The sequence below is a fragment of the Amphiura filiformis genome, chromosome 6, assembly GCF_039555335.1.
Source record: "Amphiura filiformis chromosome 6, Afil_fr2py, whole genome shotgun sequence".
NCBI lineage: Eukaryota > Metazoa > Echinodermata > Ophiuroidea > Amphilepidida > Amphiuridae > Amphiura > Amphiura filiformis.
The window spans coordinates 10,715,679-10,782,834 of record NC_092633.1 but is presented as its reverse complement, the minus strand read 5'-3'; the positions used below and the strand labels follow the sequence as shown (position 1 = coordinate 10,782,834).

The 67,156-nt window shown below is 36.9% G+C and overlaps 3 protein-coding genes, 2 non-coding genes and 1 pseudogene across 5 annotated transcripts; 3 read left to right on the top strand and 3 right to left on the bottom strand.

Moving 5' to 3' along the window:
- Nucleotides 1-7,235: 7,235 nt before the first annotated feature.
- LOC140154202 (protein FAM124A-like) lies at nt 7,236-18,894 on the top strand. Its single transcript, XM_072176805.1, has 3 exons — nt 7,236-7,390; nt 11,096-11,145; nt 17,504-18,894. The coding sequence occupies exons 1-3, from the start codon at nt 7,335-7,337 to the stop codon at nt 18,478-18,480; spliced, it is 1,083 nt and encodes a 360-aa protein (XP_072032906.1). The 5' UTR covers nt 7,236-7,334; the 3' UTR covers nt 18,481-18,894.
- Nucleotides 14,984-15,055, top strand: Trnae-uuc (transfer RNA glutamic acid (anticodon UUC)). The gene has a single exon. It is a non-coding gene; the product is annotated as a tRNA-Glu (tRNA).
- Nucleotides 18,895-30,140: 11,246 nt separating the features above from the next.
- Nucleotides 30,141-35,992, top strand: LOC140154956 (leukocyte elastase inhibitor pseudogene; annotated as a pseudogene).
- Trnam-cau (transfer RNA methionine (anticodon CAU)) lies at nt 31,723-31,795 on the bottom strand. The gene has a single exon. It is a non-coding gene; the product is annotated as a tRNA-Met (tRNA).
- Nucleotides 35,993-49,970: 13,978 nt separating the features above from the next.
- Nucleotides 49,971-51,074, bottom strand: LOC140154179 (histamine H2 receptor-like). Its single transcript, XM_072176787.1, has one exon. It carries the CDS (start codon nt 51,072-51,074, stop codon nt 49,971-49,973), a length of 1,104 nt encoding a protein of 367 aa, XP_072032888.1.
- A 7,342-nt stretch (nt 51,075-58,416) lies between these two features.
- On the bottom strand, nt 58,417-64,635 carry LOC140154178 (arylacetamide deacetylase-like). Its single transcript, XM_072176786.1, has 5 exons — nt 64,482-64,635; nt 63,974-64,211; nt 62,050-62,113; nt 61,201-61,429; nt 58,417-59,007 (listed from the first exon to the last, which is right to left on the bottom strand). Exons 1-5 carry the CDS (start codon nt 64,620-64,622, stop codon nt 58,417-58,419), a joined length of 1,263 nt encoding a protein of 420 aa, XP_072032887.1. The 5' UTR covers nt 64,623-64,635.
- Between the last annotated feature and the right edge of the window lie 2,521 nt (nt 64,636-67,156).

The window sequence follows — 67,156 nt, the reverse complement described above, 5'->3', positions numbered from 1 at the left end:
CTGTATAGATATATGTAATAAAATTCTATTTTACGTTCAAAGTCTTCACCGATTTCTAGTGTATATGAGTCACACATAAAATATTGAAAGATATTAAAGAAAGTGAAATTTTATGGCGTACAACAGGTGAAAAATGCTTGAATTCGTGGGTAACATGCATATGCGCATTTAACACTTTATTTGGTCTAGCAAGAAAAGTTATTTTTCAATCCGATGGCACTTCCACCTGATGATTCACTAGACATGATCGTCTCATTTGACAAGTCTAGAATTGAAAAGGAAAACATTTTCAAAATGGCCCCCAGAGAGAATTTTGGCCCGCTTTGGCTGGAATTGACCATATACATATTCGGTATCAAATTAGTACCCCCGTAATTTTGATTAAAGTTTTGCTTACTGATAATCTTTAATTCACGTTCGACCTTGATGATCCCTTAGATTGGATACGCTTAAATTCTCCCATTATTATTTTTTATTGATATTGCTATATAGATGATAGATTAAAAAATAAATATGATTGACATGATTAAGTTTAATGCTCATTTCTCTACGCACTGCGTCAATGGAGATCATTTCCTTGCGAGCGATATCATGAAATGGTAAACAAAATCTCAAAGATCATGAAGATAGCAACATGTCAAAAGTGAAAACACTGATACGAGATATCTCCCGAAGGGGGCACTCAACTTTGGAGGTGACGCGTATGTATAGGGCTGTTAATACCCCCTTTTTCAGCATCGTGTAATTATACATCAGGACGAAGACTAGGACATAAAACAAACAAAAAGCAAACACCTATATAGGATCCCCGGATACACAAGTTTACACTGCAAAAATCCGGGTGTTAAAAGTATCACATAGCACTGGTTTGGAGTCAATAGAGGACCGCACACAGGGGTGTTATATTTTAACACTTTTGAGTGTTATTTTTAACACTTTTGGGTGTTATTTTGACACTTTTGGTGTCATTTTTGACACCTGGGGGTATAACAATAAAACTAAAAGTATTAAAAACAATACATCTGGGTACGGTCCTCTATTGACTCCAACCGGTGTTACTTTTAACACCCAAGTTTTTGCAGTGCATATCTGAGGTTATATTCGTCTCATGTGTATATACTGAAGAGCCGGAAGAGTCTGCCTGACCTTCGTAAATCTCGGAACTTATTTAATAGCAGAATAATAGATGCACAAATCCATTAGAGTGTGAAATTTGTTATTTGATATTATTGGTTATTTGCACATTAAAGAACATATTTGATATATTTATGCATATTATACATGTAACAATTCTTTCCTGGCGCATTTGTGTGTAAAAGATATACGGGGAGATATGTCGTGGTCGGGTATGGCTGATACTATTTCACATAATATTATAGCCTATGAGCACAATGTCATGTCATGGTGTATACTCATACTCATACTCTGGTATGCTGCAAAAATCATCTTTGAGTCTGATCATTGATAACAGCTGATAACAACCAGCTGAAAATATCTGTCTGCACTGTAGGCCTAGGAAAGAAACCAAACCTACTTAGCCATGTTAGCTGATTGGTAAGCTTATCATATTTAAATAGAAACGCAGGTTACTAATGACTAAATGAAATCTTGATCGTACCCCCAAATCGTCAAGCTTTCACAATTTCTTTGGTGAAAATAGTTTTCCATTCCTGGACAGAACCATTGGGTGAATCCTGACCCAACTTATGTGTTGTGTATTCAGAATGAGATGCGATGCATCGCAAAGGTGAATCTTTCAATTTCTAATCTTAGTGATGGAAATGTATCACCTTCCTGGACAGACCCATTGTGTGAATCCTGACCCAACTTACGTTTATTCATATGCGATGCATCTTCAACCAGCAACTAATAGCAATTTATTTATTTATTTATTTATTTATTTATTTATTTATTTATTTATTTATTTATTTATTTATTTATTTATTTATTTATTTATTTATTTATTTATTTATTTATTTATTTATTTATTTATTTATTTATTTATTTGCTGTCTTGTGGTGAATCTTTAACTAATAATATATTTGAAGATTGGGTCATGCAAGGTGAAGGCCTCGAAGATGGTAGGTTCAAGATTCCATTTAATGCCTGCATAAATAAATGAGGAATAGAATCAAATGCTTTGGTCAAGTCGAAAAAACTTCATGTATATCAAGTGTCAGGGTGCTAACTTTGTCGTCGTCGTCATCATCATCATCAGCAGCAGCATCATCATCATCATCATCATCATCATCATCATTATCATCAACATCTGATTACAATGAGCACTCGCCGTTTAATTGTTCTAATTTGCCTTTTACAGCATTGATCTTTTGATTTTAAATAATTAATGCAACACGATAAAACTTAAAAGGATATTTCTGCTTAGCTTTTTCATTTTGGTCTGTTCAGCTGATATCCGTACACACTTTCATATCATATTTCAGTATGGGAAATCGAATATTTCTTATTGTAATCTTTTTACCGAGTCAACATGTCTGTTATATTCTGTGTATTTACAAATGTGTGATATTCGATTGCTCTTTTTGGTTATACACCTTTCATATTGAGGAGAGGATGATGATATGCCTATATGGATTGTAATATTACGAAGGTCTAACAATAACATGTAGGCCTACATGTATAAAATGATATGAATAATACAATATGGGCGAATTATAACTATGGGTACACATGGTATGGATCACTAGAATCACAGATTTTGGAATATGTTCATCTATGGGAGTAAACCAAGCTATAGATGAAATAAAAAACATCGTCATCATGTCAGTGACTTTACCACCGAGTGACTGGTATGTACAATGTTCTTCATTTTGTTTGGCATAAGTCTTATAAATGCTTATAATATAGTTATGTGCTAGCTCAGTTAAAAGACTGCGGCGACGCTCCTCGTAGCCGAGTTGCCCGATATAATATCGAAAGTAAAAAAATTACGACTGGGCCGGTTGGAATATCTCAGAGGGTATCAGATCAATTTTACAGCCTCCTGGTACTTGTAGCTTAATCCTAAAACTTCAAAAGATTAAACTGAAAGCTACATCGATGGTAGCTGATGGTGCATTGTGCATGTACAAGGATCTTGCAGGATTTATAGAAGCCATTGAGCCTGGGGAGCATCCTGTAGGCAGAGCTGAGTCCCTGAAGGCGGCAGTGGTTCTAGCAGTGACGGAGTTATGGATATGATTGATTCCATATCCGGGTAGGCCTACTAATACGCATCAAATCATAGCAGTTGGGATGTTGTGTCTGAACATCTGATCTTGCCTTGCTAGGTAGGTGACTGGTTGGAATGATGGAGGAAGACTGCATTTGACTAGTCCCATCCGATGCTGTTTAGGAGAGTTGTAACCGTTTCAGTTTCAGTAACATGAACAGCATGACAGTTATGACGGGATATGAAAACACCTAGATATTCATGTTATTGTTTATTGACTCTGACCAGAACCTCTCCAAAGATGGTATATTGGTGGTTGCTTGGCTTTCTCTTGCTGGTGTCAGGACGGTGTATTTCTTGATGTTGATTTTCCATGAGCCATGTAATGGATCAATCTGCAACTGAGCCTGAAGATCTTGTGACACCGGATTTTATGACCATCTGGGTATTTGTTTCTCTGTACACACGATGCTATCATCATCCTGATCATCTGATGTAACATCAGCCCAAAGAATGTTGATCATTGTCTGAGACAGCTTGGGCATGTTGGGAGTAGTTTGTGAGGAAAGCGTTGATACACTTGGTAGACCCTCTGATGCCAGATAACATGGCGGTATTGGTCCGATGGTGGCCCGATATATGTTCAATAATGGCCCAATATCATTTGCTCATGGGCCCAAGATTGGGCTTGGGCCAAATATTGGGCCTATATTGGACCAATTTAGGCTGTCACTGTGATGCCAATATGAAGATTACCGATGGTAAGCCAAGATTGATATAAAATTGGATCGGTTGAGCCCATATTTATTGGTCGAGCTATGAGTTTTAAAATATTGGACGAGACGTAGTCGAGTCCAATATTTTACAACTCATAGCGAGACCAATAAATATTGGGCGTAAAGCATCAATTTTATCATTATTATGTTTTGGATCCAATATTATCACAACTTGGATCCATCAAAACATAATAATGGCCAAATATGGGCAGCAAAATAATGCCGATGCCAAGATTGGCGTTCGAAAACCAACGTTGGGCCAATGCATGTTATAGTGGAGCTTGGCGGACAGAAGTGTCAAACGCTTTGCTAAAGTCCAAATGAAGTGACATCAGTCTGTCCAAAGTGTTGAAGAGCGAAGGCTCGGTCATTTACAGAAGTGATTAGTTGAGTTCTGTCGTTCCCTAAATCCATGTTGAAAATCTAGGTGAATTTTTAGGTGACTTTAGGTGCTTTAATTGCCTTATGACTTAAGACGATGTATTCGCAGGGCCGGATTTACTTTTTGGGGGCCCTGGGCCAGGGCAAAATTTGAAGGACCCCAAAATGTTGGAAATAAAGAATCGTCACAAAGTTGTAGCTGGATACACTTTTGGAGGAAAATCTAGAGCGGTTATTGCACCGTATTGCACCGTACTGAAGCCTAAAGGTGAACTGCCGGCTAGGTGCAAATTTCAACATTTTCGAGTGGCTCTACGATATTCTTTTTTTTTTATAATTATTAATTTGAAATTAAAGTAATTAGTAGAAATAATATTAATTAACTTAATTAATATAAATTAAATGTTAAGGGGGGCCTACTCTTTTCCTAATATTAATCTTCAAACTAACTAAAGTAATTTTTCACAAGGTCATGTCTTGAAGATCTGTCCATCAAAATGAACCAAAATTACACACAGGATTACTTCAATAGTCAACTCTAATGACATGCCAATATCCAAACGGTTACTTATGACACAACTGAAAAATGCACTGGCATGGAACCACGTCCACGTGCTCTACCATATAATTATGTCAAATTTCGGCAACAAAATTTGTTAATGGTACTGTTGTTGCCCGGTGTTTATTGGTGCGTGGGGCGCGTAGATGAGGGTATCAAATTTGTGAGAGAGTGTTGGGGCGCACCGGGGCGTATGTGTACGTGTTATATATAGCCTATGTCGGGGTGTGTTTATGTTCGTTGGGTAAGAGTGTTATTTTTGTGAGGCAACCCTGAGACAGGAAAGTCCACATTGCTGTTACAATTGCTTTACACACGCAACAAACATGACAAATGAGCTCAGTGGCCCAGGAAGCTGTTTCATGTCAGTTGTGTCAGTTTGGCAACTGTTTACTGACATGTGTTTAGAGTAGAGTATTGAAGTAATCCTGTGCGTAAATTCATTTTGATGCTCAGAATTTTAAGATATGACTTTGTGAAAAATTACTAGTACGCATTATAGGCCTACACTGGAACATGGCGCATCGCACACTAGCACAATTAAACATGAATTTACAAATGGAAACATAACATGCATAGCCACTTAGCCAGATATACCAGAGTAAAATCTCCGGACATACCTGCCAGTGGCGTAGATTTCTTTTTGACATTGGTGGGGGGGGGGGAAATATTTTTGAAGTATAGTGAATCCAGCACCTTTTTGCGACCAAATAAGCGCGCGAAATTTTTTTTGCCATACACATATTGAAGCTAAAATGATGAAATATGGTGCAAAAGTGGAATATAATATATTTATATATTAAATGTTATTTGTGTGAAGCCAGTTAAAGGAGCCAGTTTTTCTGTAGCATGAATATATATTTTATAACCTTATAACGGGATGAGAGATCACACCCGGGACCTCTTCCACCAGCTGACGCACATATTTTTCCCACTTGCTCCGTGTGCCCATGGTGTGCCATAGACGCTATACGTATTATCAACTTTCATGGTATTGTGCAGTTGATTTTCAAACGGAATGATCTCAAAATCTATAGAAAACTTTTTAGGTGGAAAAGTGCAAGTTAAGTTGAATCCCTTGGGTTAACAATTGATTTCGAAAACTATGATGCGAATATAATCTTATTAGTATATCGATAAAACCATATCACAACAATCAATACTCATTTAGTCGATATCTTTGGTCGTCAGCCATCTAATGACGTTAATATTGCATGGCCCTTGGGGAGACGTTCGGGACTATTTGAGATGGTTGCAACAATTAAAATGATTATTGATTAAGATATTATTTAACCGAAAGAAAAACGGAATGAGAGTATCCTGGCGTCCCCGTGTCATATACATAATGTAACCCCCTCCCCGATCATTAATTGTTATGGGCACGGTTAGACCTGAGTATCTCAGGTAATAATATTTTTTGAAATTTTGAGAACAAAGAACAAAAGATCGCTCAAGCATCAGTTACGTAATCATCCTTATTATTTCTGATTATTCGCTTTCATTTGTCTTATTATCATTTGTTCTTATATGCAAAGATTGGTGAATAAATATGTTTAAATGCATACTTGAATCATATTTGGCACTCTGTTCTAAAAATTACACAAAAATTACTTTTATCGTAGTAGCTGACGATAATGTCACTTTGTCGGTATGAATATGGATCATGTTGATTGGAAATTATCCTAATTCAAAATGGTTTCCAACACAAGAAATTTGAAAGAAACAATCAACAAACTAAACAAGAGAGAACAGAAAGTGGAAATATAACCAGCAAATTGAACTTGGCTTGGGATTAAAAATGTACGTGCAAAGAAATCGGTTGAACCGATTTCCACTAGTAGGGCCTATGGCTAGACAATCCCTCCCTGGTCTGAGCTTTGTGGTTTGATCTTATTGGTGCATTGGTTTCATCTTATTCTCACTGCAGAATGGGCAACAATATGATTATTCGTTTTAATAGATTATTATCTGATTAGTATTATTATTATTATTAATTCAGTGGTTTGCGTCGATTTTTTTCTATAGTAGTTCCTTTCTTCTGAATCTTACAACATCTTTTTGGTTACGAACACAGGGAATGCCTTTTTTTCAACAAATCAATTCTTAATTCGTACGTCAATGGGGCATGTGGCATTAAGTTTACCACAATTCTTTTCAAAGTTATTCAATTTATTCTTTTCATTAAGTTTAATGTCATCTAATGCGCTATCTTTTACATGTATAGGATCCGGTAACGAATCCTCAAAGTGATGCCGATAAATGTCAATATTTTTCGACTTAAAATCTTATTTTTTTGCGGTATTGAAATTCTTCTAAAATACAAATCATCACACACACGTAGATCATAACAGAATACGGACATACATAACCAATGACGGAAATAATGTTACCATTCTATGTGGATAATATACAGCTGTAACTGATGTTATACATATTTTGAGGAAAGATGGGGAAACACTGGATCCTTAATGGGAAGAAGGGGAAACACCGGATCCCAAATAGGTGAGATCATGTGAAACTGAAAATAAAGGATGACTTTTTCAAAACGTGTTCATTTTGGGTGAATCCATTTCATGTTACACTGCTCGTGCCTTTTTATCGCCTTCTTATTAGCGACGGGTTTTTGTTTCTTACAGTTTTTATCTTTGTTGGATGTCTTATGTTAGGAACGCACGAAAAATACATTGTTACACATATTTAAGCTTACTATTAAGCTTTACCTCACTGCCAGGTTAAAATTCTCCAGTGGAATCCAGCTCAAGACAAGTTAGCCAAAATACCAAATCACACTGTTCAAACACCCATACATGATGTGAATGAGAATGACCAGCATCAGAGACAGAAACAGCATAAATGCAAATTTGCTGAATTAGCAAAGCATTGTGGAATTGTCGTCGACGACTCTAGAGTCAATTAACTCCCCCGATTAACTCCACGGGTAGAGTCAATTGACTCTGTAGTGAAAATCAGGTCCGAATCCTTTCAGTGCCAAATACCTATACCTCGTCGTGCATGACGCCGCAGGTAGAGTCAAATGACTCTCTTGTGACAGTCAGGTGACTCCTTTTGAGAGTTAGGGCTAGTTTACTCCACTTTGAGAGTCACGTGACTCCATTCTGACTATTAGTGTAGGCCTATATAAGGAATCTAAAAAGTGCAATTGCCCATATGAAATCGTTGATATTAATTATGAAACAATTATTGGCAATTTGAGCAATAATCGAATGTATCAGATACTAAGCCAATTATTTATATCTCACACAATCGTTACATTCTATTCATATCAATTGATTTAAAAACATTAACTTATGCTTTATCTAAGGATTAGATTGTAGCATCGTTTAGAACCGGGGGGTAGGCCTACTCATATATCCCGGTCATATATCCACTTTTTGGTACTTTGTGCTAAGAAAAACGAACCAATATACCGCTGAAAAGCTTTCCTGGACATTATATAATCTCCATCACGCGTTTTCCAGAAAATAATTCACAACTCAATAGAGATAGTAGAAAAATGACTGGAGCTCCAAGTGTCCTAGCTTTCCGCCGATGAATTTCAATTATCATTGATGTAAAAGATGATTACAGTGTCTAGGTTCTTTATATCATAAACACATTAGTCAATGAGGTTCATTCAACACAGCAAATGAAAAAAGATAGTGTTTGAATAATATGTTTACCTTCTGTAGAAGGTTTTACTTTAAACATCACATTACACTGCCATATTGAAAAGCCCTTGAAAACTGGGGTGAAACTATGTTTGCGTTTATATGGGGTTTACAAAAAAAATGCGATGAAGTTTACCATATTCACGAAGTCCTATCCTGAAACTGATACCTAGTTTCGTGTTTCTCGTACATTGTAGGCTATATCGTTGATATTTCAACTTTCCTTGATTAAATTTAAGGGGTAAATACGTCATCATTCTCTGACCCAACTCATGCAAAATTAAGTTTATAGCCCCCTCCCCGAGTCATAGCGATAAAATCAATATAAATTTCTATTGGTTATGAAAGTGATTGTGTGTAATTAGTTCATATTATAGGTGACAGAATGAACACGTCTTATTATGAACAGTTTTATCAGCTTTTATCAAAATGAAAAGTAACAAGTAATGAACTAATAATATGGATTTATATCAATTTATGTGATATGATATACCGGTACATAAATGATTTAGTAATACAGAAACAAGCAGTCTGTGATTGTTGACCTTACTGGACATCTGAGGCGAAAATTAGTTGGACACTAGCTCTCGAAGCAGACGATTATTCTGTGTTTATCGCAATGTTCACCTGCGTTCTTTTTCCAAAACTGTTCTCGGATATAGTGTAATACGAATTCTTGGATATGATTAATCTGCAAATACCTAGTGATAATGTAACTTTTGGATGGAGGACTGATTGACTGGTAGTTTTGTAATGGCCGAAGTATCGAATTCATCTCGATACATTTATGGTGAGGCTTCACCGACTTTCTACCGGCCATGATCTGCAGCAGGTTATTTAAAACAATTTACGAACATCGGCAAATTTAAGTCATGACACCTCTTTTGGAATAGTAAAGATAGTTTTCAAGATATATTGTCAGCCAATGAATTATACACCTAAAGTTCGTCTGCACAATGCCGAATTTGGACAAATGATTGACCTATAATCACGGGGCTATATACTCGAAACCTTTATTCAAATAAGACCTAAGGAATATACCAATGTACTTTTATCTTCGATAATATCACTGATATATTTTGAGAGTGACAATGTTTTTGAAACCATCGTCTTGTGAAGCAGGAGCAGGTGGTGCAGGAGGTATCGGAGGTGGACCTGTCGGTCGTCGTCGTAGTTGGGCTGGAATGCCGCCACCTGTCACGACGCATGTGTCGGCTTTTACAAGCTTTGCCGACGGAGAAAGCTACGGACAACGGTATAACCACCAACAACAATATAATTACCATACAATAGCAGTAATTTCAACAGCAACAATTATAAAATAATCATTATCAACACTGATCAAACATGAACACACACACAAAAATAGTAATGACAAAGAGATTCTCTGACGTAAAAACAATAATTGACAGCGTAACAACTTTTGATGTGCTCTTAAATAAAAGTAAAAGTATATAATGTACTTTTTTAAATGCGTCTTCTTCCGTTTTGACACTGCAAAATGTATTTTAAGGGTAGACGGGATATTGTTGGTCAAAGCAACAAAAAAACACACATAAAAACAATAATTGACAGTGTAACAACTTTTGATGTGCTCTTAATTAAAAGTAAAAGTATATATGTACTTTTTTTAAATGCGTCTTCTTCCGTTTTGACACTGCAAAATGTATTTTAAGGGTAGACGGGGTATTGTTGGTCTAAGCAACAACAAAAAATCGATTTTCATTATCTGAATCAATATATTATTGAAAAATATCACTTTGATGTTTTGAAAAAGTTCATTTTACAAATCATATACTTTGCAAACTTGCTTAATTTATTGTTGTTAATGAGTTATGTGCGTTTTACAAACGTGTTGTTGCTTCAGCCCTCTTTACAACGTAACTCAAGAACCACAGCACCTACAAAAGTATATCTGCGACATTTGAATTCTTCTACATGCTCGCTATGAATTGATCAATGCAATTTTTGCCAAAGCTCACTGCCATTCGCAAGATAATGTGAACTACCAATTCACAACAGTTTAAAATAGTTGATAACCTTATACGCAAGCACATTATTTTGTGAAAACCAAAAGTGCCAATAATTTCACAGACCGAACTATAAGTTGGAGAAAATTAAGTTTTTGATGAAGCAATTTGAAAGGATTTTTAAAAATTGAAGTCAACACTCGACCAGAACGGATTACTTGCTTTTGCTCAGGATTATTTGTCTTTGTTTTTCAGTACAAGTTGATATTTAATAAGTAACATTATGATTCAACCAAGCTTTGCTATGAAGATTAGAATGACATTTGCTTAAAAAGTTACCTTTTTAGAGTCTTGTTAGAGACGTATCATGTATGCGACACCATCACGGCGTCTTTCATTCAGCGTATATTTACAATCCTGAATGATGACGCCGTGATCGTGATGGTTTCACAAGCTATAGTCGCTGCTAAACCAAGACTCTGTCAAATATAGCAGAGTCAAATTTCAGTACACTGGCTGCTAAGATTATAATGCTTTAATTTTCTTTTCCTTTTTCTTTTCATTTTCAGGGTACCCATCGATCCAGCGCCGTCGTATGAAATGTCATCACCAAACTCTAGTGAGTAAAGTAGACGCAATTTAAAACTCATTACGACAAACGCATTAATGTTTTGTTTTTCATATAATCAAATTAGTCCTGGCCCTGTCCTACAGACCCGTATACATTTTTCAAAGAGGAAAGTTTGAAAGTTGATTCGAGTAGGGTATGCATAGGTCTTCCAAATTCTACTAGGTGGAAAATTCCAAACCCGGGCAAACTCTGTATATGGCCATTTTTCAAAATGGCCGCCAAAATGTACTTATGAACCAGGTAAAATGACAATAACTCTGAAACTACTTGACCTAGAGGGGTGATTGAGGTGTTTATCCCCACTAAATCAAGGCTGTCTGATTGAATGAAAGGGGTTTCATGGATGTCTGAGGTCCAGGACACCTGGAATCCAATATGGCCGCCAGTAGCAACCATAATCATCATATTAGCCAGATGATATGACAATAATTCGGAATCTGCCTGACCTACAAGAGTCATTGAGGTGTCTATCCCCACTAAATCAAGGCTGGCTGAGGGAATGAAAGGGGTTTCATGGATGTCTGAGGTCCAGGACACCTGAAATCCAAGATGGCCGCCTATAACAACCATAAATCATCAAATTAGCCAGGTGAAATTACAATAATACGGAATCTGCTTGACCTACAAGGGTCATTGAGGTGTCTAACCCCGCTAAATCAAGACTGGCTGAGTGAATGAAGGGGTTTTCATGGATATCTGAGGTCTAGGACACCTGAAATCCAAGATGGCCGCCCGTAGCAACCATAATCATCATATTAGCCAGATGAAATGAAAATAATTCGGAATCTGCTTGACCTACAAGGGTCATTGAGGTCTCTATCCCTACTAAATCAAGACTGTCTAATTGAATGAAGAGGGTGTCGTGGTTGTCTGATGTCTAGGATACCCACAATCTAAGATGGCCGCCCATAGTAGCCATATAATATTCACATTAACCAGGTGAAATGACAATATCTCGGTAACTATTTAATCTAGAAGAGCAATTAAGTTGTGTAACTTCGCTAAATCAAGTCACACCAAATCCAGATGGCAGTCATAGCAACCACTATAAATCAAATGAAATGTCATCAATTAGAACCTATGTACCAATGAAAATCAAGGCTAGTTTCCATGGTTATCTGAGATCTTGGACACCTAAAGTACAAGATGGCTACCCATAGCAACCATATGCATATTTCCACAGTTATACCTCTTGCAAATTATTTGACTCGGGGTATAGGTACATGAAATGTTGCCCACTTAACCAATGTTACGTTATTTATTGTTTAAATTTTGTTTGTTAATGTTACAGGTGAGTAGAGACTGACAGACATGACAGAGGAAAAGGAAGAACGTACATCTGAGATCGATGGACTTAATCTCGTTATTCCCAAGCCTGCTCATGCTCCTCCAGGCCCTGAAAATGTATTGTCAAAAGAAGAGCAAGAAATCACAGTCACTTCAGAGTGGTGAAACTGGTAGGAAACGTGTACATGGTGTACGAGCAGTGATGAGAGGTAGCTGAACTCAAAGATGATGATGTTCACAAAAAGCTTAAAGTTCTTGGACCACTCTGAAGTGACTGTGATTTCTTGCTCTTCTTTTGACAAAATGATACATGTTTGAGAGTCTGGAGGAGCATGAGCAGGCTTGGGAATAAGGAGATTAAGTGCATCGATCTCAGATGTACTTTCTTCCTTTTCCTCTGTCATGTCTGTCAATCTCTACTCACCTGTAACATTAACAAACACAATTAACAATCAATAACGTAACATTGGTTAAGACAGTGGGCAACATTCCATATACCTATACCTCGAGTCAAATCATTTGCAAGAGTTATAACTGTGGAAATATGCATGTGGTTGCTATGTGTAGCCATCTTGTATTTTAGGTGTCCAAGACCTCAGATAACCATGGAAACTAGCCTTGATTTTCATAGGTACATAGGTTCTAATATAGGTTTATATAGGTTTATAGTGGTTGCTATGACTGCCATCTGGATTTGGTGTGACTTAATTGAGCGAAGTTACACACCTTAATTGCTCTTCTAGATTAAATAGTTACCGAGATATTGTCATTTCATCTGGTTAATGTGAATATTATATGGTTACTATCATGGGCGGCCATCTTAGATTGTGGGTGTCCTAGACATCAGACAACCACGACACCCTCTTCATTCAATTAGACAGTCTTGATTTAGTAGGGACAGAGACCTCAATGTCCCTTGTAGGTCAAGCAGATTCCGAATTATTGTCATTTCATCTGGCTAATATGATGATTATGGTTGCTACGGGTGGCCATCTTGGATTTCAGGTGTCCTAGACCTCAGACATCCATAAAACCTCCTTCATTCACTCAGCCAGCCTTGATTTAGTGGGGATATACACCTCAATGACCCTTGTAGGTCAGGCAGATTCCGAATTATTGTCATTTCACCTGGCTAAATTGATGATTTATGGTTGCTATGGGTGGCCATCTTGGATTTCAGGTGTCCTGGACCTCAGATATCCATGAAACCTCCTTCATTCACTCAGCCAGCCTTGATTTAGTGGGGATAGACACCTCAATGACCCTTGTAGGTCAAGCAGATTCCGAATTATTGTCATTTCACCTGGCTAATTTGATGATTTATGGTTGCTATGGGCGGCCATCTTGGATTTCAGGTATCCTGGACCTCAGACATCCATGAAACCTCCTTCATTCACTCAGCCAGCCTTGATTTAGTGGGGATAGACACTTCAATGACCCTTGTAGGTCAGGCAGATTCCGAATTATTGTCATATCATCTGGCTAATATGATGATTATGGTTGCTACGGGCGGCCATCTTGGATTCCAGGTGTCCTGGACCTCAGACATCCATGAAACCCCCTTCATTCAATCAGACAGCTTTGATTTAGTGGGGATTGACACCTCAATCACCCTACTATAGTGGGAATTCCAATTGAATGAACGCAGCTTTCAATAGCGTGACGAATTTTTGCGTACACTGAGCGATGTACGCCAGCGTGTGCGACTGTGCGTGAATAACGCGGAAGTGATTCCAACCATGCCAACGCACTCGTGATTGGATAGCATTGTATCCAAGGTCGTGCGTTCGCGTTGTAGTTTGAAATACGCAATATACGATCGCGATTGGATCGAGTGCAGCTGTTAAAAGCTGCGTTCATTCAATTGGAATTCTTACTATAGGTCAAGTAGTTTCAGAGTTATTGTCATTTTACCTGGTTCATAAGTACATTTTGGCGGCCATTTTGAAAAATGGCCATAAACAGAGTTTGCCCGAGTTTGGAATTTTCCACCTAGTAGAATTTGGAAGACCTATGCATACCCTACTCGAATCAACTTTCAAACTTTCCTCTTTGAAAAATGTATACGGGTCTGTAGGACAGGGCCTGGACTAAATCAAACAGCCCTCAAACCATGCGCTTCACTACCCTCATAGTCCCTTGAAGTTTGATGGTCGACATATTTATCCCGGTGGGTTCATTATTTTCCACCTTTTCCAAAATATCACATATTTCACCACATAAATATGCCTTTCTGAAAAAAATATTTTAGTTGCTGGTTCCTCAAATCACTAACAAAATAGCCTACTTACACTCGCGTTATATTTTCTTGGTTGGTTAAATCATTCTCATCTTCTCTGGTTAAATGCATCGCCCTCTTTTTTAATTAATTCGCTAATTTCCAGTTGGCACAAATTGATCAGCGTTTAATTATTGTGCTAATTGGTCATTATCCTGTCGTGTACAACTGTACATGGGCTATACAATTAATCGATTATTGAACATGAACAGCTGAAACAGATGATAACGGATGAGTCAGAAGCACATTGAATCATGCAATTCCCGTGTGGTCTAGTGGTTAGGATTCGTGGTTTTCACCCACGCGGCCCGGGTTCGATTCCCGGCACGGGAATAAGATTTTTTTCTCTTTTTATCACGATGTAACTTCGTTTATAATAATTTTAGAAATAGGTTTGAAGTTTGGAAGTTCATACCATGTAATTTTGTACATGATGCAGTCATGTCTACAGTAGAATTCATCTCGACCTTTGCAGGACTTAAACCCCATTAAAAGCTATTAAACCAAGATAACACTCATTGAAACAGCTCAACTGATTAAATCGGATCTTCTCTGGTTGTGCACATGTGTCTGTTTTCATGTGCGATATCGCAATAAAGCTGGTATTATAGCTTCAGTTGGGTAACCGATTATAAAGGAAACGAAAGGAAACAATGGTATGTGTACCTTTGTTCACGAAATGAGACAATGGCCTGCTTTTTGTAAACCAGCATTCTTGAAAATGAGCAACATAATGATTGTTGACTTAACACGGTTTGGAAATAATTTCTTCATATTTTTGGTGTTATCTGTCGTTTACATATCCTTCCTAAAACACAAAAGTGCGACCCTCTCCAAACACCTAAATTAGCTAAAATTTAGGACATGTTACAAAACTATATTGTCTAGAATTTTAGAAGACTACTTTTAATATTGGCCGGTTATTTTTCACACAGCGACGTTAACTAGGCAATGATGTACTATTACCTATAACATTAACTAAAACACCAAAGTACGAATATTTCCAAACATCTAAATTAGCTAAAAATTTAGGACATGTTAAAAACTATATTTTCTAGAACTTTAGAAGAGTACTTTTAATATTGGCCGGTTATTTTTCACACAGCGACGTTAACTAGTCATATCCCCATACTTTTAACGTAGGGCTATTTGTAGAGGTCACGCGTCAATGGGAAAGAGCACTGTGTATTGTGTATAGGAAAACGGACAGCAACTGCAGTATGATACTATACCAGTTAAAAATATTATTATACCACATCCCTGATCTTATCATTATTAAGTACATACAGGCAGAGATTCGGCATGATTTCATAACAATTTTCTTGGGGGCAGGAAATGCCCCAAACTTTCGTTTCGACTATTATTGACCTTAATTTAAGAACCGCAAGATCTGTGGAAATAAAAATGCGATTAATTTCTTCCTTGACTCATTTCCTATCAGATCAATGTAAATATAAGAAGTACACCTCAGCTCTTACTCCCCATTCCAGAAAAATACAACTAATTTATTTGGATTAAAACATTTTTATCCTGTTTTGTCAAATAAAACATAGCTAAATCCTAATCATTTAGTTAATCCTAACTGGCAATGAAAGTAAAATTGTAATATTTGTTCAATATTTGGAAATAAGGGCCAAAAACATGCATTTTTTCGTATTCTGTGACAATCAAGCCCAAAGACTTGATCAAAGGTTTATATCAAGTTATGCATTTTAATTTTGAAAAACACATTTCCAATTTTTTTTCATAACCAATTGGCAAAAATAACATATATTAAAATTATGAGCCAACTCTTACTCTTAGCATATACTCAAGATTTTGTATGCTAGACTTGTGCCAAGTCTTACAAATTTGTGACTACAATTGTAAGAAAACATGCAAAATAGCATGTTTTTGGACCATTTTCCCTCAAATTGCAAAAATATTCAAATTTGACTTTTATTGCCAGTTAGGACTAACCAAAGGATTAGGATTTAGCTATGTTTCATTTGGTAAAACAGGATAATATTTTTTAATTCAAAAAAAAAAGTAGTTCTGTATTTTTCTGGAATGGGGAGTAAATGACTAAACCTGGAAATAATACTCCTACCACCCCACTCGCACAAATAATTGCGTTCACAAAAAGGCTGGCAGAAATTGGCCAAGAAAAAGGAAGTGATTTGGCCAACCTTCAAAGTCAGCGTTGGTCAGGACCAGTCAGACTAACCACTTTGTTTTTTGTGGACAGAGGGAGATACTGTAGCAACCATTTTGGTCATGAGCTACTAGTATCATGACTAAATGCTACAGTCTGAATGCGTCCAAAGATTTAGTTCGATACCGGGGAAAAGTTATGGTTCAATCCATCAATTAATTAATCAATCCCTGAAATTTATATTGCACATAAACCAAGCAAACATGCATTTAAGTGCTATAGAGATACACATACATTGAAAAATATGCAAACAAGTGAAAAGAAGTACATCATTCAAAAAGATACACAATTTCATAGCAAGTTACACTCGTAAAAAGGGTGTGATTAAAGGGTTGTTATTCATTCTTCAAAAGCTTTCACAGTTAAGATTCCCAGAAGGGCTTAGACCCTATTGGTTCTATAAGGAACAATTTGGGTTCTTGAACTTTGTAAAGATCACTTGTTTCATGAGGGTATCCGGGACAAAAGGTTCTAAGCTACACCTATACGAGCATGTATGAGTATACTGCTTGTGCGTATTTCAAACTGATCATGTTTTACAAGTTATGTTTAATATTACGATCATATTTATTTTACATTCTGTATAGGTGAGGAATCTCTTACGGACATTGGCGGTGCACTCAAGGACCCGTATAAAGTTACTCTCCACTACGTAACAAACCCAGGCCAAAGTGTACGACTAAGAAAACTTCTAGAGCCATTAATCAAATGTTTTGATCCGTCCTTTAAACTTTTCAACATAGCTGAACGAAGTCGATCAAATGGATTGCAACCGGACACGTTTGACATTTCAGAAACTGAATATCCCGCGCTGGGAGTGGTGCTATTTCTGCTCAAGGATGACGATGAGGAAGAGTTTGACGACGCTTTGATAGTGGATAATAAGTTAGATAGGGCACTGGATCATCTGTGTAAGAGACCATGGCAAAATCACCATCATACTTGCCTAAGTGATAATTTCACGTTGTACAGACAAAATAGACAAGATTACTACGCGACTGAAAATGACATACCATTTTGGGCGGTAAGGCAAGTGCATCACGGGAAAGAACATTTACGATTTATGATTTATTCCACGCATGCGCGCTGGGATGATATGGTGCAATTTTATAGTCTGCTTGTCGGTCGCAAAGCTGAATATGAAAGGGATGATTTTTGTTATTTTTTGATTCATAGTAAGGAACTAATGGACATACAGTTAGCTTTGAAGAAAGTACCACACGGTTGTCACCCAAGAGCACTCAACTCAGCGTTTTTGCAAATCAAAGTTCGAGAAATAGGAGAATTAGTTCCGCTATTGCCTAACGCTTGCTCACCAATCAGTCCCCAAAGATGGCAGACCAATGACCCGGATGGAAATGTCACATTATTATTAGTGAACCGGAAGCAATTAGGTACTATAATGTCTAGCTCAGTTCAGCAAAAACCACGATTGCTATTGCGTCAACAGTCAACAGACGTATTGCAAACTCTTCTTGCCCCAAAAGCGTTAAGACCCATGGCAAGATTATCGCCACGATTGCATCTGTCGCCCGTAACTGATGACGATGAAAACAGCCAATAGTTGGGACTCCAGACTGATGCCAAAAAGCCTCTAAAAGCATGAAGGTCTACACACAGAGCGTCACAAATGGTTTAATTGGTTCTTGTTCAATATAAGGGATGCTGATTCCGCATATTTTAAGCTATTTTACGTGTATTTTCATAAAAGTTGTCGAAAGTTCTCAAATGGGTAACACATGGGTAAAATTATACCAAATATATTAACCCCTGTAGATCCTAACATTTGACTTTTGATCTTTTTGCTTATAACTTGAGAACGGTGCATCGCAAATAGGTCAAACTATACTTTTTTAAATCCTAAATAAGAATACTTTGGTTAAACCACTTGTAAACCTTTAGTGGCTCTCTGTGTAGACTTCTCAAAACTTGCACCCCTGGAGCCCTAACTATACCGGCCACGAAGTTCTGACAATCGTTGTCAATGTTTCTCGATATTGCCTCTAACCAACCACAGATATTGGAACACACCAATATCTGTGCTCTAACATTATTTTGACATTTTGGTGATATAATAATTTAGGCTATCGTTCAATTTAATATCTGATTATTTTATGAGAAGATCTTTAAACATAATCGACTGTCAAGAAGTGGGTAAGTGCAATAGCTTCCATGTGTAGCTACCATGTGTAGATGAGTCCAATATATTATACTGTGTGTAAATTGCCAAATGTTCACAGGGCAGCTGTTGCACTTACTCACTTCTGGCACTGAGCAGTCGGTATGGCCTAAGGACCGTGCTCCAAATATTCGACGTAGAATATTTGTTCAACAGGTATTCATAATTCAATCTAAACTGGGCTCAAAATGTAATTTTTCACAAGTTGATATCTTTCTGTCCATCAAAATGAACCAAAATTACACACAGGATTACTCCAATACTCTACTCTAATGACATGTCAATGTCCAAACGGTTACCTTTCTAACACAACTGAAAAACGCACTGACATGGAACCGCTTGCTGTATCCCCGGGGCTGTATCACATGTCACAGCCTGGAAATGTCGGCAATATCAAGTTTAATACACGTGAAGAATTAGTCAAAACAAATGAAGGTATTCGTGAGAGAGTGCCGTGTTCGCATATGTCGGAATGTGTTTATGTTTGCTGGGTACGAACGGTTTTTTTGTAAGGCAATCCTAAGACAGGCAAGACCCCATTGCTGCTACAATTGCTTTACACACACATCAAATGGGCTGTGACATGTGGTCCAGGAAGCTGTCCCATGTCAGTGTATTTTACTCTTGTGTCAGTTGGACAACTGCTTGGTTACTGACATGAGTATAGAGAGTATAGAGAAAGCCTATTGAAGTAATCATGTGTTTTGATGGACAGAATTTTAAAATAAGACCTTGTGAAAAACTATAAGTTTCTTTTTGAGCCCAGTTTATTTCAATTTATTTTTATCTTCTTATGAATGTTTGTTGACGGAAAGTCACTTATAAATAGAAATTATAGATCATCGATTTTACATCATGAAACATTGGTTAGCATAACTGGAAATAGAATGAAATATATTAAATAATGTGGCATTGATTTCCGTCTACAACCATATCGTCGCTGTTCTGTCAAACCTCCTATCGCCAATAGCTCCTAGGTGTTAAATATGTACAATATCATATATTGTTATGCACATATTTAACACATAGCAGCTATTGGATGCATGCCTCTAAATGGGTTTTTTTTTGACGGAAGAGACGAAATGCAGACACCCTCCACAAAACATTACAATATCACTTCCAATTTTTTGTATACAGCGGGCCTTAGTCCACGTGGCCATTTTTCTGTGGTTTTGTCATGCCACACGTTTCGTTGCTGTTTTATGCGAGTCCATTCTGGACTTAAAAAACACAATTTATAATTTTAGCGAAACTTGTTCGTTCTGAGACAAAGTTTGTACAGTGAATAAAATATATATCTTTATTAAATACGAAGCATAGTTGTTTTGTTTCATTTACTTGTATTTAATTTAATAATTGGGAATGATAAATATGTTCTGCTGAAAATGATTTTGTAATGTAGGTAGGTAGGCCTATAGTTATAACACGTCCCTAAATACAGTATTTAATATGATCGAAAACACACAATCTCCATTGCCTCTTTATTGAATCGCTCATTGCTGATAGATGACGTTAAATTTGAAGGTCACTCAGAATCATATAAAGCGGCAAATGCCGACTGGTCCCAACTCACAAGTAGCAATCAAAAACACAAATCGCGGGCATATGCAACTCATCAAGTAAAAGTGGAAAACAATTTTATCAACATGAGATTTAGTAATATACAGAAAGTGGAAAACAACATTAGATTTATAGTAAAGAGTATGCAGAAAGTGGAAAAACAACATTATTAACATGTCATTTATAGTAAAAGGGTTTGCAGAAAGTGGAAAAACAACATTATTAACACATGATTTATAGTAACCGAGTATGCAGAAAGTTATTATAAATCTCACGTTGATAATGTTGTTTTTCCACTTTCTGCATACTCTATTATTATAAAGCTCACGTTGATGTTGTTTTTCCACTTTCTGCATACTCTTTTACTATAAATCTCACGTTGATAATGCTGTTTCTCCACTTTCTGCATACTCTTTTACTATGAATCTCATGTTGATACTGTTGTTTTTCCACTTTCTGCAAACCCTTTTACTATGAATCTCGTGTTGATGTTGTTTTTCCACTTTCTGCAAACTCTTTTACTATGAATCTCGTGTTGATAATCTTGTTTTTCCACTTTCTGCAAACTCTTTTACTATGAATCTCGTGTTGATGTTGTTTTTCCACTTCTTGCAAACTCTTTTACTATAAATCACATGTTAATAATGTTGTTTTCCCACTTTCTGCAAACTCTTTTACTATAATCATATGTTAATAATGTTGTTTTTCCACTTTCTGCAAACTCTTTTACTATAAATCTCACGTTAATAATGTTGTTTTTCCACTTTCTGTATACTCTATTACTATAAAGCTCACGTTGATAATGTTGTTTTTCCACTTTCTGCATACTCTTTTACTATGAATCTCATGTTGATAATTTTGTCTTTCCACTTTCTGCAAACTCTTTTACTATAAATCACATGTCTATAATGTTGTTTTTCCACTTTCTGCAAACTCTTTTACTATAAATCACATGTCTATAATGTTGTTTTTCCACTTTCTGCAAACTCTTTTACTATAAATCACATGTCTATAATGTTGTTTTTCCACTTTCTGCAAACTCTTTTACTATAAATCACATGTCTATAATGTTGTTTTTCCACTTTCTGCAAACTCTTTTACTATAAATCACATGTCTATAATGTTGTTTTTCCACTTTCTGCAAACTCTTTTACTATAAATCACATGTCTATAATGTTGTTTTTCCACTTTCTGCAAACTCTTTTACTATAAATCACATGTCTATAATGTTGTTTTTCCACTTTCTGCAAACTCTTTTACTATAAATCACATGTCTATAATGTTGTTTTTCCACTTTCTGCAAACTCTTTTACTATAAATCACATGTCTATAATGTTGTTTTTCCACTTTCTGCAAACTCTTTTACTATAAATCACATGTCTATAATGTTGTTTTTCCACTTTCTGCAAACTCTTTTACTATAAATCACATGTCTATAATGTTGTTTTTCCACTTTCTGCAAACTCTTTTACTATAAATCACATGTCTATAATGTTGTTTTTCCACTTTCTGCAAACTCTTTTACTATAAATCACATGTCTATAATGTTGTTTTTCCACTTTCTGCAAACTCTTTTACTATAAATCACATGTCTATAATGTTGTTTTTCCACTTTCTGCAAACTCTTTTACTATAAATCACATGTCTATAATGTTGTTTTTCCACTTTCTGCAAACTCTTTTACTATAAATCACATGTCTATAATGTTGTTTTTCCACTTTCTGCAAACTCTTTTCCTATAAATCTCATGTCTATAATGTTGTTTTTCCACTTTCTGCAAACTCTTTTACTATAAATCTCACGTTGATGGTGTTGTTTTTCCACTCTCTGCATACTCTTTTACTATAAATTACATGTAAATAATGTTGTTTTTCAACTTTCTGCATACGCTTTTACTATAAATCTCACGTTGATAGTGTTATTTTTCCACTTTTTGCAAACTTTTTTACTATAAATCACATGTCTATAATGTTGTTTTCCCACTTTCTGCAAACTCTTTTACTATAAATTACATGTCTATAATGTTGTGTTTCCACTTTCTGCAAACTCTTTTACTATAAATCTCACGTTGATAATGTTGTTTTTCACTCTCTGCATACTCTTTTACTATAAATTACATGTAAATAATGTTGTTTTTCCACTTTTTGCAAACTCTTTTACTATAAATCTCACGTTGATAATATTGTTTTTCCACTTTTTGCAAATTCTTTTACTATAAATCTCACGTTGATAATATTGTTTTTCCACTTTTTGCAAACTCTTTTACTATAAATCTCACGTTGATAATGTTGTTTTTCCACTTTTTGCAAACTCTTTTACTATAAATCTCACGTTGATAGAGTTGTTTTTCCACTTTCTGCAAACTCTTTTACTATAAATTACATGTCTATAATGTTGTTTTTCCACTTTTTGCCAACTCTTTTACTATAAATCTCACGTAAATAATGTTGTTTTTCCACTTTTTGCAAACTCTTTTACTATAAATCTCACGTTGATAATGTTGTTTTTCCACTTTTTGCAAACTCTTTTACTATAAATCTCACGTTGATAATGTTGTTTTTCCACTTTTTGCAAACTCTTTTACTATAAATCTCATGTTGATAATATTGTTTTTCCACTTTTTGCAAACTCTTTTACTATAAATCTCACGTTGATAGAGTTGTTTTTCCACTTTCTGCAAACTCTTTTACTATAAATCACATGTCTATAATGTTGTTTTTCCACTTTTTGCAAACTCTTTTACTATAATTCTCACGTTGATAATGTTGTTTTTCCACTTTCTGCAAACTCTTTTACTATAAATCTCATGTTAATAATGTTGTTTTTCCACTTTTTGCAAACTCTTTTACTGTAAATCTCACGTTGATGTTGTTTTTCCACTTACTGCAAACTCTTTTACTATAAATCTCATGTTGATAATATTGTTTTTCCACTTTTTGCAAACTCTTTTACTATAAATCTCACGTTGATAATGTTGTTTTTCCACTTTCTGCAAACTCTTTTACTATAAATTTCATGTTGATAATGTTGTTTTTCCACGTTCTGCATACTCTTTTACTATAAATCTCACGTTAATAATGTTTGTTTTTCCACTTTCTGCAAACTCTTTTACTATAAATCACATGTTAATTATGTTTTCTACTTTCTGTAAACTCTTTTACAATAAATCACATTTTAATTATGTTGCTTTCTACTTTCTACTATTTATTTATTTATTTATTTATTTGTTTATTTATTTATTTATTTATTCACACTTACACTTTTAAGTTTAAAAACTCATTCACTCACACCCCCACTCACTCACTCACTCACTCAATCAATCAATCAATCAATCAGCCAATCAATCAACAGATCAATCAATCAATCAATCAATCAATCAATCAATCAATCAATCAAACACACCCCCACTCATTCACTTACACCCCACTCACTCATATCAATTACTTTGTGTTGGTGGCAATTGCTTTTTGACAGCCATTGAATACAGCCATTAGGCCTACTATACAGTGTGGGCCAAAAACAACTTTACCCAATTTCAGAGGGTGGCTGTCCAAATTGTAGAAGAGCTATTCATAATATTGTTACATATTCTAAATGTATACATTTCTAATAGTATGTGATGAAGAAATGAAAGCAAAAGAAGATAAATTAACAAAATGGTGCTAGTTTTACGTCCGAGGGTCAAAAATCACTTTGTCCACACGTAATTCAATGGTGTATGTCCGATTGCTTAGAATATGGCATACATTTGCGTTAGGCATACATGTAATTGGTAAACACGTTTGGCTTGTCTTTGACAAGTGATGATTGTTTTACATGCATGAAAGAAATTCAATCGATTTTAACCCCCATTTACTTGTCATGAACTCGAACTTTACCCCTGTCATTGACCAACAATTAGCATAAAAATTACACAATAATTACAAAGGTTTTATCTGGCGCAAATTTTCAATTTTAAATAGGCCTTCGTGCATTTCGTGACTGCGTGGCTTATTTCTAAATAGGTTTGCAAGGCGTCAAGATAAGGCAATTCACAACACAAGAGATGACTTTTATGGCAGAGGTATATTTAATTAAGAACAGAAAGCTTTTTGGTAGTGCAGCGTGAATTTCGGATTCGTTTCCTGAACGTAAGATCCCACCGAAACCTACCATAACTCTACATACGGACAACTTTCACAACCTCGGAAGTGTGATGAATAGATGCAAAGCACGGAGCGGACGTCCAAGAACTGGTCGTCCAGCTGCAAATATTCCAGTGGTTCAAAGGGAACTGGCAGCTAACCCCAGAGTCAGTTGTCGACGCAACAATTTGCCGAACATACCACGAACGCAATAACTTCAATAACTTCAAACTTTCTTATAGATAACATTTCGTAATGACAAAAAAAAAAAATCAGGTCTGAGGTTATAATTGCTTTGCGCACTAAAAAGAGTATTGTGTTTATCTTTGCAGCGTGAAAGACAAAATATCATAACTTGACATTTAAATTGTTCATGTTTGATTTATTTGATTGTGTTATATAAAATTGCTGAACAAATTTGTGCGTATACTGAGTGGTGCTCATTCTTTATCGAACTCCATTGCAAGTGATGCGACGCGACAGCTAGTAGGCCTTCACGTGGACAAAGCTAATTTTGACTCTTTGATTTAAAACTTGCGTCACGTTTTTAATTTAATACATTTTTGAGTAGTTTTTTCACCAAATACTCTAAAGGAGATGTTCTTTACGAATATGTGAAAACAATTTGCAGCAGACTTTTTAATTTTGAGATACAAACCTTTTAAATTGGGTAAAGTTGTTTTTGGCCCACACTGTATAGTATTCCTGTGATCTAATAGGTTTTGGGGGATATATGGTCGGAAGCGATTTCTCAATAAGGCAAATGGTTCGGAATAAACTGGCTCCCAATCTTCAGCACTATATGATCCATTTGAGAATATAACATGTAGGGCCTACCATAATGAAAGTTACACTAATAAGAAATGAAGGATTTATTTGATTATTTGATAAGTACAAGTCACTATAGGCCTGGTACTTGCAAATTATTTCATTTAATAGTGTTCATTCACATTTGAATGTGATCGAATTCTCACAAAATACCCCTATAGTTGTTTCAATGTGTACATTTTACACGCGTTACAATTCGAACACCTCTTATTTGAGGTGGACATTCTGAAGACAGACTTGGCCACTATAAACGAAAGAGGACACTTTTCTTCGCCTGAAGACACGAAAGCTACGGCTTTTGGCACTGAAACTAGCCAGCAGCGTAAAAAAGTATTGACAAAACTCCCGGGACAAAACTGCACAAAAGACCCCTGTATAATATAAGTTTGATATTTTTGCCAGATATAACCCAAAGACAATTGTATTTACCAGACCGCTGTCACTGCATGAATGCCCCTTAGTTCCAATGATTTTTTTTACAACGCCAGACTTGAAACAAACAAACAAAGACACCAATAGCAAATGAAAAGTGGGGATTTCGGCTAATAGGCTAATCAAATAAAAAAATTAGCCACCACTAATTGCAACAGAATCCATTTTGCATGCTTCCATCCCCCAACAGCTCACAATCATCATCATCATCATCAGTCGGCTGCGGAGCAGGCGACTACAAGCTTTTTCCATCCAACTATTGCGATTTTGGGCAAGCGAAACAATTTTGTTTGGCTACAGCATCCCTTCAGTATCTCCCAGGAGGTGCTGGACATACTGTAAGTACAGTGTGCGCGTCCGTCCCAGTTTCCTCTGGCTCGTCGTCTTCAAGACGCAGTATATGGCCGAGAAATTCGAGTTGATGAATCTTGACTCTGGAAACCAGTGGAGTGGTGTTGGTCAGATTGTAGATGGTTTCATTTGGAATCCGATCCACACGCTTGATGTTTCACATGACTCTGTAGCAAGATGTTGCAAAGGCATTGATCTTGTTTTCCGTGCATGTGCTTGGTGATAAAGCTGCCCAGACTAGTGCTTTTCTTCTTTTTAGGTCTCCAGCACTAGAGCCTATATCTTGGATCCCAAGTACTTGAAGTCTGTGACATGGTTGATAGTACTACCATAGACTTGAAGTGCTGGTTGGGCGTTACAGTTTGCAGTCAAAAACAAAAAACAGCTCACACAAAAACATATCAAAAGTCTCCAAAAATCCAAGTAGTGGAACAGTGCCACAGTGGAACAGTGCCTAATTTGCATAAATCCAAAATGGCTGCTTATGCAGGGGTGAAATGTCAAATTTGGTCAAATCTTGCTGAAAACCATACCAATGTATTGCCCTTGTCTCCGATGTACATTTCTTGAGTTATAGGGGAAAAGGTCAAATGTCAACATTTGAACTCCACAGGGGGACAAAAAATGAAAAATTATCAGATTTTGATTTTTTTTAAATGGTCTCATATTGTTCCGCTTGCATTTAATAAAAAGAATAGTTTGCCATGTCTCAGGTGATTTGTTACCTTGGTAACATGGCAAAGAAGGTCAAATCCCATTGTGCCGTGTTGACCTTAACCTATTTTGTGATGTTACCTATATGTAACAAAACATCCAAAATAATGCAACTTTTACCATCTCGATTTATTTTTGCCAAAGGAACAATTTGAGACCAGTTGGATTAAAATTGGACCATTTTTAAATTGTAAACACCCGTGGGCCCCAAAATTTGACACTTGACCTTTTTGCCTATAACTCAAGAACTATATGTCGGAGACTGGTCAAACTATACTTTTTCTGAATCCTTATGATAAGAGCAATGTATTTGTATGGTTATTGACAAGATTTGAATAACTTTGAAATTTCACCCCTGCATATGCGGCCATTTTGGATTTATGCAAATTAGGCACTGTTCCACTACTTGGATTTTTTGGGACTTTTGATGTGTTATTATATATGCTTTTCTGAAATGAATGGTGATTAAATGGATTCTGTTGCAATTAGTGGTGGGTTAACCCCTTTTTTTTTCTTAATTTGACTAGCCCATAATCACGGCCGAGAAAAACAAATGGGTCAAAAATACAATCTAATATCCCAAATAGGGGAATAGCACTGATCATGTAATTGCAAGTAAAGAAGAAGACCCTATGATAATCATCAACATCAACAATTTCCTATCACCTACCAAATTAGGCCTAAAGATAAAAATCACGTTTAGATTTGTGTGCTAGGTACATTTTTATATAACACTTTTTATTAAAGCCGTATTGTTACATTGCTGAAGACGCCTTTCAGTTTTATATATACACTAATGAACTAATCATACACTGCAAAATCCATCGTTTAAATCATACGATCGAAATATTAGTCGAACGCATACGCGATGTTGATAACACTGTACTACGTACATGGCGTAGGCCTACTGGATGGTGATAACACATCATCCATGTTAATATGACCGACCTCAGTCACGAGCGACGGAGTGGTACACATTGGCGATATCGGCGCTGGAATTATGAGATTTTCTTTGCTTGTTGTAATTAAAGGGACATTATCTGACTGTAAAAACTAAAATTTTGCGGAAAAAAACTATAATCTATTTTAAAGGAAATGTTACAATATGGCGTTAAACGTTCGTACATATGCCTACATGTGCCATACATCCTGGTGTCAATTTTCAGAAGCCGTGGTTGATTGAATACGGAAGTGGCCAAATATGTTGCCAAATAGGTCTTTTTAACTGCATGTTAAAATTTCGGTATTTTTTCCAGATAAATGAGAAGAAATTTATGCAACGTCTATCTTACGTAATTTATTAGTTTCATTAGTAATTCTGCCGATTTTAAACATTTATTTTTATTTAAGATTTAAAGCTATTGCCCACATTTCACATGTGTATTAAAAACCTATGAGATAATTTGATTTGTCACGTGTCTGGTCTGTCCATCCAGCGAGTCCAGCCTCAGCAATGACTTGATTCGCTGCCCGGCTAGTTTTTATCAGAGGAAGTAATTCAAACTCGCCGGAAGTGGACATCCGTATGATGATAAAAGTGTGAGTAAATGTATTTTAAATCAAGCCTTATTTGGTTTATGATTCCGGGTTACACAAATGACCAATAATTAGATCCAACAATCAAATTTATAGCAACAATTATGTAATCTTAACCCACCCAAGTGCCCCAGCAGTCATGTGATGGGTCATGCGGTACAACACGGATGTCCATTTATGAACTTCGTTTGGAAATTCGGTTTGCATAAATCCTATCTGGATGGCATTAAAATAAAAAGTAACGCTATGTAAAAATTTGAAATCCTAATTTAATTTTGTTGAAGAAAAACCAGCCAAGATTATACTCAAACAAATTGAAGCGGCAGCAATGGTGACACTTCCAAGTATTATTTCCTTACTGACGGAATTTTTATTATTCTGTTAAGGGATGGGGTATGAACGTTTGGACAGTATTTATTGTGGGACATTATAGCATATCAGACACATCGAATTGCATTGTGAATACGAAGAATGTCCATTTTTTTTAAAATTCGCAATGTAATACACATTTTATAGCAAATGATTAAAAATTGATACATCTACATCTACAACAATACTTGGTAAAGTTGCCATAAAGGCAATATCTGACTAAGAACATGATTGCCGACACCGGTCGTCAAAAGACACGGCTCAGAAAAGCTAATTAAACAACAAATTAAAATGTAATGTTATAGAGTCCTGCTTTGAAGAGGCTCAGCTTTGTGCAATCAAGTAATGAAGAGGGCAGATATTCCATTTCGGTATTGTGCGAGGGAAAAAGCTGAATTTGTAGGTGTTGGAGGCCCGGGTTGGAGGATGGACCAATGACACGAAATTTAGCAGGATGGAACCTGATTTTCGTCTCAGGATGGAACTGACGAGTGTGAGTGGCAGATTGTCTTTGTATGTAGTCTGGAATTGGAACAGATATTTCTTGGTGCTGAATCTTGTGCATTGTGATGAGTCGTGACGTTTTTCTTCTGTGCTGTAGTGTTGGCCAGTTCAATTTGTTGAGAATATCTGTGACAGTACGGGGTGTTCCTGTAGTTGTGCAAAACCGCGCTGCTCTTCTTTAAAATATAGACCTGCCCTTAATTTTAAGGGTCATCAAAAGGGTCATTCAAAAAGTTCTGCCTCAATTTTCAAATCTCACTGTTGGTAAATGGTAAGCTATATACTGATTTACAAACGATTAATAATGTTGTACTTTTGTTGTGATACATGAGTCTGTGATCTCCAAAACAAAGTCTGGATGTTGTCTACATTCCTTGTCTGTTTTGCACGGATAAAGCATAATGTATTAATAAGCTGTAATATATCTCTTAGCCTATACTTTTAACCATGTTAACAAATCCACCAGAAACTACTTTGGTCCTGTTCCTATAACAGTTCCATTCCGAGAAAATGAGTTTAGTAGGAAGGAAGTAGCCAGATTTTGTGAAATCCGCCCTGGACCATCGGGAAGTAGCCAAACTTCGCGAAATCCACCCTGGACTATAACAACGAGCAGTAGAGTTAGAATAACTTATTGATTTTTCTTATACCTCAACATTAGTGGGTTGGTCATGCCAGTGCCGGGAACTTTCACTCCGTGCTATTTCGGAAGTCGCTACGTGACACCTGATAGGACATATTGGCCCACTCAACGCCAGAACGTACACCTTGTTGGATTGGATAGATATATACACATCCATGATTTCAACGACATCCATGATTTCAACTACTTATGCAACCAGATGATAGACTGCATAATTATAATGTATAGTGTAAACGATAGAGGTCTTTAAGTTACATTTTCTCTCTTTCGAAAAGGTAAGAATAATTAAATTTTTATTATTATTTTCCCTTGTGGGTTTCTAACAAAATGGTAGATTGTCAGTTACAATAAGTAGTGTTCCAATTTGGTTCTTTAATTAATGATAAAATAACACTTTTAAATAAAACATGCCTAATAGTCCTTCTCGTGGATCATTTCGGTACAGTATTTGCCAGTTTTGTCTCAACTATTTATCGCAATAATTCAACACAGTTGCGACCTAAGAAATGGGACGCATGGATTCGATATTGAATTACTCGTCAAATTACGTAGGCGGCAATTACGCAACTTTGGTGTACTTTGTCATTTACGTATAAAGGGTGAAAAACTAAAGATCTTTGAAGAAACAGACCATTACCAGGTATAATTGGTGTCTTCTTGATTAGGAGGTTCCTTGTTTGATCATTTGGTCGGTTGGGTGGATGGATCATGGTTAATTGATTGTGTAGTTGGTTAGTGTAATTGCAATTGGAATGGTTGATTGATTGACCGATTGATTGATTGTTTAGAGAAGTTAAGGAATATGAAACTGTACACTGCTGCTTAAAACTGCTTAAAAGCTGCATTCTACTTTGCCTTTTCTTTTTTCTTTCTTTCCCGAAAGAAGACAATCGAAGTGTCAGTGGGTCAACTTTAACACTTTATTCTGTTGACATGTTTAAGTGAAAAACCGGAATTGATGGTGACTTCCTCTGCAGCAGTGTGTGCATTATCATTCAGAGGTTAAGGATACACATAGGGCCTATCATGCATTTCCTTTATTAGCGTGAAAATGCATCTTATCTAATAGACCATTACAGTAATACACTTTGTATCCTAATATGTATTTGTTGGATTATTTCTGACGTTTCTCTCTACTAAAGAAAAAATCAATCATGCATTCAATGTTGAAGTTTGTTTTTCGTTATTTTTTTAGCTTTTAGCTTCTTTTCTTTTCTTTTCCTTTCCTTTCCTTTCCTTTCCTTTCCTTTCCTTTCCTTTCCCTTCCCTTCCCTTCCCTTCCCTTTCCTTTCCTTTCCCCTTTCCTTTCCTTTCCTTTCCTTTCCTTTCCTTTTCTTTTCCTTTCCTTTCCTTTTCTTTCCTTACATTTTCTTTCTTTCTTTCGTTTCTTTTCTTTTCTTTTCTTTTCTTTTCTTTTCTTTTCTTTTCCTTTCTTTTCTTTTCTTTTCCTTTTTGTTTTCTTCTCTCAGCTGTAAGTTTGTTTCTGAAATTGTCTCAACTTTGTGCCCGACTGGTTTTTACAAAATGATTGCAAGAAAATGCAACATATGTGAAAGTTTAAACAAATGTTTCCACCCGTGATCGAACCGGGGACCTTTCGCGTATGAAGCGAACGTGATAACCGCTACACTACGGAAACAACTGATATGTGTATTTTTCTTTATGACCATGATGTTTGGTTCATGTCAAGATCTTCTTTAGCATTTTGGCCAATTTATATTAATATTTCTCTGAGCTTCCAAGATATACGATGGAACTACGTATGTCTTCCTATCAGCAAAGCATGCTATAATCTTCGACTAAAATAAAACAAGATGGGAGATAATTCTATAAAACGTTAGTAGAAGTAAAAATGGATACTATGACCAGAGTTCTAGACATACTGCAGTTACTGTCCGTTTTCCTATACACAATACACAGAGCTCTCACAATTGACGCGTGACCTCCACAAGTAGTGTATGTCAGAAGTATAGGCAATTGCCTAGTTAACGTCACTCTGTGAAAATAACCGGCCAATATTTAAAGTATTCTCTGAAATTCTAGAAAATATAGTTTTGTAACATGTCCTAAATTTTAGCTAATTTAGGTGTTAGGAAATATTCGCACTTTTGTGTTTTAGGAAGGATATGTAAACGACAGATAACACCAAAAATATGAAGAAATTATTTCCAAACCGTGTTAAGTCTGCAAACCATTATGCTTCTCATTTTCAAGAACGCTGGTTAACAATAAGCAGACTATTGTCTCATTTCGTAAACAAAAGCCCACACAGTATTGTTACCTTGCGTTCGCTTTATAATCGTTCACCCAACTGAAACTATAATACCAGCTCATTGCTCATTGCACAGGTAAAACAGAAACATGTGTAGTGTGGATTTAACCAGAGAAGATCTGATTTAATCAGTTGAGCTGTTTTCAATGAGTGTTATCTTGGTTTAATAGCTTTTAATGGGGTTTAAGTCCTGCAAAGGTCGTGGTGAATTCTACTGTAGACATGACTGCATCATGAGCTAATCAAAAGTAAATAATAGATGACCGATAGATTGTTTTGTCATAACATTTCGTTTCATCCAATATACATTTGTGTTGAAAATTACTGTGTGTTTGATTAACTATTGGATTGATAAAAAAAGGGCCGTGAACATCAATGTGCCAGGCTCTCTGTGTAAATAAGGAACGTTATTTTGTATTATGCTGTAGGTTGCTCCTTATTTATCTCATGAAATTAGATTCACGGGAAAAAGTTGGAGAAGCTTTGCTATCAAGTATAGTTACGGCAAATTGGTTTACAGAAGTCAAGAAGTGTTAATGTTGTGTTTTTAACCCTAATCTTCCCTGCCTCATATTATAGACAGCTTTATTTATGCTTAACCTGCAAAGGAAGTACTTTGAAATAATGCCAAAGACTAAAACGGAAGAAAATGAAACATTATGTGAAAGTTTAAAAAAATGTTTCCGCCTGGGATCGAACCGGCTTTAATTCACCCAATTGGGCAGACACAACGCCACTTTGGTGCAGGGGGGACCAGTAATGGCCGAATGAATTCTGACCATCACTCGGCTCGTTGGATGAGCCGTAACCAATGGTTACTAACGTGCACTACGACAGCGAATAGAGGTTGTGCGTGAAATTATATTGATTGGCTCCAAACAAAGGATTTGAACTGGTGTCCTTCACCGTAATCATGACACCGATACAATTTCATTCAATGACAAAAATTAATTTTTGTAATCAATCAAAAATCAAACATTTTATATCAATTTTGAATTTAGCCTGAATCCGTAAATTGGCCAAGACTCTTTTTACTATTTACCAGCGAATCATTGTATCACATACACGTTCAAAAAACTCCAGAAAAAGAATGGGGCCATATTGTTGAAATATCATTAATTTTCGAATGATAGAGTTCTCAATATTATAGGTTCTGTACACTCGGCTCCGTAGTAAAAATAAACGGAGGAAATAATTATTGATGCGCATTAAAGAGATTTTTAGTTCCATGAACCTTTTGTGTCTCATCACAGCATCAATGTGCAGGCTACCAACATTGAAAATCACTTTGAGACAGGCTCTGCTGTTGTGGATTGCTCCTTATTTATCTCATCAAATTAGATTCACGGGAAAAAGTTGGAGAAGCTTTGCTATCAAGTATAGTTACGGCAAATTGGTTTACAGAAGTCAAGAAGTGTTAATGTTGTCTTTTTAACCCTAATCTTCTCTGCCTCATATTATAGACAGCTTTATTTATGCTTAACCTGCAAAGGAAGTACTTTGAAATAATGCCAAAGACTAAAACGGAAAACCCGTTTGTTGTTTAAGGCTACCACAAAGTTATCTTTTCCGCTATGTTTCACTTCATTGTCCCTCCATCATTGGGTGTTAGTTTGGCATGTACTCTTCACCACGTTGACATATGGAGGTGCTGATATTCTTATTACAAAAGTGCGTAGTTTTTGTATGTTTTCAACTTCCACTTTAATGTAATGGTTTAATTACAAAATTGATCGTTATTCTCTTAGTATATTTCGATCATTACACACTGCATTATAATATCTTTCTCTTAATTATTTACAGAGTTGCTGGAGGATATTACTATACTGAGGCAAGGAGCAGAACTTTTGACATAGTGCGTTCAAAATGGCGTCGCGTTTTTTGTCATGGACGACGTTGGTAGCATTACTCGTCACTAAAATAGGGAATGGATTGCCTACAACAGAAGAATATGCTACAATAACCATTGGGAACGAGTCAGAAGACTACTCTGAAAGCAGCAGTATGCCGACGAGCTATGTGTCAAGTGGAGATTTTGGTTTGGACTGGTTGGATAATCGTCAAACAAGCGACGTCAATAACAGATTTGCGCTAGATCTTTATAGAGAAATAGCAACAGATCCAAACAATGATAACATATTGTTTTCCCCGTACAGTGTTTCAAATAGTCTAGCGATGGTTCATCTTGGTTCACGCGGAAACACATCGAAACAAATTCTGGAAGTTATGGGGCTCGATTCATCAGAGGATTTACAGTTACACAGATCGTTCCACGATTTGAATGACGTCATTATGTCGTCTTTAACGAAATCCTATTCTCTTCGAGCGGCAAATCGGATCTTTGTAATGGACAGTGTATCTTTAAGCGAGCAATTTATTCACGACACAAAGAAATATTTTAATGCTACCGCAGAAAATTTAGTCAGACGCAACGCTAGAAGAATAATCAACACATGGGTCAGACAACAAACAAATAATAAAATCAAGAATTTGATAGGTCGAGATGACTTGAATCCGCTAACTGTTCTAGTGCTCGTTAATGCTGTGTATTTCAAAGCCGAATGGGAGCAACAATTTAGAAAGAAATTGACGAGACCAAGTATGTTTCATACATCCCACAATGTTTCCGTTCAAGTACCAATGATGTATCAGGCGGGAATGTTTCCGTATGGATATGATTCCGTGTGTCAGTGTGACGTTATTGCATTGCCTTACAATGGTAAAGTATTCAGCATGGTAATAGCTGTCCCTAGATATACCTATGCGCTAGATGACCTTGAAAAGCAACTAACACCGGAAACATTTCGCCGATGGGCAGATATTACCCAAACTGAGCGTAAACTTGATGTCTATTTGCCCAAATTTTCCCTTTCCGAACAAGTTGATCTGAATTCAGTTTTGAAAAAGATGGGTTTGGTAGATTTATTTGACAATGAGAAAGCTGATTTATCTGGCGTGTGTGAGGAGAATACAAAGGAATTGTACGTTTCCAAGGCGAATCACGAAGCAAGTATTGAGGTGAAGGAAGAAGGCAGTGAAGCTACTGCTGCTACGGCGATCATCATGTCAGGAAGGTCTCGAGGAAACAGTGTAAACATCAACAGACCGTTTCTGTTTTACATAAGACACAATCCAACCGATACAATCTTGTTTCTCGGCAGAGTGACTAGACCAAGTAAGGAAAAGACATCAACTGATAAACAATTGACATCATATAAACCAGAACAAATATTAGCGGCACCAGCAATACGAGCGCCAGCTGCCATTGAAGGAAGGCTGACAAGATCAAGAGTTGGCAGAACTTATCGGCATCCTCTAAAAGTCAGATAAGCAAATGGTTGCTGAACTCAAATACGAGGGTCCGTCAGTGTTTATTTGTTGTCTGACTTTCATTACATACTGACCGACCTTCTTAGGTCTAATAAATTGTTATCAGAGTTGGAAGGCTAGCTCTCAAACATTTTGCAAAAAAGCTAAGGTCTATATTTGTTTGTTTGTTTTTATAGAAGAACAAGCTAAGTGCTTCGAGGAATTGTGGGGGTGTGCTGGGTGTTGTGGGGGTGTCGAGTGTTTTAAAAACACTTTTAAAAAGCATGTAAGAAGGTCCAGTGCATAAGACCAGAGGATGATTTAAGGAAGCCCCATCATGCACTGCAAACGTGTTATCACTAGAGTTTCAACTGCCACTTTACTTTTCAAATCCCATTGAATTCTGTGCAAAAGATGTTGTTTAAGAATTGTGCGTGTGTCATTATTACTTGGTCGATTTCAGAACAAAAGTGATGTATGCATAAAGGATAATTCACACCTTCTGTAGGTAACATAAAATGTGAAATCGACTAGCATTTTGAATGCGTTTTTATTGTAAATATATCAGTCCATATTCAAATTTAACCATGCCCGTCAATGCAATGTGCGGGCAGTGGTGTCATGTTCACTCACACAGCTGCGCTAACCGCAAGTCAACACAGTGGCGTGGTGGGAAGTGCTTAAAAATCATCCTCTGGCATAAGACGCTACGCGCTAGAATGGCTTTCAATATGCCTGCGGGGCTTGAAAGACAAAATTAATCTCTTTTTTTGCCTTATACAGAGCAAAACAGTGATTATTACTGTAAAACTGTCAAATGACCATATATCTCCAACGATTATAAGACCACAGTGTATAGGACTAAAACATCCAGAAAAGTGCTTGGCGTATAATGCTTGTAGCCAGTGGTACATGTGGCTTGGATTCGATTGTTTTCTTATTGCCGGAAGTGAACTTTAGTTACTGAATAATGCCACTCCTTATCAGAGCTTTACGCCAAAGTATACCTATTATCTAAATTACTACGATTAAAAAGTTTGTTCTTAATCATCTAATAGATTAAAATTGAGCTTAGCTGACTTACATGTTTAATCTTACAGATTCAAATTCTTATCCATAAGATTGACTTTTAAAATCATAGCTTGGATTAATATTGGATCAAAATAGAAACTAATCCAAGATTAATCCAAATTAAAATTAAAAATTTAATCTAATAGATTTGAATTTCAATCTATTAGACTAAAAATGGTAATCTAAATTCGGATTAGCTCAATTTCAATCTATTAGTTTAAGGAATTTAAATCTTAGCTTGTTTTCATCGCAATCTAAGATTAACGTTTTAATCTTAGGAATTTAGAAAGATACGTTAATTCTCCTCGTATGGATCCTAGCTATTGCGAGATGTTCGAATATATAAGCGCGAGTGAATCCAATATAGATTCCGGAAATACACTTCAAGTAGTTGTCAATTATTTATTTCAAATATCTAAACATATATCACCATCATTTTTCTCCATAACCTTGAAGGATATTATCGTTATGATGAGTGCAGCATGGCCATGTACTTGACTGTAGCAAAAATATATAGGTTTCGTATTATCCTGCCTAAGCTCTTGACTGACGTTATTACCAATATCTTTGGCTGTTACAGTAGGCCTACCCTTTGTTTAAGGAAAGCGGTTGGTATTTGACCAATGAGGTAGTGGCGCTTTCCCAACACAACAAAAAGCGTTGAAAAAAACAACAACTTGAAACGAGGGATTATAATGTTGCACATGGTAGAGTGATATTGTATCACTCTTATTTTCAAGAAACACATGGAATAGAATCAAGATATACCAGTAGGCCTACATGGCCAAAAAAAAAAAAAATTATTATACATATATAAATATGGCATACGATGGCATATAATTATATATATATACAAAGGGCAGTTTTTATATAAAATAATATTTCGCTTAATGGAGATGCGTTGACTATTATTTGTAAATTTATGAAATGAATGATATAGTAAATGATCCATTATTAAAATAGACTACATTAGATTTCAAATTCCCCGATTAGCATTGCAAGATGGGTGTATATCCACCAGCGTATGGTAGGAGCTGGAGAAGAGCGTTTTTGAACTTGACATACGGCAGGAGTAGGCTAGGTTTTGCCCTATGATATTGTGATAAATGCTCAATGATTAAATCATGTAAATAGTTGTATATAAATTCTGAATAATATATGCAGAGAAACTGACCGAGTAACAACTATAAAGAAGGATAGCAATTTTTTTGGCTGCAGCGGGAATGGAACCGGCGACCTCTGGATTGCTTTGCTTGTATCGGCATTGATTTCGCTCTGATCTACATGTAGTCCGTCAGGAAGGATCACTCAATCGTTAGCACGACAGCGCACGACGGCGTGAATTATCGTGCTAATGATTGCGTGATCCTTCTTTGTGGGATATTATTCTGACCAGCTCATTAGCAAACATACTGGTAGCTGTATATGTCATATGCTGAGTAGCTCAGATAGTAGAGCACTGGAATAACAATCAAGAGGTTGCCGGTTCAAATCCCGCTTCGGCCAAAGTTATTTGCCCCTTTCTTCAAGTTCTGAATAAGCGAGAGAATGAGAGAGTGAGGAAAAGATAACACAATTATCAAAGAGAAAGTGTGGAGGGGGAGTGTGAAAATTCGCTAGATATCAATGCAATGTGAAAACTAAAGGATATACTGTATATTAAAGGTTATGAAAGGACATTTCAAATAAGGAACTTCTATACCTTTGTGATTTCAAACCTGATCAATTAATGTTCTTGCGATGTGCAGTGGGGGTAATAATGATATGCTTTGCAGCGTTTCACAATATTGGAAACTTTTATTTTTGGGTGATGTGCAGAGGATGATTTAAGCACTTCCCAGCAAGTCTTGCGGTTAGCACAGCTGTGTGAGTGAACATGACACCACTGCCCGCCCACTGCATACACACGTGCATGGCTAAATTTGAATTTGGACAGATATATTTACAATAAAATCACCTTCTAAAGGTTGGTCGATTTCACATTTTATGTTATCTACAGAAGCTGTGAATTATCCTTCATGCATACATCACTTTAGATCTGAAATCGACCAAGTAATAATGACACACGGGCAATTCTAAAACAACATCTTTTGCACTGAGTTCAATGGGATTTGAGAAGTAAAGTGGCAGTTGAAACTCTAGTGATAACACTTTTACAGTGCATGATGGGGCTTCCTTAAATCATCCTCTGGGTGATGTGGTTGAGGAACAAAACAGTTATCACATACTTTTTACATCGATTTTTGACAATTGACAATTCCGTTCTTAAATTATAACAATTTGATAATCACGCCTCATTTTGAATCCATTTTAAAACATAAACTGTACATTAAACAATTATGGAAATAGACTCCTCATGCTCAGCGTTTGGTTATACGATCAACAATATAATATATAGGCCGATTTGATCACAATAATATAAAACATGTAAATAAAAGGTGGAAAATGCTATCATAATATTAATAAAATTCAAGGTAGTTGAAGTAATCAACAGATCAAAGGAAATACTTACCTGCAGCAAACGGATACTAATCAGTTGATAGTGATCCAGGGTCGTAGCCTGGACAAATCCCTTGACAAAACGGCCACTTTGCATTCGGGAAATGTTAAAAATGTACACAAGAAAGTCCTAATTAATAAAGATAACGAATTAACCATTTTTTCACGTCACACCGTTCAAATTAACCAGAATGTAATCCGCGAATTTATTTTTAAAAAAGGCCCACTTTTTGAAAAATCCGCACTCTCTTCCCTCGCAAATAAATCTGGTTACGTGCTGTCAGAGTGATATGTGTCGCACCTCCGCTAAATGGTTTCACCCTTTCTTGGCCACGCCAATAGGATTGTCATTTACCAACCAAACAAAGTCACAAAAAGAAATCAGAAAACAGGTATCATTATGCAATATTGATATAAAAAGCTCAATTTCATTTACATGTTTTGCACAAAAAAAAAATCGCTCTAACTTTTAAAGTACTTGACCAATTTTGCATTTTCGAAATCTTTTTCCGAAACCACGTCATCGCAAAATAGCACCATCAACGCGCAGTTTCGACAAATAGTCGAGGTATAGAAATGCGGAAAGAGGTAACCCTGGCATTTTAGGCACACGTCACTAGGGATTTTGTTAATGGTATAGGGGCAGTCTGTCAAAGTGATATTGCATGCAGTACTTATTTTAACGTAATCATTTTCTACATTCTAGCGTAAGATTATTGCAAATATATTTTATCATTCATATCGAATAAAAAACAGAAAGTCGTAACTCACAAAGGAAACATTTGTACAAATCATTTGTGAGTTAAGGCTTTCTGGCTCTCAACCCTCGATAATTATGTACCCTTCAATTTGGTTTGTTTCTAACGCCAATACATAAGTAATATCTTCCATTGATGTTATCATGGTTATCTTGCTATCGAATCTCTGTTGATATAGCTGGCGCTGAAGAAACAGGAAATTTTCATACCTATTCCATTAATTATCAAGCCCATCACTCATCTTTTTCCGAAACCTTCACGAAAGAAACCGAAACCACGTCATTGCAATTATTGCATATGCACTTTTAACTTATTTTACAGACATCATTTTGTATTTCCTTTTGTAATGCATGAAACATCATTTGGTAGGCATATTTCCTTTTGAATACATGGAAGTGTACATTCTAATATCTAGCGTAAGATAATATTGCGAAAACATATCTTTCAATTTATAAGTAATCTATCTTAATTCCATTGATGTTATCATGGTTATCTTACAATCGAATCTCTGTTAATATAGCTGGCGCGGAAGAAACAGGTAATTTTCATACCTATTCCGTTAATTACCAAGCTCTGCAGATTGATGGTTGATCATCGGTTTTTAAAGGTTTTGGAGGTTTTTTTGTGAATCACGGGATTGGGGATTCTATCATCAGAAATCAATAGAAAATACAGAAATGGCAATGCAAACAAGTCGCGGAAGAAACTACAAGTTTCAAGGTCATTCGTCAACATAATTTCTGAAGAAGTTAACCAAAATGCCCTGCAAATGGGATTGAACAGCATTGGTCTGTAGGCATTTTATATGACGCGCTTAGTAAGTGACGAAGGATTTGAGATGTGTGATACGACAACCAGAGATGGTGTTTGTACGTGATGCAACAGATACATATAGCCTATGGTTAATACCTGAGGGTGAAGTGCCTATGATGTGCGACGGAGGCGGAGGCGCCGATACCATACGATATACCTCTGAACGGATCGAGTTAACGGATGGCAAATGAACCCACCAGGATGTATATAAAGGCATATTCAGCGCGTTTATCTATACAACATATTTTGTGTAACTGCACCACCAATAACAATAATATAGGCCAATTTGATCACAATATATAAAACATGTAAATAAAAAGTGAAAATTGCTATCATCAGTGTCTGCTGCTGCAAGCGCCACACCAAGTAATAAAATTCAACGTATAGTTCCATTCTTTCATCAGGTGTCCAAAAGTCACAACTTGTCAAACTTACATGTTTTGCAAAAAATGGGGGCCTAATAGTGTTTGAACAACTTTTCAGCATTTCCTTTATGAAAGAAACCGAAACCACGTCATTGCAATTATCGCATCGTTAATGCGCACTCTTAACTTATTTTACAGATATCATTTTTTATTTCCTTTTGTAATGCATGAGACATCATTTGGTATTGGCCTATTTCCATTTGAATGCATGGAAGTGTATACATTGTAATATCTAGCCTAAGATATATTGCAAAAATATATTTTATCATTCATTCATATGTACCCTGTTTTACTTACGCCAATATATAAGTAATCTATCTTCCATTGATGTTATCATGGTTATCTTATTATCGAATCTCTGTTGATATAGCTGGTGCGGAAGAAACAGGATAATTTTCATACATATTCCATTAATTACCCAGCCCTGCAAATTGAAGGTTGATGGGTTTTTGTAAAGAGTTTTTGACCTTTTTGGGAATCACGCGATTTTATCAGAAATCAATAGAAATATGTTATGCAGACAAGCCGCAGGAGAAACTGCACGTTTCAAGGTCAACAGACTTTTAGAAGAAGTTAAGAAAATGGGATCGGATCGGACAGCAATGTTCTGTAGGTATTGTATTGAAATACATGACACGTGCAGGGGACGAAGGATTTGAGATGTGTGATATGTCATATGTGTATGTTATCACACGAGTTGGGCGCAGCCCAACGAGTGTGATAACTCACTTATACATTGGTTACAAACATATATCAACTTGTACCCTCTCATTATCACTACAGGTGGTTTGACAGTTCTGTGTGTTCCCTGTATTCAACTTGTACCCCCTCATTATCACTGTAAGTGTCTGATAACACACTTATACATTGCTTACAAACATATATCAACTTGACAGGTGGTCTGATAACACACTTATACATTGGTTACAAACATATATCAACTTGACAGGTGGTCTGATAACACACTTATTGGTGTTATATTCACAGGTGGTCTGACAGTTCTGTGTGTTCCCTGTCGTGTGCTCCCAAGGATTCTCATTGCTGGAGTGGATGGTATGATATCAGATATATTCCCTCCACTTTCAGCACATTCTTTGAGTGAATTTCCTCCGTTCATATCACAAAACACCGCATACCAATGTATAAAGACGAATATATTGGTATTTAAATATTGATATTTAACACATATATACTGAAAGCTACTGGAAATAAAATGATTTGCATTAAAAGCATGTAATGAAAGGACACATTTGTGTCTTGTTTTGTTTTTAAATACATGTGTGTGAAGAACAAAATTTATATTTTCAAGATATTTATTTGTAAATGTATATGTATGCAGAACAGAACACTGACCATTAAAATATAGTATAATGTTAACCATGGTTTATGCTGTGTATATCTTGTGTTTTATTTGTAGAAGTATATTGTTTCAATTCCAAAAAGCCCCAGTAAAAATGCAGGTGACCATGATAACGAGTAATGTGTCGAAGACCCGACTCGAATCGAGAAATAGGTATAGGAATGAATGTTACGTATAGTCTCCAACCATCTTTTCTAGAACACACAATTCCTGTTTTCATGAAATTCTAGAACAACTCCATATTTAATGGTATTACCAGGCTCCTACGACTTCCTTCATGAACAACAATTTAAGACAACCGACCAGATGTTTAATGGTTCAACACATTCAGTCACTTTTGCTACACAAAGACACTTAACTGGCTGTTTTAGGACTACTTTACACAAATGGCCATGTCTTCGCTTGTAGACAACATTTTATTGATACAAAGCTTTTGCAGTATCTTAAGAAATTACCTTCTGCCTAGTACTATTTTCCAAATTGTATAAATAATTTCGTTACAACCTGTAATGTGCAATTCGGAAGAGATATAATTCCTTCCGTGAATATTCCCCATTTCGATCATGGTTGCGGTCGATCCAATACCATCACTTGCAAAATGAGATGGGGAAGTGAAAGTCTAACTAACCAATAGTCCTAGCCTATTGTATTGCGTATTGGGTAGTCTAAAGGGAAATCAGACCCGAATTGTGACTATGTATCCAAGCTCAAGGTGATACTTACACCTTTTCATGACTGTTTTTCTAAAATAAAATTTTTTTCTGTCCTATATCATGACATGTATATGTTGCTTTCTTGACATTTCCTGGGAAACGAGGAATAGCAATGTGTGGCTTTTGTTTAAACTGTAGATCGTGTGGAATCTGGTATAACAGGGAATGATACTCTCAGGAAGGAAACACTTAATCCGGTGTCCGCAGCAACCAACGCACTGCAGAGTTTATTTTTCTATTGTGTCCGATTTGAGTGCTGACATATTGGAAAATGTTGCCAATCAATATTAATGAAAGTGTACGTACAACGCCCAGTTTTCAAAATTGGGTATTTTGGGTCTTTTTATCTTTTCAGTTTCCGTAAGTCTTTTGTTCAGATACGAAAACGCAAGGGATTCAGTAAGTTACTGTAATCTGACTTCATTGTTAACTCTGAAGTACCAATCAGCTTATTTCAATAGAGGTGATTGCTTATGTCAATAAAACCGGGAGAGAAAAGATTACGTTAACACCAGTGTTTTGATGGTCTAGCGCCCTCTCGTCTTTACATTGGTAAATTGATCTACATTAATTTGACAAAATGCATGCCAATCCGAATGACAAAGTCCACTTTTTTCTGTAAAAACGTTGCAAATAAGCCCTAAAATCACAAAAGGTCCGCTTATGAGCCTGTCGAACCCCAAAGCGGTGCATGGCCACAATGTCGCCCTTCCATCAATGTCTATTTCTACTCCCTATTTTGCTTCCTCCTGCCCCCCCCCATGATCAGTTTCCCCACTCCCTCCCGGTCCATACTCTCTCCTCTCGAGTTTTTCTTTTTCTAGTCTTTCCGTCTCTCCCTCTCCTCTCTTTCTTCCTCACCCCTCCCACTGTCGACTTGTTCAGTCTCAAGTATTTTCCTCCCTCCCTCCCTCCCTCCTTCTCCATCCCTTGCGAAATTTATCAGTATGATCCATGACTGAAAATAAGCTCTGCAAAAATAAACATTTAAAATAAACCCGAGCCTTGCATATTAGACCCAACCAATTATCAGATTAGCTTGCCATTGGAACGAATGAATAGAATACATTAGCTTTGCTCCAGTGCAATTCTTTTGTATTGCATTTCAATATAAAACATGATTCCCAAATCACCACTTGTACGCGCCTCATTGGGAGGTATTTGACTATTTTAGACGCTCGTTTCATCGCCAATATGAAAGACTTTTGCTTGTAACTTGGCAAATGGTTAGTATATATTTCAATGCATGACTATTTTTACGAGGCACTTACGTCTAGGCGTAAGTGCATATACACCAAACACAAGTCAATTGAAGCCGTACAATTTACCGCGAATTTAGGACCGTAAAATTTAGACTCTTCTTTTGTCTAGATTAGCACCTAACTGCACATCTCGAGGTTTTATGTAAAAAATCAATATAACTTACCAAAACGAAAACTGAAATTCACGAGCTTCAAATTTTCAGTAACTAACAAAAAGCTAGAATAAAAGATTGGTCACACCTGGGAGACTACCACTTCAGAATAACAATGACTTACAAAAACTGTTACGGATACGGAAACAGAAACTGAAAAGATAAAACGACGGTTTGTGTTTGGCAGGTGTAAAATACACCTGACTGGGCGTATTAATTACGTAACGCATAAAGGCTTTGACATCATCAAATGGCTGCCAAGTGCTGTAATGTGTTTAGTTTCTATAATAATAATTATTAATTCATTCATTCATTCTTTTCCTTTCTCTGCACTAATTCTTTCTTAGCACTCTCCTTCTCCCCTTCTTCCTCTCTCCCTTGTCCCCCTCTTTCTTTCTTTTTCCTTTTATCTTCCTCCCCTCTCCTCCAATCTAGATCGCCCACCCGCTTCTCCTCTTTACACCCATCGACCCCTCCTTCATTCCCTCCCTTGTCCCTGGCTTTTAAAATGGATATTCGTGATATTAAGAAACCCGTTTGAATAGGCATATAACCACGATAACAACATATACTACGTAATAATTAATTGATAGAAAGTGGCACAGATATACATGGACCTATATACCGGCAGCCACGCTACGTTGTTAAGGATAATCGATCAGCAACTCTATTCAATTTATTTAAACGAGGCGCCTAAATTAACGTCGGCGGTAAATAACTGTACATCGACGGTAAACTGGGCTTTTGTGTGCTGGCGAAGACTCAATCACACCCGTGGGTTACATGAGAACAAAACGTACCTTTCGCTGAAGTGATGGGCGCTTTCACATGATTTTCTTTTGTTCACTTATTGGCAGTAGCCTGCCTGGTAAAGCGTTAATACGCTGTCGGGCCAGTTACCGATTTAATGGGGTGAACCCTTTTGTCCTGAACAAAAGGTATCTTTCGATGAATAGCTTGTCGGCAAATCAAATCGGCGCAAGGGAACAATGCGTTACGTAATCTATTGTGTCTCCATGATTTAATAGCTCCTTGGCAGCAACCAGGCGGCGGATGACATGATCGAGCCGGCAACTCGTGAAATCGCCCGGCCGTATGGCATTTTCCATATACTCGGTTAGTTTTGTGGGGTTCATTATCGAACCCCAACGGTTTTAGCTTGTATTTATATTATTTATCAACATAGGCCTATTTGTTTGTGATATTTCAAGCGTTTTAAAATTTCAAAATAATCCCATTCAATTACACGGTTGACGATGAAAATTTACTGAATTTAGGGAATGCACGTCATACACCACCTGGCAGCAACTGACTCTAAGCGTGTTGCTAATTTACTATTGTGGGTACGTTTTTTTACATTAAGGTGCTATATCTGACTATTGCCATAATAGCACAGAATAGTAGGAAAGAGGGGATTTTCTCCAAAAATGAGCATTTTGGCCCAAATTTGACCTCACATATGAATTCATCAAGTCTTTGCCATTCTAAAAATGTATACTTCTATATTCTTTAGACCAAGAATTTAGCAGTTATGAGGTCCAAAGGTTTCCATAATTACAGGGTTAAAAACACCCTTAAATGAACCCTTAAATGCTTATCGTCAAAGATTTCAAAACAAAGTCAAAGGGTTTTAACGTTTGTCTTTCACTTTTAAGTTTATTTACTTAAGTAAATAAATAATATGATATTTATTTCAAATTTATTCATTATAATACCACTTCAAATGCCCCATTGTTTAAAATTATCCATCTTAAGGGTACCGGGTTCATGATTCAACACATTCAGTCACTTTTGCTACACAAACTGGCACAAGCTGTTTTAGGACTACTTCACTTGTAGACCATCGATTTTATTGATACAAAGATTTTGCAGTATTTTAAGATATTACCTTGACGATCAAGTAAAAGTCATTACAATCAATAAGTGACATGTCTGCCTAATACCATTTTCTGAATTGTATAAATATTTTTTGTTACAACCTGTAATGTGCAATTCCTTTAAGTAAATCTTCCCTATTTCGATCATGGACGTGGTCGATCCAATACCATCACTTGAAAAATCAGATGGGGAAGTGAGAGTCTAACTAACCAGTTGTAGTCCTAGCCTATTGTAGTGCGTATTGGGTAGTCTATAGAAATCAGACCCGAATTGTAAGACTATACTGTGCTCAAGGTGAAATTTACTCCTACTCATGTTGCTCTCTTGGCATTTCCTGGGAAACGAGTAATAGCAATGTGTGGCCGGCTTTAACTAAAACAGTAGATCTCCGAATATGGTGCAACTTCCTAGACTTGAGTCCAGTCCTGGTTTACGTAGTTTAGGGTTAGGGGTAGGGCAGTCTTGTAATAAGACTAGTAGAGTTGCACCATATTCGGCAATAATCGCTCGCGCTCCGAATCTAGTATAACATGGTAAAGGGAATGATACTCTCAGGAAGGAAACACTTAATCCGGTGTCCGCAGCAACTGACTCTAAGCGTGTTGCTAACTTGCTACTGAGGGTACGTATTTTTGTCCCGCTATTTTTTTGATACAAAATATCAATCATGATCAGATCCACCGTAGCTTGTTTCTATACTGAGACCGGACTCGTGTCTTGCACAATGCACGGCATTTTTCAGGTAAATCGGTGAGGCGACGAAAAGAGAAAACCCTGTTCTACGGGCCCGACCGACCCAGATTTTGAACAAATTGGGGAAACATTTTTCCTGTACAAATGAATGCCGACCCAAATTTCGGAAATTTCAGGAACAATTTTTGTTTTGTATCTTCTCAAATTGCAAATTATTTACAGATTTTAGTGATTTTTTTGGTCATTTCAAAAAAGAAAAAGAAAAAAAAAGGCCGACCGACCGACCCAACTTGAAAGGTCCGTCCGCCCGTAGAACAGGATTTCTTTTTTTCGTCGCCTGAGCACAAGGCATCACGGTCCTAAAGCACAAATAATGTTTTCGTTAATCTATTGTCCACAAAGATCCGGGACAAAGATTGAATTATTTTACCTGTGGACCTATAAATTGGCTATTATGATAATAAATTTGTTCATCTGGACTTACTATTTTTGATAGCGACAGTATCGCGTCTCATTCAAGACGCATCATCAGGCTGACTGATCAAATGATGAACTATTGACCTGTGACACGTCACTTGATGGTATGAGTCGTCGGGGCACAGTGTCAACACCCTGTATTATAAATATTTTTTCCATACAGCTCAATACTCCGTTGAAATCAATATTCTATTATTGACACAGATAAAGAAAGTTTAGATATGCATTGTGTCTAAGACGTGCACCTGGATGGGCTAAACGCGTTCCTTTATACCTATAAAAGATAATTGTCATTCTCAAAATTAAATATAGGCCTATCTCAATTTTTACGTTGGATTTCAAATTTTTTACATTAAAAATGCAGTAAAAGATATCCACAGCAAGCTGCAAGGCCCCGCTAATTAGTGTACTGCTTTTCGAGTGAGTGTACGGGAAACAAAATACACTGGTTTTACCTGAAAACAATTTTTGTTCTTGTAATAGAAACATCATATGTGGTACTAGAGCATGCCCAAATCGTTATAATGTGTAGAATATAGAAACGCTGTGGTATCTCATATGATAGTCATGGTATGCTTAGCCTGAGTCGCTCGGCCTATCTCGAACAAAGTCGCGATGCGTAGCTGTTAAAAAACGAGAGGAATCGTTGTACTATCACGGCAATTTTTAACACGAAGATATAGGGATGATGACGATGTGCGGGGTAGCTTTCTAATTGCTGCGTCATAGGTCCTTGAAAGAAGTCAAAATCTACCGCTGCCACAAAGAGTACACGTCCTAGGAACATTAATACAATCCCGTATATTAGCATGGGTTTCGGAGAAGTTGAAGCGCATATTCGGGAATCACAACATCCCCGTCTCCTTGAAATTTGGAAATACCCTGAGACAGAAACTGGTGCATCCCAAGGACAAACCTATTAAAATATTGCTTATGCCGTACCATCCAGCATGTCCAGTGCAAAGACTCTGACCGTGAGGACTCATAATAGGGGAGACGAAACAACCCTTGCACAAACCTATGTATCAGCACCGCAGACCCAGTTCTACAGGTTTGAATGACTCAGCGGTTTACACGCACCTCAAATTTGCTAGTGCTCGATAGAAAACATACGTGGTTTGAAAGAGGGTTCAAGGAGGCCATACATGTCCGGCGGGAGGAACCTTCGCTCAACAGAGAAGGGGGACTGCGCCACAACCTTCCAAGGACTGCGCAGCAATTAGAACGCTACACCGGTGACTCTCCTGTGACGTTATACCATCAAGTGTGTCACAGGTCAACAGTTCATCATCTGATCAGTCAGCCGGATGATGCATCTTGATCATCTTGTTCATGAACAGATTTAATATTTATTTTATTATATTATGATAATAATTTACAACCAAAATATAACAGACTCAAAAGAAGTCCACTGTAAAGTCATATCCATGCGAGTCACACGTACATGCTGCCAGTGTAATATTCCAGTTTTGAACAAATAATATTGTGTTTGGCTAAGGAATTTACACAACATTGGGCAAAACACTACCCAACATTGGGAAAAACATTACCCAACTTTGGGCTGTAATCCCCTTAACCAATGTTGGGCAAACCTTTCTGAGAGTGTTCGTTGTTGAATGCTGTTTCTTTACTTATTACAGGCATGTTACTGTCTAGAACCCTGGTATTCCGCCTCATGCACTTAAACAATCGTTTTGCAGCAAGTCGAAAACTACTATTCATACCAGCAAACACCAACACATCTGACCAACTGCTTGAAATTATAACCCAAACTGCAAGAAATTGTACAACTTTATTTGTAGAATGTCCGCTTATATTCATGATATTACTGTAGAAAGCGCTTATAGTGTAGAGTAACCAGGATAATGTAAAAACAAGTGTTATAACGGAAAAGGTCCGGCTAGCTTTGCGATCACTGTGCGTAGATATAGACACTCCATTTCTATCGCCTTCGCGTGAACCTAAACTTCTCAAATGACATATCTTCTTGATTTGAACCCGTGCTATTAGAAACAGTCTTGTATATATGATAAAGATCATCATCTATTACGATGGTTAGAGTCAATGTAACAAGGAGCATTGGCGTGTCTTTACCTGGTCGCCAAACAGGTGTACATTTAGCCCCTGTCTCCTTAACCAACGTTGGGCAAACTTTTCTGAGAGTGTTCGTTGTTGAATGCTGTTTCTTTACTTATTACAGGCATGTTACTGTCTAGAACCCTGGAATTCCGCCTCATGCACTTAAACAATCGTTTTGCAGCAAGTCGAAAACTACTATTCATACCAGCAAATACCAACACATCTGACCAACTGCTTGAAATTATAACCCAAACTGCAAGAAATTGTACAACTTTGTTTGGAGAATGTCCGCTTATATTACTGTAGAAAGCGCTTATAGTGTACGGTAACCAGGAAAATGCAAAAACAAGTGTTATAACGAAAAAGGTCCGACTAGCTTTGCGATCACTGTGCGTAGATATAGACACTCCATTTCTATCGCCTTCGCGTGAACCTAAACTTCTCAAATGACGCATCTTCTTGATTTGAACCTGTGCTATTAGAAACAGTCTTGTATATATAAAGATCATCATCAGAAAAGGTATTACGATGGTTAGAGTCAATGTAACAAGGAGCATTGGCGTGTCTTTGCCTGGTCGCCAAACAGGTGTACATTTAGCCACTGTGTGATCATACTTAATTGGCGCTCCGGTAAATGCAAAGACGACACTACAGAAAACCAATTCAAATGCCCATAAAATGGCTATAACTATGATGACTTTCTTTCGAGTCACAATCACCACGTATCTGAGAGGCTTTGTCACGGCTACATACCGATCTAAACTTATCAAGACCAATGACAAAATAGATATACCACTGAAAGCATTATTAAGGCTCGATGATAGGTTACAGATAATTGTCCCGTATGGCCAATGTCCTAGAATGGCAGGTGCAATGCTTAATGCCGTTATAAATCCAATGCCTAAATCGGCTGCCGAGAGGGACATCATCAGAAGACGATTGTTTTCTGGTATTCTGTTTCTGGTGTGTGGTAGAACAACAAGGCATAAAATGTTAGCAAAGATTGCAAGTAAAACGGTAATGATGATAAATGATGCTCTTATGGCTGCAACAGAAGGCGGTTGGTCATCGGTATCGTAATCATCATCATCAGAAGAATTCCTATCCAACGTTGTTTGACTTCTCACATCACCCGCAAATGAATTCAATAGCTCCATTACAAATGTTTGTATATTTATCTCTTAAAAACCTGGTTGGTGGTTATTCTATACCACCAGTGGTAGTAGAAGTGTTTCCCAAGAAATTTTCAAATTGTCTGATGCGGAAAACAGTATAGATAGGCTATATATTGAACATTTGACAATTTACTCGAGTGGAAACTATTCACTAATCAAGTTAAATTTCCAGCAAACCTTGAATGCCGAACTGTATAACTCTCAATATGTTTTGTATGAAAAAAATCGAGCAATTCCGGCGACAAATGCTACGGTATTTTAGAACAGCAGTTACTGTTACCATCTCAAAATGCTATTGAAACTGGCGTAACAGAAATGATCAAGACCAAATTTCATTATTGAGGCAAAGGCAAACATATCGCTGCAGCTTGGCATTGTGCGTCAGCAATTCGTGCATCAAACATCCGATGTTACACTTGAGGAATAAATCCAATTATCTAGGCAACCTGTAAGTACTTGAACGATGTGATGAATCTAGGCAGATGAGTTGTCACTAAACCCGATTTTAAGATACACGTGTATGTATTAATCATCAAATGTTTCGTAAATTATTTAAAAACTTATCATTATCTCTTAAAAACTACAGACAAAATTGATGTTGATGTGATTTTCAGTATGGCATAGTTTATAAAATTAAATATGCGTACAATTAGGATGTGAAATAATTATGATCCCCCTTTACATAAAACGTTTCCAAAAAATACTTTCCTCCTCCCGCCTGGCCAAAAATTGCTTGTCCCCCTCTCGGTCTGCCAAACATTATTTGTCCCCTCCCAGGGCCCCTAAATTTGCACATGCCAAATGTTTGGAAACACAATTTGCAACTCTTAAATGGTGTAGATATATTATAATTCCAGCAAACATAACAATGTTCTTACAATGTTCATTCAAACGTTTTAATAATAACATTTAAATGTCGGGTTATATAAAGACCATGAATACTTTTTTAAACGATTTGTAAAATAATTTGGCCAAACATTTTTGCAAACTATTTTGCCATACGAGGCAGTCAGTATGTTTTAAGAGTTGACTCGTGACGTCATTTGTGGATTGTTTTCATGGCATTTCTCAATGATTACATAAACACTGCACCTTTGTCTTTCAAACAACACATGTAAAAATTATATCATACACATGATTACGTAACAGCATTAGCATAAAATTAATAGTCTAGGGACACTGCCTAATCACGCAAAAAGCGGGCCTATTAAATTACAGAAAAAACACGTGTTTACAATGTCCGAGAACAGCAAAAGTACAAGGTGCATATGGCTAGTTTTGGGCAGGAATAAACACTAGGTCCTCAGTTTGCATTTGGTAAAATATGAGACTTGCCATTAAACGTTGATAGAAATAGGACGTCTGGAAACTTCAATAACTTTAGGGCTTGAATTGAAGCGAAATTATTCTGCAAAATTGGCGAATATGAAAAAGCAGTTATTACAAATTACATCAATTATCTCCAAAATGAAACAGACTAAAATATAATGACTGGTCACGTGTGAGAGCTGATACTCAGTGCGATGATAACTGGTGCAAATCAAACAACAATCTGTGCATGCGTAGGTGGGATGACCGATACAACATGGTGGAAATGCACGAAAATTGCAAAATTCCATGTAAATAGGGCCTAAGATATTACAAAATGCTATGAAAATTGTAATTTAAATATTCATATGAATTTTTATGGATGATCTCAACCTGAAATGAACAAGTTTTAAAAATAAATTTCTCATTCAAATGATGGCCTCTCTCTTTGTACCACTACTTTTTGTATAAATGTAACAATGGTAGAATAACAGTTATATTTTAATCACGGATTCAAATATTTTCTAGGAGACTCCCGTTTAAATATTTGGAGATTAGCCAACAGAACTGGCAAAAAAAAATTTCCACGTTTGCTATTTTTGGCAATATCAAGTTTTTTAAAGAAAGAAAAGCCTTGTTTTTGTCAAAAATAAGACATATTTGACCACGCATTTTAAATAAACTAAAACCTTTACAGCCCAACAAACATGGTTTAATGAACTGGTAGTTTGTGTTCTATTACTGTTCCAAAAGGCAGCATTCTCCATTCTTTAATTCCCGAGAAAATATAAAAAATACAACAATACCCCATTTCAGCCTCTTATTTCCCTTAACAAAAACGACCCAATTTCACCAGGTGACTCTAGACCATTGATTTTATGCTAATGCTGTTACGTAATCATATGTGTGATATAATTTTTACATGTGTTGTTTGAAAGACAAAGGTACAGTGTTTATGTAATCATTGAGAAATGTCATGAAAACGATCCACAAATGACGTCACGAGTCAACTCTTAAAACATACTGACTGCCCCTCGTATTTTGTGAATGTTATTAAAACGTATTTATACCCTTTATATAACCCGACATTTAAACCTTTTCTGTAAAACGTTGTGCGTTTGCTGGGATGCCAGCATAGCGAGCAGGAAACCTGGCATATTTAAAAGTTTCCGCACTGTTTTCCCAAGCCTTTTTTAATTTTAGAGCGTTTTATTTAAAATGTGCCCATAAAGGTGTGTCAAAAATTGCTAGCCAACTTCGACTTGCTAAATGTTGCCTGTCCCCCTCCTCCTTCGGTTCCCCTCAATTTTATCCCATATGCTCATAATTATTGCACAGTCCCTTAGCTAAAAAAGTGGGTACCCCAAAACCGAGTTATTAATTCCATGATTTAGATTAAATTTATTATTCTCGTATGACCATAATAATTTCAACAATTACAATTGTTCCGTTTATTTCATGTTTTAAATCTATTTTAAAATTTCTAGTTTAACCGTTTTCATTAAAACGGGTATATCACAGATAAGTATAACACTGCTCTGATTATTATCCGTAAATCTGTATGACAAGATGTCAGGATGTCGTTGATTGATGGAGTCTGGCGTCTGTTGACTCTGCAAAGCGAGCAGATGAGCAATATGTTATTTTGAAAGCGGTTTCAATTGAAAATCATTTACTTACATTCTTGCCCTACCAAGATATATTATTATATACATATACATTTATAACTTTATCATCAAATTGTCCCGCTCACACTAAGTTAGGAAATGGCTAATGGGCGGGTAAGAGGGCTACCAAGGATTTTTAGCCAAAATAGTGGAGGTGTGGGGCGAGCCGAAAAAAAAAGCAAGAAAAAATCGGAGTATCGTAAGCCATAGCTATCAGAATTCGAGTGGGCCCAGTCGACCGGGAAATTTCTCGGTCGTCCAGTTAGAATGCGAGTGACTGGCTGTTTTAACCAATCAGCGCAAATAACCCACTCGTTCTTATTTTGTTCCACTCGAACGACATACTCACTAAATCGGACCGCCCATTTTCAGCCTATGTTTCATTCGACCAGGATAAGAGGCGTGGCCTGACCACGTGATTGGCCCGGTCGTAGAGTACAGAATGTACTGGTTTCCGATACGACCGGGCTGCTAGTTCTGTTTACCGTTTACCAGACAAAGAAAAATACACATGCCTCATATGAATGCATATACCATGTGCGTATACTAAGTGACCATTGAGCACTGCTTGCAGTTAAGCGTTGAAATAGAGTGTACAGCTAACCCACCTATACTAGTATTCTTACCTAATTTGAGAGTGGTAATAGGGCTAATTTGTAGCATAATGGACTGTTGACATTATATTTTCTTTCGAGTAAGTATACCCCCACTTCAATTTACAATATTAAATGTACTGTTAACTGCTCTCACTTCAGTATAGCATTCTATGGGTAAACTGCACCACCTTTTGACCTGGCAGAAGAAGTCGAGATAATTGGACATAAATCTTCACTCATGCCTTGATCTTGAACTTCGATAATAGTATGGTAACCTGTTAAACTGAGCACAGGTGGTTGAAATTGGACTACCATCAGGGGATTTCCCTGTTAGCTGAGCTGAGATTTATTCCAAATGCCGTTATGTTGTGTATCATTAATAGTTCACTCGACCGGGATTTAAATAAGGCGAAACTCTATGTTTCGCTTGTCAATCTGGTATGTATTTGGTACGAGTGGTTTATTCAGCCAATCAGAACCGGTCGCAAAGCTGGCTAATTCATGATTGAAACACGTGTGGTCACCTGAATCGGCATCTGAATCCCGCTCGTTAGCTCAAGCTTGCAGCACCACTTTATACAATGTACATGCGACGTCGACCGGGCTATACAATCTGATTGGCTGCGTAAACCCACTCGTACCGAATTCACTGAATGCCTGCAGGGTACATTCATGGGCCAGTTCTCAAAGTTTGTCTAGAGACAAAGCACAGCCTCTCAGTCTCCAAACGGGGATACCTCAATGGATTTTTTTATTGATATCCCCTTTATTTCTTACATAATAAATATGACTAACACTAAATGTGCGAGATTATATGTCTTTCTTTTTTAAAAGTTAAACAAAATTAAGAAGAAAAAGTAAAGTTACTAAACTAATTGGCCCATGATTGATCACACGCCCAACGGGCTGAGCGGCCTGCAACCAAGAAACCGGCCCTTTATCGTATTTTCCAGGTAGTTTTGAAAGCCACGCCTAGTATTACAAAAACAAATACACGCATTATAATATATACGATAACATTATGGAATTGGCAAATGAAAGTTGCTGCATTGCCGATAGTTATACAGTCGTGCTAGTATTTTTGACATGTGTATACGTGGAAAAGAGTATACTAAGAATTTTATATTCATATATTTTTTTGGTTCAAATTAAATGAATAGGCAATACAAATCGGCCAACATAACCCTCTCAGGCTGCAGCACCTAATTTCATCCATCCATGTGTTGCATTCAGTGTGTCTTATATAATTTACAAATAACAATTACGAATTGATAAAGCAACAGTATTTAAATATTTAGCTCTGCGATGCTTTTTGAAAATAAGACAAATAACAGCAATGGGTATTCCCGCAATTATATTCACGTTCACATGCAGTATTTTGATTCTGAACCGGACTGTTTATTGTTGTTGCGTTGTGAATACCCGTGTAAACATTTATGCGTAGCTTCTACCAGCACGGACTACCAGATAGCCAACCACATTATCATGCCCTTACTACGTGGCTCTTTCACAGCCTCTACACTCTGTGGGCGGGTCAAAAGTCCGGTCGTATGGAAATTCACCGAGTCGATAATTTTACCTAAAAACTGGCCGAATGGAAAACAGTAAGACCGAGTGGGATCATTGCGTGATTGGTTAAGATGCTCGGTCGTGCGGATTTAGCCCGGTCGATCAAGAAATATCCCACTCGACCGGGCCCACTCGAATACTGATAGGCATGGCTAACGATACGTGCGCATCGCCAACCGATGGTCACGAATATGTTTTGCTAGCCCGGCCAACGAAATCGTATGTATATAAATTATGACTTATGTTGATTGCGTCTCCCTCCACGTGGGACGCATGGATACGCGGTGGTTTTGATTTGTTAGATTTTGTTAGATTTGGCATGGTTATGGTTAAACACCACGACATGTATATATCATGATTTTATTTTCAAAATGATTTTTTTTTTGTGGAAAATTAGTCGCGTCGCGCGAACCTTGTGACGGAGTACAAAACTGTTAACTGTGCGTTACACGTGGAAGTTTGTATAAGAACAAAGATGCAACAAATGATATAATATCCAAATGCCGTGATCGTAGACCCGTCTATCTATATATTCAAAATCACTCTCCTGTGACGGAGTGAGGTCACGTGACTAGCCGGTATTGGAGATTCTGCACGTACAAAATGAACGCGTGGACAACGTATAAAATGCACACAATTTATTATTTTACAGTATATTAAAGACAGTCAAGGATATTGAACATACGAAGAAAGGTCTAGCCATTAATATGATCCATTTTGTTTGTAAGAAATCATTATAATCAAACAACAGTGAGGTGCAAAAAATTTACTTCATTTATGCGTTCACTTTGTACGTAGGATCCTCAATACTGGCTCAAATAAGCGACCTTGCTTAGTCACAGGAGAGTGAATTTGCATATTTAGACGGGAGTACCATCACGGCGTTTGAGAATCTCGCATCCCCTCTGATGTTGTCACTATTTCCCCTCAAAATCGGCCAACACCTCGGGTCCTGTAGTATCACTACCCTTCAAAATATGTTGTATGTGTAAACTACCCCTCTATATAGGCTACCGTCCTGTGAGCGTTGACCTTTAGAAGACATTACCAATTTTGTGAGTCCTGTTCATGAAAACAGTGGACTATTGGAAATTAAACTATCATTTTCTGGTCCTCGGTAATAATGCCTAATTATGCAATGGATATGTGGGAGTGGGTTGTGTGTGTGGGTGGGGCCTGCGCGGGTGTGGGTGGTAGATTGCGTTTTCTTAGCATTATTTGCTTTCACCGATTGAACAACACACCTTGAAATTAATTACCGGTACTGTAGTACAAAGTATTGCCACTGAACAGCGGAAGGTTTCTCTGTGAACACACCTCCCGTGTTTTTCCTTACAATGTATTTTCGGCACTTTTTAGCCATTGTAAGCGATCGAATAATAAATTCGGTCATGAATCAAATAAATAGGGAAAATATCCCGCCAAATGATCAAAATAAGAACAAATGCGTATTTTGACCATTTTATTCCATACTGAAAATAGTGAGCAAAACCTTTTGATGAAGTCATTAGATTTTATTTCAAGATCATTAATATTTTATTTAGGTTGTTATAATTTGGACTAGATACAATTCTTCTGATATCAGGCTAAAGTCGACAATAATGAAACTGAGATATAGGCAAAAAGAGTGGAGAAAAAACAATATAACATGAGACAATGGACACATAAAAGGTTCATAACTTTGCATCCAAGTATTCAAGAGACGTGGGATTCAATATCAGTAAGTGTCGGTAATGAACACTTTAGTAATGGTAGTAACTAAATTTTGAAAATTCCCAAATGTGGCCTGAGTGGATCAGATTGGGTCACATATTATCAAACTGACATATTTATTGAGCAATTTGAAAAAAAAAAGTATATATTATGTAAAGGTCTATTCAGTAATTTGCTCATCCGGATGATCACTAAAATCATTTTACAAAATAAGACATTTTCATGAAGATGTAATTTATTTAATTCAACTTTGTCAATATTGCTGTTTCTCTCGTTCGTTACCATATTTGTCAATTCAAAAATGCCTAATGTCAATTTGATGACTTATTCTTCAATTTATACAGAATTTTAATTTGTTTTATTGATGGGTTAGTCATACATATCATAAATGTTTGTGTAATCAAATAAATGAATACAATAAAATGGTTCAATTATACGCGATAATATGATAATATTTATGGACGCTTCAAATTACTGGTTTATTTTCAGAGTTTCACGTATATGCGCTACAATATCATTAATCATTTGTTTTCCAGTTGCAAATTCCATTACATGAGAGAGTCCTCCCAGCCACGTTATAGCGTGAAACGCGCCCTCATAGTTGATTAATTTTACCGGTACTCCTGCCGTCTCTAACCTCTTTGCATATATAATACCGTCATCACGCAGGCTATCCAGATCACATGTAGCTACAAAGGCTGGTGGTAAGTTTTTCAAGTCTTCGCGTAACCCAGGATTTGTCCGCACATCTTGTATTAAATTCCCGTATGTATCCCAGAATGCATCATTGCCGGTCTCGTCTGCTTTCCAAGGCGTATAATATTTCGGATTTCGCAATTCCTTTGGCACAAGTTCGTGATCTAGACATTTTTTCCACTCAGGGTGAGCTTTGAGAGCGGGTATTGTATGATTACTGGCAGTCATAGTTTTGACAAATGGTTTATCATATGATTGCTTAAAATATAAACCTGCAAAAATAGCTATGGCATGAACGGATAGGAAACCCCCTTCCTTGAAGTGATGTCGGTAGATCTGATGAGATGGAAGGTGTAAATCTATGACCTACAAACGAAAAGAAGGTGATAAAAAGACACCAAAAAGAGAAGGTTAACACCTCTGTTTACTGTAACCATTTGGCCTAATGACTAACCTTGAAGGAAGAACAAGAAACAAATACTAGTAAATGAAAATAATACAAGGTAATCAAACGATTCAATGGAAACCAATGAAGCGTCTATAATCGTTTCGGTAATTTGTGTGGTTACTGTGGATTATTGTGGATTGTAATATCGTACGAAATGGAAGAGTAATTCCGGTTCAAATGTTTATTCTTAAACACTTGAGAACGTTCCTTCAATCTTATTGGTTCTTACCCAGCTTTACCCGTGTGATATGACACGATATCACACGGGACAGCGCGTGTGCGTCGACGCGATACGCGTACTCGCTATTTGGACCAATCGGAGGCGCACAGCAACAATGGGACTGATCGATTTTAAGCCCTACGTAATTCCTTGCAAAATGTAGGATTTAATTTGATTAAAATTTGTATAATATTTTTATTTGAATTGAACGTTTTTTAAGTAAAACAACTCGGCTTCGCCTCGATGTCGCCCGTGTTATATGAGACGATAGATGCACTCCAGCGGCTAAAAACAATACCTTTATTCTCTAAATTTATAATTCCTATTTAGATAAGAAAGATAAATGGATCGTTTGGTTTTAGCTGTTTATTAATATTTGATGTTAAGCAATTTAATAGTGACGCCGTATAGCCCCGTGTGGATATTCGCGGGTGGGAAAAAGAAATTCCTGCAACAATCTGTATCATGCTGAGTTGTCAGGGGACTTGTCTTTTTACTATGTAATACTTATCAGGAAATTGGTCTTCTTTTGACTTGACTTGTACCAGGTATCGCTAACAAATTCCTGTCTATAGTCCATTTTATATAGAACTTTTTATCATGAAATGTAAGGAATACGGCTAATTTAAATTAAAATATATGTAAATAGCGCCCTCAATTTCCACACAAAATGTACAATTTATAGAATACCACAAAAAAGCAGAAAAATGAATAATTTGATATAGAATCAAAAAACTTTAAAAAAGCTTTAAAATATATATGTATATATTAGTGTGATAGCTGTTGGTATTGTCCAGGTCTAGAAAAGTTAATAAATCACCACATAAAACAACCCCGTGTGCCCTAGGAACCCCAGATGGCGATTCCTTACATAGTTGATAAGAGGCTTAGTGTTGGTCATGTCATATATGATGTTTGACATATTTGAGACATGGTCATGTCGCAAGAGGCGGTGAAAGCATTTCTTTACATGTCTTGTAATAGGATAATGGTAACGCAGGTAATGTGGAATAGTTTGCCTTTCGTCGAGATAGATAATTGTGAGCTTCTCCATAGACGTTCCAGTTTCCTAAAAGCACATCATGCTAATGATTTGCGTCTTTTAAGGTCGCTTGCATCAGATGCCATTTTGTAGCCAAGATACTTGAAATCATGGTTGATGAGTTCACCATAGATTTAAAGTGTTGGATGGCGAGGACAATTAACGGTCACAATACTGGGTGGGTTGATCTGGTTTGACAAGTCCTGAGCAGCCGGCGGGGCAGCCGGTGCAGGTAGTTCAGATGATGGTTGGAGTACCATCTGTTTCCTCGACCTTGACGCTGGATTTCTTGTCTTTGCTAGAAAGATCATGGATAATTTTCCATGTAGTGGTATAATCACTCTTTGAGTCAGCTAGTGTGAGTGCCTCAAATTTGCTTAGGCTAGAATGTAGCCATCGTCATCTTTCTCTGATCTGTTTTGATTAGGAGACCAAGTATCTTTTTTTGGCACAATCCCTCTCTGTCCTTAGTTGAATAGTTTTGCCAGTCACTCAGCTCGGCATGTCACATGGGATACACGTGCAATCAAAGGGGGTACATCCGTAGCGCGCGATGAGGCGCGATGTGACTGAGCCCTGCTACAAATACACCACCTTGATCGCTCGTGTACCACACGCGGACGCCACTGCATCGAGAAAGCCTAGTGGACCACGATGGATGAAGTATAGCATTTATGGAAATGCCAATTGTAAGTAGAGGGAACAATGGGATTGATTAGAAATAATTTGTATGAGTCACAAAATCCAAATCTAAACAAATTAAATCGGTGTCACCGTTTTAATGTTTATGCTGCAGTACTAATATCTAAGCAAGACGAAGACTATAGCCTAATATTTTTAGTTAGGTACCTGAGTATTTGGATAAAGAAGAACCTGAAACGCCAAATCCGGCAGATCGGTTTGGTCATGTACATGTTGAGAAACTGCTGCTGACAAAGAACCACCGGCACTGTCTCCTCCTATAGCTATCCGCTTATTGTCGACTCCAAACTTTCGGGAGTGTTTCATAAACCATACTGTTGCTTTTAGACAGTCTTCAAAATCCGATAACATAGGGTTTTCTGGTGATAGTCTATACCTAATACAACGAGAAAAATTGATAATGAAAAATTTGATTAGGCACGATGGCACAAAGTTGTTCACGGCCAACCCGGGCGTTCAACTTAGTTTCGTCATGTTCGTCAGCACAGACATTACTGTTAGCACACTTAATTTTTTAACGGAAAACTTCCCTCAACGTTGCGCAATAGACACCCATAGTGACGCAGCGGTACGGGAGCTTCATAATCGGAATGTTGCTGGCCGATATCGTGTTGTGTACATAGACAATACGCTAACATTTATCTCTCCTCCCATGTTGTGCGGGATGAGTGGAGACCCCTGCCCGCCGCCCCCCCCCCACACAAAGTTAATTCTGATCCAAACGCCAAGGAAAAAGTTTATTTAGTTTTGATTATGGTTCTTAAATAGCCAAAAATACCTACTTAATCAGTGGCAGCACATAGGCATGGATGAGGTGGAAAATTAAAATATTGTGAGGAGGCAAAACCGAAATTTCGATCACATTTTGACATCTTTTGCCCATTATTGTGGGTTTTCAGTGATTTGTTGCTCCGACGGGGCAAATTGGGGGAAATGCTGGAGGCAAATGGCCCATGCCCCCTGTCATTACGCTCAATAAATAACATTATAACTTACTCAACTGATACCACAGGAATTTGGAGTCTCTCGGCAAACTGTCGTGTTAAACCTTCGTATAAAGCTGTTAAAGACATAGAAATTGTAATCATCAACAACAATAAAAATCTATTAAGCGACCAATATTCAAAAAGTCAATTGTTCAAAGGCGCTGAAAGGCAGACACATGAAATTAAATCTGATAAGCTTGATGGAACAGATGGGATTTTAGCAGATTCTTGAAAATGCCAACAGTTTGAGCATTTCTAATATGGATGGGAAGTTTGTTCCATTCTTTTGGTACAAAGCAGGGGAACGATCTGTCTGCGAATGACACACCATGTGTACTGAGTTCAAGATACTGAGGAGATAGTGTTGATAACCGCAGTTGTTGACGCACTTGTTGTGGCCGAAGCAAATCAGAGATGTAACAAGGAGACAGTTTGTGGTGGTGAGCTTTGTAGACTAAAAGGAGGACTTTGAAAATAATGCGTCGCTCTTTGGGGAGCCAACGAGTTCATGAATGATCGAGTTAAATCTTCTACGCTTCGCAATGATCCTGGCTGAAGTGCATTGAAAATTTTGAAGTCTGGTGATGAGAGATTTCCTCGTGCCCGCAAATAAAAGGGGTCCAAAACAGATCCTCGTGGCACGCCATTGATTAAAGGTTGGCTAGAAGAGGATATGCCATTAGTGAGAATGCGTTGAGATTGTCCAAACAAATATGATCTTAATCAGGCCAAGGGAAAGCCATGCACACCCAACGAATCTTCCAAGCGATGCAGTAACACTTCGTGTTCAATAGTGTCAAACGCACTACTTAAGTCAAGGAGGACAAGAATGGTGATGCCTTGTCTCTCCATTGTCCACAAGATGTCGTTATGGACTTTAATTAAGGCGGTCTCGGTAGAATGAAACTACTTGTAAGCAGACTGGAGTGATTCATACAGGCTATTCTCGGTAATGTAGTTTGTAAGCTGCTTAGCAACAACACGCAAAAAAGGGCAAGTTGCTTACAGGTCGATAGTTCTTCATGATGTTATGATCCAATGTAGCCTTTTTTAGAAGTGGCGTAATAACTGCCTCTTTAAGGGCATTTGGAATGATACCAATACTAAACGAGCAATTGACACTTTCGACCATGGATGGGAGAATAGTGTCTAACAGAGATTTCACCATCCACGAGGATAGAGGATCGAGAATGCAGGGCTGGGAGCATTGGAAATGATCACACGAAGATCATTCTCATCGATCATAGCCAAATGTTTTCCAGGAACAAGAGATGGATAACGACACAGTCACAGAGGTTTCACCATTGCCAGAATTGAGATTGTCCCTTATTTCATGTATTTTGGTAGTGAAGTATGTTGCAAAGCGATCTGCTAATTCAGTAACAGAGTCATGATCCGGTAGGTTTGTGGGTTTTTCTTACATACAATACATGTCAATCGAGCGATAGTTCCTATACGTCATGGTCTCAGATATAAGAGGTGGCTTCAAAATATTGAGATTGCAATAATACAGATGATGATGGATATCATGTCGAGAACACGAACATCCTTCACAAGATTGTAATAGTAACTAAGCACAATAAGCTACAATAAAGAAAGGAATGCTTTGAGTGTATTTTAACTAATTGACTTAATATATGGTGGTGTGTTTAAACCTTAGGCAAAGAAAGTAATGTTGAATAAGAGATATTCATATTCATATTATATTAACAAGTTATCTTTTTAAAGATTTGTGTAAATATCGCGAATTGTGCAGCAGCCTATGGCTCAGATGCTACAAATAACAGACAATAGCGTGCTAATGAACCCTAACAATCCCATAACCTTAAAAATATCTTAGAAGGGAAACATTGAATGTGTGACGTATTGGTGACGGGGCCATTACTAAAAAAGTTAAAACCTATTTTACATATTTAAAGCCATTTTCAAGATACCTATACTGCCATATGCTTTGCCGCCACCATGGATGTAAATAAATGCTGGTTGAAGATGTTTGCTTTTTGATAGTGGTGTGTAGACCAGTACAGAGACGCCATCAAATGTGGTGTAAGTAGCGTTAGTCGTTTTACTCTCTACTGAATTGAAGAGTGAGAAAAAACTGGACGATTGGTGGCGCAATTGTCTAACCGATGCGGTATAACTTTTGGAGGTGACAAACGATTGCACCCCAGCCTACAATATTTAAGAAGAAACACAATTATCAGCATATCATTAATTAAATTTAAGTCAAAGAACATTCTTCTTGACATTTTAATTACAGAAAAGTACGTTTTTAAATACTGACAATTCTATTCTAGCTGAAGTGAAATGGAATCGATTTTTCAATTAGTGAATATTGGGTTTTAAATAATCCACTCTAGCTGACGTGAAAGGGAATCAAACAATATAATAACTCGTTCTAGTTTCTTGACACACTTTATCAAAATAATTTGATGAGCTTACCGCAAGTTGAATAATTTTTCTCTCTGCAATAACCAAGCGGTATTTCCATGGTTCACCTAATGTTTCAGGTACAGGAGTGTTCAGTAACCCTGCAATGAATGCTGCTACAACGATACCAGTCACAAATAGTTTAGTATTCATCTCGATAACAAGGGTTCCTATAAAGAAACATTTAAATGCACAATGAAAATACTACGAGAACTGATACAGCTTACTACTGACACTTCAAAGGTCATACAAGGTGCACATTGTTTGTCTTTGCTAAGTAATAAAGTCCAGGGTTGTATTTGCATATAGACTGGCATATAGATCAAGAAACAATAGGTAAAGACAACATGTTGACACAAAAGTATTATATATAGGGCCTACCATGTTGAGCATTGTGAGAAAGTCTTTATTCAAAATTTAAAAATTTAATCATTGCCATTTTAAGTCGAAATATTTAAGAATAAGTGGCAAAACAAAACACACATACCGTCGGTGGGTTAAGTGCGTGAATTCCTCTCAATCATTCATTTTTCCTTTCGTATGTGATTTTTTTAATGTATAAATTTATATTTCCCTCACTTTGAATTAGTGTGGGGTGTTCAAATATTCGGCTTGGAGAATCAATTGAAAAAAAAAACCATTGTGGAGATACCTATGCTGCCATATGCTTTGCCATGGGTACCTAGCAATTCCCTCCTTCTACAACATTCTCATCAGGTATTTATTGCATGTGACAATTTGACAAAAAACGATGGAATATATGTACGGACAGACCATTCCCATTTAGGTAGCTTTTGGTGTCATCACAAAAAAATCTGACAGTATCTTTAAATAATCAGATAATTGTTGTCAAAGCGAAGAATTGACCTCTGTGTTTGTCGCAGTCCCCATATTACCCATCAGCTGACAGTCTCTGACACAGGTTCGCAGATTTATATCGGTATTTGTCGTGTCCATTGCGAAATAACATCCACAAGAGAGTCATGTACTTGATTTAATGCTATCCCATCATGCAATGTAATTTGGAATTACGTATTTTTATAGTTTGTTTGAGCTATTGATGCCGGGTTTATAAGGGCTATATCAAAATTATATTCTAGGCATATACTTAAGGCATGGGGTATGGGCGAACTTGAAGTACAGGTATCTGGAGAGGCGAAGCAAACGAATTACCCCAAATCACAGCGACAAGTAGTGACTGGGCCGCCGAGTGCGAATATGTATTTATTTTGTTTTAAATTTTGGGGCGTTTTTCCAAAATTTGATATTTTTGGTAATATTTCAAATAAGCGACATGCCAAAGACAACTCTTTGGGCACATATTTTGTTATTGTTAATGCTGGTGATTTACTAATATTATATATTTTATGACTGCAATTTGGCGTTTTCAATGCGTTTTAAACATATCATGAAATTAACGCAAATATCTAGTCACGTTCCTTTTAGAATTTGTACCTTATCGTCGACTTTTGCAGGCAATAGAATGCAGATTGGCTCACGATAGATGTCGTATTCCTCTATGTGGATCTGTTGATAATAAAATTACTTTGAATTCCTTGTAACAAAATGATAACTTAACTTTGTAGGGTTCGTCGCTGTGTCTGGAAAAGCTGTAGCCTTAAACGCCGTATCAATATCTCAAAAAAGGGGTACGACTTGCGAGAATGTGTTCATATTTCCCACACGAAAGCTTGCGTCAGCGCCTTGCCCATTATCAAACATTTGCTGCGATTGGTGCTGCTTGAGATATCTCTTTGTATAATGCCAGAACCTATCAGCACACAGCAATATTTCACCTATTGACCACGTACCAAATTATTATTTCTCTACTGGACTCGAACCCAAGACTGCATTGTACCTTTTGTCAAGGATGTACCAAGCACGGCCAAAGCATGTTCAAGAGACAATACCAGGCATTTATCATGAGGGCTATACCATGCTGGTATCATGAATACTCGGATAAACTCTTTTGTTCATATTGCTAACAGAGTATTCTTGTGATGAGTTTATAAAAATTCGCTGTAGGAACTTTAGAGTTTAACTGAATACATGAATACAAAAGCCACCTAAGTCCATGCGAAGTTATTTTGAAAGAAAAACCTGTGTATCATTTTAATTCCTTCAGTTAGATTTACCTGGTCAATATGGTAAGTTTTACGTGCAAATGAGTGGATTAACCTGTATTAGGTATGACGATTAGCATTTCAGGGACTTCGTGGGGTTCATTTTAAATTTTGGACTTAGGTGGTTTTTGAATCATATACAAAGACAACAATGTTAGAATGAGATTACCACTAGTAAGATAATACAAAATAAAGCACACAGGTATGTATAATGTTGATAAGCATTCTGCCATGTAATATAAACCACACACTTTCCTTTATTAAACCCATTTTTTGTTCAAAAGTCATTCTCCAGCAATGAATGTGTTACAAGTGGACTTTTATACATACTGGATTTCAATCAATGTGTTACAAGACTCAAATCATGGAATTGGGTGATTCTTTCATACATGCTATTTTTCACATGCCCAATAGACACAGAGGATGAATTTGAGTTGTTCTTTCATGCATATAACAGGCCTATGTATAGCAACAATTTCCCATGCTTAACTCAATTTGGCCAAAGTATGGACTATGTATTCATATATTCAACTGATACCATGGGGTATAGTTATATTCCATGCT

What these genes read in the sequence shown, in the direction of transcription:
- LOC140154179 (XM_072176787.1), bottom strand. Translation starts at nt 51,074, where the DNA reads ATGGAGCTATTGAATTCATTTGCGGGTGATGTGAGAAGTCAAACAACG.
- LOC140154178 (XM_072176786.1), bottom strand. Translation starts at nt 64,622, where the DNA reads ATGAATACTAAACTATTTGTGACTGGTATCGTTGTAGCAGCATTCATT. An exon ending in GAAAAATTATTCAACTTGCG is followed by an intron (nt 64,212 to 64,481) that starts GTAAGCTCATCA and finishes TAAATATTGTAG; the next exon opens with GCTGGGGTGCAATCGTTTGT. An exon ending in ATTCCTGTGGTATCAGTTGA is followed by an intron (nt 61,430 to 62,049) that starts GTAAGTTATAAT and finishes TCGTTGTATTAG; the next exon opens with GTATAGACTATCACCAGAAA.
- LOC140154202 (XM_072176805.1), top strand. Translation starts at nt 7,335, where the DNA reads ATGGGGAAACACTGGATCCTTAATGGGAAGAAGGGGAAACACCGGATC. An exon ending in AAACACCGGATCCCAAATAG is followed by an intron (nt 7,391 to 11,095) that starts GTGAGATCATGT and finishes TTTCATTTTCAG; the next exon opens with GGTACCCATCGATCCAGCGC. An exon ending in AATGTCATCACCAAACTCTA is followed by an intron (nt 11,146 to 17,503) that starts GTGAGTAAAGTA and finishes CATTCTGTATAG; the next exon opens with GTGAGGAATCTCTTACGGAC.